Genomic DNA, 70,889 nt, shown 5'->3' with positions numbered 1-70,889 from the left:
GAAAAACATACCTTGCTCATGGATAGGAAGACTTAACATAGTAACAATGTCTATTCTACCAAAAGCCATCTATACATATAATGCACTTCCGATCCAAATTCCAATGTCATTTTTTAAGGTGATAGAGAAACAAATCACCAACTTCATGTGGAAGGGAAAGAAGCCTAGGATAAGCAAAGCATTACTGAAAAAGAAGAAGAAAGTGGGAGGCCTCACTCTACCTGATTTCAGAACCTATTATACAGCCACAGTAGTCAAAACAGCCTGGTACTGGTACAACAACAGGCACATAGACCAATGGAACAGAATTGAGAACCCAGATATAAATCCATCCACATATGAGCAGCCGATATTTGACAAAGGCCCAGTGTCAGTTAATTGGGGAAAAGATAGTCTTTTTAACAAATGATGCTGGCATAACTGGATATCCATTTGCAAAAAAATGAAACAGGACCCATACCTCACACCAAGCACAAAAACTAACTCCAAGTGGATCAAAGACCTAAACATAAAGTCTAAAACGATAAAGATCATGGAAGAAAAAATAGGGACAGCCTTAGGAGCCTTAATACAAGGCATAAACAGAATACAAAACATTACCAAAAATGACGAAGAGAAACCAGATAACTGGGAGCTCCTAAAAATCAAACACCTACGCTCATCTAAAGACTTCACCAAAAGAGTAAAAAGACCACCTACAGACTGGGAAAGAATATTCCGCTATGACATCTCTGACCAGCGCCTGATCTCTATAATCTATATGATTCTGTCAAAACTCAACCACAAAAAGACAAACAACCCAATCAAGAAGTGGGCAAAGGATATGAACACACACTTCACTAAAGAAGGTATTCAGGCAGCTAACAGATACATGAGAAAATGCTCTCGATCATTAGCCATTAGAGAAATGCAAATTAAAACTACAATGAGATTCCCACTCCAACAAGGCTGGCCTTAATCCAAAAAACACAAAATATAAATGTTGGAGAGGCTGCGGAGAGATTGGAACTCTTATACACTGCTGGTGGGAATGTAAAATGGTACAACCACTTTGGAAATCTATCTGGCGTTATCTTAAACAGTTAGAAATAGAACTACCATACAACCCAGAAATCCCACTCCTCGGAATATACCCTAGAGATACAAGAGCCTTCACACAAACAGATATATGCACACCCATGTTTATTGCAGCTCTGTTTACAATAGCAAAAAGCTGGAAGCAACCAAGGTGTCCATCAACGGATGAATGGTTAAGTAAATTGTGGTATATTCACACAATGGAATACTACGCATCGATAAAGAACAGTGACGAATCTGTGAAACATTTCATAACATGGAGGAACCTGGAAGGCATTATGCTGAGAGAAATCAGTTAGAGGCAAAAGGACAAATATTGTATAAGACCACTATTATAAGATCTTGAGAAACAGTATAAACTGAGAACACATACTTTTGTGGTTACGAGGGGCGAGGGAGGGAGGGTGGGAGAGGGTTTTTTACTGATGAATTAGTAGATAAGGACTGCTTTAGGTGAAGGGAAGGACAATACTCAATACATGGAAGGTCAGCTCGACTGGACTGGACCAAAAGCAAAGAAGTTTCCGGGATAAACTGAATGCTTCAAAGGTCAGCGGAGCAATGGCGGGGGTTTGGGGACCATGGTTTAAGGGGACTTCTAAGTCAATTGGCAAAATAATTCTATTATGAAAACATTCTGCATCCCACTTTGAAATGTGGCGTCTGGGGTCTTAAATGCTAACAAGTTGCCAACTAAGATGCATCAATTGGTCTCAACCCATCTGGAGCAAAGGAGAATGAAGAACACCAAGGTCACACGATAACTAAGAGCCCAAGAGACAGAAAGGGCCACATGAACCAGAGACCTACATCATCCTGAGACCAGAAGAACTAGTTGGTGCCCGGCCACAATCGACGACTGCCCTGACAGGGAGCACAACAGAGAACCCCTGAGGGAGCAGGAGATCAGTGGGATGCAGACCCCAAATTCTCATAAAAAGACCATACTTAATGGTCTGACTGAGACTAGAGGAATCCCAGCGGTCATGGTCCCCAAACCTTCTGTTGGCACAGGACAGGAACCATTCCCGAAGACAACTCATCAGACATGAAAGGGACTGGACAGTGGGTAGGAGAGAGATGCTGATGAAGAGTGAGCTAATGATATCAGGTGGACACTTGAGACTGTGTTGGCATCTCCTGTCTGGAGGGGGGATGGGAGGATAGAGAGAGTTGGAAGCTGGCAAAATTGTCACGAAAGGAGAGACTGGAATGGCTGACTCATTGGGGGAGAGCAAGTGGGAGTACGGAGTAAGGTGTATATAAACTTACATGTGACAGTCTGACTTGATTTGTAAACGTTCACTTGAAGCTCAATAAAAGTTAAAAAAAAAAAAAACACCATACTTTTCAGTAGAAAAAAAGGCAGTAGAGCTACCTGACAGGGAATTCAAATCTCTCATACTCAGAGCAATCCAAGAGTTGAAACAATAAGCAGACAAAAATGACAAATTTATGGAAAAGGCAAAAAAATTCATGGAAAATACAAGACAAAAAATGGAACAATTCAGGAAAGTGATACAGGAACAAAATGCCAAAATAAACTCACAACTAGAAATCATATAAAAACAACAATTAGAAATCCAAAAGATAAACAACAAGATTTCATAAATGGACAGTGTTATAGAAGGGCTGAAGAGCAGGTTTGAAACGATGGAACACAGAATCAGCAAAATTGAAGACAAACACTTGGATACAACTTTGTTTGAGGAAAAATCAGACAAAAGAATGAAGAACAGTGAAGAAACCCTGAGAATTATGCGAGATACAATCAAAAGCAAATATTTGCAAGTGATCGGAGTTCCAGAACAGGGAGAGAAAATGGAAAACACAGAGAATACCATTGAAGAATTGCTGACAGAAAACTTCCCTAATATCATGAAGGATGAAAAGCTGACCATTCAAGAAGCTCAACGAACCCCGTATAGGATAGGCCCCAAAAGAAAAACACCAAGGCATATCGTAATCACACTCGCTAAAACCAAAGACAAAGTCCTGCGAGCAGCTTGAGAAAAACAAAAAGTCACAGACAGAGGAGAAACGGTAAGACTAAGCTCTGATTGTTCGGCAGAAAGCATACAGGCAAGAAGGCAATGGGATGACATATATAAAACCTTGAAAGAGAAAAACTGCCAACCAAGAATAATATATCCTGCAAAACTTTGGTTCAAATATGATGGTGAAATTAGGACATTTCCAGATAAGCAGAAATTAAGGCAGTATGTAAAAACCAAGCCAAACTTACAAGAATTATTAAAGGGAGTCCTTCGGTCTAAGAACACATATCAGACCATAGCCTGAATCTAGGAGGTAAGATTGTACCAGCCAGATACCAACCTAGGAAATGAACTCTCAAGGACTATCCAAAACCAAAACAATTGCAACAGGGAACCAGAGTGGTTAATCTGTAAACGACAACAATGTCAGAACAATAAAAGAGGGAATAAACAATGTAGGTATAGAACTTTCTAATGCAGAGGGAGGCAAGGCAATACCAAGTAATAATAGACTGGTTCAAACCTAGGAAGATAAGGGTAAATTTCAAGGTCATCACAAAGAAAGTGAACGAACCTACTCATCGAAATAAAGAAGAAAAACGTAAAGTCGCAATAAAAACAAAATCAACAAAAACGAAAGAAATCCACAAACAAAAGGAACTCAGCACAGGAGAGTAAGAGGAACAAAGAAAACATTGCCACCACAAAAAAAAAAAAAAAAGGCACTTCAAAATGACAGCAATAAACGCAGAGCTATCAATAATTACACTGAATGTAAATGGCCTAAATATACCCATAAAGAGACACAGAGTGACAGAATGGGTTAAAAAAAAAAAAAAAAGGATCCATCAATATGCTGTCTACAACACCTTAGAAACAAAGATGTAAATTTATTAAAAATAACTACCCAAAAAGAACAGGAGTGCTATACTAATCTCAGGTAAGACAGGCTTTAAAACAAAATCCACCATAAAAGACAGGGAAAGGCACTATGTGATTAAAGGGATGGTCCATCATGACGATTTAACCATGATAAACGTCTACACACCCAATGAGTAAAAAAAAAGGCTCCAAAATACGTAAAACTAACTCTAACAGCACTGAAAACAAAAATTGACAGTTCCACAATAATACTAGGAGACTTCAACACACCACTCTCACTAAAGGACAGAACATTCTAGAAAGAAACTGAACAAAGAAACTCAACAGAAGAGCTAAAGAGCACAAACAGCCAAAATGACCTCATAGACATATAAAGAACACTCCACCCAACAGCAGCAAAGTACATATTCTTTTCCAGCACACATGGAATGTTCTCCAGAATAGACCACATCTCAGGCCACAGAGCAACCGTCAACGAAATCTGAAACATCGAGAATATACAAAATATATTCTCTGAGCACAATGCCATCAAAGTAGAAATTAACAACAGGAATAGTAAGGGAAAAAAAATCAATTACATGGAAACTGAATAACACCCTGCTTAAAAACCACTGGGTAACAGAAGAAATCAAAGATGGAATCAAAAAGTTCCTAGAATCAAATAAGAATGAAAACACATCATACCAAAACCTTTGGGACACAGCAAAGGCAGTCCTCAGAGGTCAATTTATAGCAATAGATGCACACATCAAAAAAGAAGAAAGGGACAAAATCAAAACAGTAGTTACACTACATGAACAAATAGAAAAAGAACAGCAAAAGTAGCCCACAGCCATCAGAAGAAAGGAAATAATAAAGATCAGAGCAGAAATCAATGAAATAAAAAAAAAAAAGAATAGAAAATCAATAGAAATGATCAGTAAAACCAAAAGCTGGATCTTTGAAAGGATCAACTAAATTGACAGACCACTAGCCAAAACGACAAAAGAAAAACAGGACAGAACCCAAATAAGAAATGAAATGGGGGACATTACAACAGACCCAACTGAAATAAAAAGGATCAGAACAGAGTATTATGAAACAGTATACTGCAACAAATTTGAAAACATAGAGGAAATTGGCAAATTTCTAGACATACTACCTACTCAAACTAACACAAAATGACTTTGAAAATCTGAACAGACCCATAACAAGAGAAGAGATTGAAAAGGGTATAAAAAAAACTCCCAACCTAAAAAAGCCCTGGCTCAGATGGCTTCCCTGGAGAATTCTACCGAACATTCAGAGAAGAGCTTACGCCAGTACTACTCAAACTATTTCAGAATGTAGAAAAGGAAGCAATACTTCCTAACTCGTTCTATGCAGCCAGCATAACCCTGATACCAAAACCAGGCAAAGACACCACAGAAAAAGAAAATTACAGACCAATACCTGTCATGAACACAGATGCAAAAATTCTCAACAAAATTCTAGCCAATAGAATTCAGCATCATATCAAAATAATAATAATAATAATACATTGTAACCAAATAGGATTCATACCAGGTATGCAAGGATGGTTTAGCATTAGAAAATCAATCAATGTAATCCACCACATAAATAAAAGGAGAGAAAAGAATCACATGATCATCTCAATCGACACAGAAAAGGCATTCAACAAAGTCCAACGCTCATTCCTGATTAAAACTCTGGATAAAATAGGTATAGAAGGGAAATTTCACAACATGATAGAGGGCAGCTATGCAAAACCAATGGCCAACATCATTCTCAATGGAGAGAGGCTGAAAATTTCCCCTTGAGAACAAGAAGAAGAAAAGGATGCCCTTTATCACCACTCCTATTTAACATTGTGTTGGAAGTCTTAGCTAGAGCAATAACGCAAGAAACAGAAATAAAGGGCATCCAAATTGGTAATGAAGAAATTAAACTCTCCCTATTTGCGGATGATATCCAGAAGACTCCACCAGAAAACTATTGGAACTAACAGATTCAGCAGGGTTGCAGGATACAAGATCAACATACAAAAATCAGTTGGATTCCTATACACCAATAAAGAGAATGATGAAAACGAACTCAGGAAAGCAATATTATTTATAAAAGCCCCTAAAAAAATAAAATACTTGGAAATAAATATAACCAGGGATGTAAAAGACCTATACAAAGAAAACTACGAAACTACAAAAAGGGTCCCAGATGAAAAAAAATTCAATATGACATTTTTTTCTGATGGGCAATTTGAAGCCTCAAAATGGCCTCAACAAAGTGAAATAACTTCTTTGCAGAATTTTTATTTAAATTGACCGAACAGAATAAAGAATTGCAAGATTCAGTTTCTGAGTTAGCTAAGAAAGGTAAAGAATTAGAAATCCAGAGCTGTGCTGTACTTCGATCCCCCACTGTAGCTCTCTCTGCCCCTCTTCTGGCAGCTGTTTCTGTGTACCTTCCTCTGACACCTTCTGGAGCATCTCTCTCTGCCTTCTCCCGGCAGCCTCTTCTTTTTATCCTCCTTTGCCTGTTTGTCTGTCTGGAAACTCTCTGTCTGAATATCCTTTCTTCTCAGGGGAAGAAGCTACTAAAGATTCAATCCAGAAAGAGGGTCTGCTAAAGATCAAAGGTAAAAAGCCCCGAATTACAAAGGTCAAAACTAGAGAGCCCAAAAGAGTGTGTGGAAGGGCTTTTAGAAGAACCTATAGAGAGCTATTCTCATGAAACTACTACTACATTCACACCCACCAAAGAGAACCTCTTAGAACACCAGCAATTAGTTCAGTCTAATTTTTTTTTTTAATGAAATCAAAGCATGGAAATAGTCAAGCTGTTATCAAGACCCTGACAATAAGCTAGGCTTAGGACCTAATGTCAAAATTGTTCTTCCTAAACTTTTACACTTCCCTGTGATGAGGACTCTATGTGAGCCTACTAACCTAAGGAGACATAAAAAGATGAAATTTTTAAAGAAATACTGGTGAGGAAAATTTTCTGAAGCTGCTGAGCATGTAGCCACTCACTGCTCCATCTGCCCTCATTATAAACCTGGGAAACATCTTAAGACGTCCCCTGAACAATATCCTTTGCCTTCTGGGCGTATGTTCAAATGACAGTTGGACTTTACCCAGCTTTCACCTTCAAATGGTTACAAGTATGTCTTAGTAATGAGTTGTGGATTTTCACACGGATTAGAAGCTTTTATCTGTTGATGGGCCACTGTTTCTTTGTGGCAAAGAAGCTCCTTGAAAACATAATACCTACCTGAAAAAAAAAAAATTTTTTTTTTTTTTTTGTAGAGCACCCAAAATTCTTTGCAGTGATCAGGGAACTCATTTTACTGGGCAAGTTATTCAGGAATTATGCTGTTTTGCCCATATACCGAAGATTCCATTGGCCTTACCACTCACAGTCCTCTGTGCTTGTAGAAAGAACTAATGGTATAATAAAAACTCAACTTGCTCAAGTTTCTGAATCTTTAGGTTTGCCCTGGCCTAAAGTTCTCTCTTTAGTCTTTCTAAATTTAAGAAACACTCCTTTCGGATCTCATAAACTCACTTCTTATGAAATAATTACTGGAAGGCCCATGATCTCTCCCTACATTGCCTCCACTGATCCGAACACAGTGCAACCTCAATTATTCAAATATTGTCAATATTTAATGCAGTACTCTAAAAAAATATTTTTGCAAGTTAAAGAGGCATTTGAGGAGCAGAAATTCAATTCTTCTCTCTCACTTAATATTGCCACAGGAGATTATGTTTATTGTAAAAGGCATCGACTAAAAGATCCCTTGAAACCCGGCTGGAAAGGGATTTACCATGTCCTTTGGACTAACGTTTATGTAAACTAAACTAGACGGAATTATTTATTTACTTATTTTAATTGTGCTTTAAGTGAAAGTTTATAGCTCAAGTTAGTCCCTTGTACAAAAATTTATATGCACGTTGTTCAGTGACCCTAGTTCCTCTCCCTATAATGTAACAGCACTCTCCCCCTTTCCACCCCGGATTTTCTGTGTCCAGTCAACCAGCTCCTATCCCTTTCTGCCTTCTCATCTCGCCTTTGGACAGGAGCTGCTCGTTTAGTCTCATGTATCTACTTGAACTAAGAAGCACACTCTTCACGGGTTTCATTTTATGTCTTATAGTCCAGTCTAATCTTTGTCTGAAGAGTTGGCTTAAACTAGAAGGAATTAAACCTTGGATTCATTTATTACAGTTGAAGAAAGTTAAAATGCCCATTTGGACTTTCCAGGCAGCCAGAGATTTGAAACTCAGACTGAAGCAGCACCCTAGCCACCAGAGGCAAGCTGCTTCAAAGCCAAGCCACTGACTCCAAAGTCACAGAGTGAGATCATAGGCAAGCTGCTGAGATCTATGAACTCTGGTTCTTAACTGTTGATATTTTAATAACCTGGCAGCTGCTAACCAAAAGGCTGACAGTTCAAATCCACCAGGCGCTCCTTAGAAACCCTATGAGGCTGTTCTACTGTCCTTTAGGGTCGGTATGGGTCAGAATTGACTCGATGACAATGGGGTTTGTTTTTTTTTTTTGACTATTTTTGCTCACTTATGGAATTATTTCTTAGTTGTTCTAGTAATCATCGAATATCTTTAAACCCAGAAGTTTAAACTTTTATTCCTTACACCAGTAATTAAAGTAGTTTAATGCTTATACTCTTTTTGAAATAGTTTTATTTTACCTACTTGTATCCATCACTTAGTGAATTACTAGAAAAAGAATTGTCTTTTATGCTCATTAATTTCCTTTTGCTTTGCTATATTGTTTTAATTAAACATTTTTATTATGACATTTATAATAAATTTTCTCTTTCTGTTCGTTATAACCACCACTAATTCCTGGAAAGAAAATGCTTCTATCAAATCAGCTTAATCAGTTGCCAGTGCCAGAAATTTAACAGAATGTTGGATGTGTCGCTGTGCTCCAGGACCACACTGATCCTCTTCACTGTGGCAGGTTTAGATTAAGTTCACACCTAATTTCAGTGTTGGTTTTAAGAAACCATTTCAATGCGTCATCCATTCAAACTATGGCTTCCCCCTGAATTGTCCACTAATCCAACAGCTTCCTGTTTTAATCTCATCCGTGCATAGATAAAATGTTATGCTCGGTCCACACTATGCGAAGTTTTTATTAACGATGTTTAACATTATCACTTAGTAAAACACCACTGTGTTAGAATTAATCCAGATCTCCCTGTTCGCACCCAACTTCAAGGTCCCCTACATTTTAGAGAGAGCCAATCAGTCCATCCCATTTCCTAATATTCAAACTGGAAAAATCATGTATATGTCCCATCTGGATATGCCTTTTTATGTGGAAAATCAACTTATGCAATAAAAAAGCCCAATGATTCACCCTACACTTAAACTTTGCCATGTTTAGATACTTGGGGTACAATAGGGAAATGTACTTTAGGAATAATTAGAGTTGCCGTGAGTATCCATTCATACAATGACACCTTTCTGTGGAACAGTGATTTGAAACTAATATCTGTACAGATGCATGTGAAAGCTGGACAATGAATAAGGAAGACCGAAGAAGAGTTGACGCCTTTGAGTTGTGGTGTTGGTGAAGAATATTAAATATACCATGGACTGCCAAAAGAATGAACAAATCTGTCTTGGAAGAAGTGCGGCCAGAATGCTCCTTAGAGGCAAGGTTGGCGAGACTGCATCTTACATACTTTGGACATGTTGTCAGGAGGGATCAGTCTCTGGAGAAGGACATCATGCTTGGCAGAGTACAGGGTCAGCGGAAAAGAGGAAACCCTCAACAAGGTGGATCGACACAGTGGCTGCAACAACGAGCTCAAGCATAACGATGATTGTAAGGATGGCGCAGGACCGGGCAGTGTTTCGTTCTGTTGTACGTAGGGTTGCTGTGGGTCAGAACCGACTCGACGGCATGTGACAACAACATCCATATAGAAGAGAGGCCTTGTCATTTCAGGCAATTGCATAGACACATCCAAACTCCCTGAGGGACAGAATTACTCAGGGTGGGGATGGTCTTTCTTGTGTGCTACTATACTGTACTGTGGTTTGAGATTGGGCAATTAGAAATGTCCATTCACAATCCATCTGGTACCATGGCTCAAATTGCTGATAGTGTTGCTAATGAAGTAGCCACACAACAAAAATCTTTAGAATCCTTATCGAGAGTTACATTGGACTAAAGAATTGCCTTAGACTTTCTTTTAGCTCGGCAAAGAAGGGTTTGTGCTGTCACCAATACCTCTTACTGTTCATAGATAAATACCCCTGGAGAAGTAGAACAAGACATCTTTAAAATATGCCAGAAAGAAAAAAAAACCTCTTGGCTGCATACAATTCCTTCCAAGACAGTTCCTTCCTTCCTTGATATTTTTAACTAGTTGCTCCAAAGTATTGCATCTAGGATATGCTCCTTTCTACTAGCCTGTCTCCTTTTTCTAGTCATTGTAATTATTATTATAAGACTTGTTAAAGGTATAATGCATTGTGTTTTTCATTGCCACAGCCAACCCTCAAGGCATATAATCATGTGATGAATTATGTATCTAGAAGAAATTTATTTTTCTAAGGAAGATGAAGTTTAGTTCTGAAGTCAACCCCTTTTTGGAATGTCAGTTATTCCTCTAATGCAGCCTTGTTCACAACACACACCCTGATCAGAATTTATCCGCCCTGAAGGTGAAAACGAGAACTGTGTCAAAGTGAAAGCAGATGATACCCCTCCAGCTGCTAAAAAGCCGAATGTTGTCTGACTACCAAAAGAGCAGTATCCAAGATCTTAAAAACTACCAGAAGAGTTGCCCATCTACAGCAAAATCCCCCACATCTGGAGATCATAAACATGATGAGATCCAGTTCCCTGCAGAAAGCATCCACCTGAAAACAGGGGCTTAAAAGACTCCCACAGAGCAGCCATCCCAGACTCCAAGTCCTTGCAGAAGATAGGTAATTCCTTTGTGGGTGATCTGCCGCCCCCTAGTGGTGGCTTGCTCCAAAAAAGGAGGTGTGGATAGAAATTGAGGCGCTGGCACATCCATAGGGTCGCTATGAGTCAGAATTGATTCATAGGCAACTGCTTTTGGTTTCTTTTGTTTTGGCACACCTGAATTAGGTGACTTCAGGCCTAAACTAAAAACTCCGTTCGAATTAAACTAAGATTTTCATTTCTACTCTTCTAAAGCCTTTTCGTCAAAGTTTTATTACTTGAAAAACAAAGAAGGGAGAAGACAGAATTTCTAAACTAGATAAAGAATTTCTCAGTGCCTGTTCCGAATGTTTATACAGCTGGCCCCAGAAAAAGGACCTTGTTCAACCAGAGGTTAAAAGGTAAAATTGATACATTAAGTGAAGTTAGAGCCTGTAAATAACTTCATAGCCAAGATACCAAAAAAAAAAAAAAAAAAAACACAAACCCAGTGCTGTTGAGTTGATTCCGACTCATAGTGACCCTATAGGACAGGATAGAACTGCCCCAAAGAGTTTCCAAGGAGTGCCTGGTGGATTCAAACTGCCAACCCTTTGGTTAGCAGCTGAGGCACTTAACCCCTACGCAACCAGGGTTTCCATAGCCAAGATAAGTATGTATCAAATCTTAGTTCCACATCTTAACTCCCAAATTAAATCTTTGCTCATTGATATTTTTACACTATATTTTTGCTAGTTGTTTGTAAAAATTTTTTTATTAAACATTTTTTATTCTACTTTAAATGAAGGTTTACAGAGTAAATCAGTTTCTAATTAAACAATTAATGCACATATTGTTTTGTGACATTGGTTGCCAATCCCACGACATGTCAACACTCTCCACTTCTCAGCCTTGGGTTCCCCATTACCAGCTTTCCTGTCCCCTCCTGCCTTTTCATCCCTGGCCCTGGGATGGTGCGCCCCTTTAGTTTCGTTCTGTTTTATAGGCCTGTCTAATCTTTGGCTGAAGGGTGAAGCTCAGGAGTGACTTCAGTACTGAGTTAAAAGGGCATCCAGGGGCCATACTCTCGGGGTTTCTTCTATCTCTGCCAGACCATTAAGTCTGGTTTTTTTTTTTTTCTTTTTTTGTGAGTTAACATTTTGTTCTACATTTTTCTCCAGCTCTCTCCAGGATCCTCTATTGTGATCCCTTTCAGAGCAGCTGACGGTGGTAGCCAGGCACCATCTCGTTCTGCTGGATTCAGTCTGGTGGAGGCTGTGGTCATGGTGGTCCGTAGTCCTTTGGACTAATCTTTCCCTTGTGACTATTCTCCCTTACTCCAGATGGGGTGAGACCAGTGGAGTATCTTAGATGGCCACCCAGAAGCTTTTAAGACCCTAGAAACCACTTACCAAAGTAGGACGTAGAACATTTTTTTTATAAAATATGTTATGCCAATTGAGCTAGATGTCCCCCGAGACCATGACCCCCAGTTCTCAGCCGAGTAATTCTGTCCCTCAGGGAGTTTGGATGTGTCTATGAAGCTTCCATGACCTTGCCTTGGTCAAGTTAAGCTGGCTTCCCCAATATTGTGTACTGTTTTACCCTTCACCAAAGTTACTATTTATCTATTGTCTACTGTTTTTCCCTCCCCACCCCTCCCTTCTGTCGTAACCATCAAAAATTGTTTCTTTTTGTGTGTAAAGCTTTTCATGAGTATTGACAGTAGTCCTCTCATATAATATTTGTCCTTTTGTAATTGAGTTATTTCGCTCAGCATAATGCCCTCCAGATTTATCCATGATGTGAGATGTTTCACAGATTCATCATTGTTCTTCATTGTTGCATAGTATTCCATCGTGTGTATGTACCATAGTTTGTTTATCCAGTCATCTATTGATAGGCATTTAGGTTGCTTCTGTCTTTTGGTATTGAGAATAATGCTGCAATGAACATGGGTGTGCATATGTCTATTCCTGTGACGGCTCCTATTTCTGTAGAATATATTTGTAAGAGTTGGATTGCTGGATCATATGGTATTTCTAGCTTTTTAAGGAAGCACCATATCGTTTTCCAAACTGGTTGTACCATTTTACATTCCCACCAGAAGTGCATAAGAGTTTCAGCCTCCCCTCAGCCACTTCAAAATTTGTTATTTTCTGTTTTTTGATTCGTGCTAGTAATGTCAGGGTGAGATGGTATCTCATTGTAGTTTCGATTTGCATTTCTCTAATGGCTAGTGAGCACAAGCATTTCCTTGTGTGTCTGTAAGCTTCCTGAATGTCTTCTTTGGTAAGTGTCTGTTCATACTCTTTGCCATTTTTTAATTGCATTATTTGCCTTTTTGTTGTAGAGGTTTTGGATTTTCCTGTAGATTTTAGAGATTAGACCATTGTTGGATTTGTCACAGCTGAAAAATTTTTCCCAGTCTGTAGGTTCTCTTTTTAATCTTTTGGTGAAGGCCTTTGATGAGCATAAGTGTTTAATTTTTAGAAGGTCCCAGTTATCAAGCTTATCTTCTGGTGTTTGTGCATTGTTTGTTATGGTTTGTATCCTGTGAATGCCGTGTATTGGGCCTCTAGTGTTGACCCTATTTTTTCTTCTATAATCTTTGTAGTTTTTGCTTTTACGTTGAGGTCTTTGATCCATTTCGAATTAGTTTTTGTGTATAGTGTGAGGTATGGGTCCTGTTTCTTTTTTTCACAGATGGACATCCAGTTTTGCCAGCACCGTTTGTTAAAAAGTCTGTCTTTTCCCTATTTGATGGACTTTGGACCTTTGATAAAGATCAGGTGACCATATGTGGATAGATTTACATCCGTTCCACTGGTCAATGTGTCTGTCGTTGTACCAGTACCAGGTTGTTTTGACTACCGTAGCTGTATCATAGGTTCTGAGGTCAGGTAGTGTGAGTCCTCCTACCTTATTCTTCTTCAGTAGTCCTTACTTATCTGAAGTCTCTTCCTTTTCCATATAAAATTAATGATTAGTTTTTCCATCTCATTAGAGAATGCTTGTTGGTATTTGGCTCGAGATCGCATTGTATTCGTAGATTGCTTTGGGTAGAATTGACATTTTCACAGTGTTGAGTCTACCTATCCATGAGCATGTTATGTTTTCCCATATATGAAGGTCTTTTTTGGTTTCTTGCACTAGTGTTTTGTAGTTTTCTTTATACAGATCTTTTAAATCCATGGTTAGATTTATTCCTAAGTATTTTATTTTTTTAGGGACTATTTTAAATGGTATTGTTTTCCTGATTTTCTTTTCGCTATTCTTTACTGGTGTATAGGAATCCAACTGATTTTTGTATGTTTATCTTACATCCTGCCACTGTGCTGAATCTTTCTGTTAGTTCCAATAGTTTTCTCATGGACTTTTTGTGTTTTCTATGTATAGTAGCATATTCGCAAATAGGGATAGTTTTACTTCTTCCTTACCAATTTGGAAGTGCTTTATTTCTTTTTCTTGCCTTATTGACTAGCTAGGACTTCCAACACAATGTTAAACAGGAGTGGTGATAAAGAGCATCCTTGTCTTGTTCCTATTCTCAGCCTCCCTGCTTTAAGAATGACGTTGGCTGTTGGTTTGGTATAGATGCCCTTTATTTTGTTGAGGAATTTCCCTTCTCTTGCTATTTTATTGAGAGTTTTTATCAGGAATGAGTGTTGCACTTTATTGAATGCCTTTTCTGTGTTGACTGAGATGATCATGTGATTTTTTTCTTTTTTCTTTTCTTTTTTATTGTACTTCAGATGAAGGTTTACAGAACAAGCTAGTTTCTCATCAAACAGTCAGTACACACATTGTTCTATGACATTGGTTAACAACCCCACGACATGTCAACGCTCTCCCCTCTCAACCCTGGGTTCCCCATTACCAGCTTTTCTGCTCCCTCCTGCCTTCCAGTCCTTGCCCCAGGGCTGGTGTGCCCTTTCATTCTTGCTTTGTTCCACGGGCCTGTTCAATCTTTGGCTGAAGAGTGAACCTCAGGAGGGACTTCATTAGTGAGCTGAAAGGGTGTCTGGGGGGTCATACTCTCAGGGTTTCTCCAGTCTCTGTCAGGCCAGCAAGTCTGGTCTTTCTTTTTGAGTGAGAATTTTATTCTACTTTTTTCTCCAGTTCTCTCCAGAACCCTCTATTGTGATCCCTATCAGAGTAGTCAGTGGTGGTAGCCTGGCACTATCTCATTGTTCTGGACTCAGTCTGGTGGAAGCCATGGTAGATGTGGACCACTAGTCCTTTGTCCTAATCTTTCCCTTGTATCTTAAGTTTTCTTCATTCTTCCTTGCTCCCAAGGGGGTGAGACCAGTGGAGTATCCTAGATGGCTGCTCACGGGCTTCTAAGACCCCAGACACTACTCACCAAAGTAGAATGCAGAACATATTCTTTATAAGAAATGTTAAGCCAATTGAGCTAGATGTTCCCTGAGATCATGGTTCTCACAGCCCTCATCCCAGCAATTCAGTCCCTCAGGGGATTTGGATGTGTCTATGGAACTACCATGACCTTGCCTTGTACAGGTTGTGCTGGCTTCCCCGGTATTGTGTACTGTCTTACCCTTCACCAAAGATTCCACTTATCTATTGTCTATTAAGTGTTTTTCCATCCCCACCCCTCCCCTCCCTTGTAATCATCAAAGATTTTTCTTTTTGTATGTAAACCTTTTTATAAATATTGACAGTAGTGGTCTCACACAACATTTGTCCTTTTGTGATTGACTTATTTCACTCAGCATAGTGTCTTCCAGATTCATCCATGTTATGAAATGCTTCACAGATTCATTGTTGTTCTTTATAGTTGCATAAAACTCCTTTTTTGTTTTATTTATATGGTGGATTACATTGATTGATTTTTAACATTGAACCAAACTTGCATGCCTGGTATGAATCACACTTGGTCGTGGCATATTATTTTCTTGACATGATTCTTAATTCTATTGACTAGAATTTTGTCAAGAATTTTTGCATCTATATTCATGAGAGATATTGGTCTGTAATTTTCTTTTTGGGGGGTGTCTTTGGCTGATATTGGTATAAGGGTTATACAGGCTTCATAGAATGAATTAGGAAATATACCTTTCTTTTCCAATTTCTGAAATAGTTTGAGTAATACTGGTTTAACCTCATCTCTGAATGTTTGGTAGAATTCTCCACTGAAGCCATCTGGGTCAGGGCTTTTTATTGTTTGGAGTTTTTTTGTTTTTGTTTTTGTTTTTTACCTTCTCAATCTCTTCTCTTGTTATGGGCCTGTTCGGATTTTCAACTTCAATTTACATTAGTTTGGGTAGGTAGTGAGTTTCTAGAAATTTGTCCGTTTCCTCTAGGTTTTCAAATTTGTTGGAGTATAGTTATTCACAGTTCTCATGGTTTTTACATATTCCCATGATTTCTGTTTATGTGGAAATGTCCTAATTTCACCATCATATTTGAGTAAGAGTTTTGCAGGATACGTTATTCTTGGTTGGCAATTTTTTTCTTTCAAGGCTTTATACATGTCATCCCATTGCCTTCTTGCCTGCATCATTTCTGCCAAGTAATCAGAGTTTAGTCTTATTGTTTCCCCTCTGTATGTGACTTTTTGTTTTTCTCAGGATTCTTTCTTTGTCTTTGGTCTTAGTGAGTGTGATTATGATATGTCTTGGTTACTTTCTTTTGAGGTCTATCCTATATGGGGTTCAATGATCTTCTTGGACAGTCAGCATTTCATCTTTCATGATATTAGGAATGTTTTCTGTCAGCAAATCTTCAATGATCTTCTCTATGTTTTCCATTTTCTCCACCTGTTCTGGAACTCTGAGTACATGCAAATATTTGTTTTTGATTGTATCCCACATTGTTCTCAGGGTTTCTTCATTTTTTTGCTCTGATTTTTCTTCTAAGTGGTATGCAAGGCTTCATCTTCAATTTCACTGATCCTGTCTTCCATTTTTTCAAATTTGCTCATAAAATCTTATGTTGCACTATCCATTTCTGAAATCTTATTGTTTACCTTTTGGATTTCTAATTGCTGTTTTTGTATGGTTTCTAGTTGTTTGCTTATTTTGACATTTTTTCCTATATTATTTTCTTGAATTCTTCCATTGTTTTTTCTCTCTTTTCCATGATTTTGTCTATTTTTTCCTTATTTTTGTGTGTGTTTTCCTTAATCTGTTGGAGAATCCTGAATATTACAGTTTCAAATTCCATATCAGGTAATTCCAGTGTATTTTCTTCTGCCAGGAGATCATCTAGTGTTTTATTTTGGACACTTGATGGAGCCATCCTGTTCTGTTTTTTTTTTTTTTACATTTTTTGATATTGTCTGCTGTCTTCAGGACATTCAGGAATTATTTTCTTAATTTATTGATTGTAGATTTGTTTGTTTTGCCCTGCTTTTTTGTTTTATTTCGTTATGTCTTGGCAGGCAGGCTGGGTGTTCTCTGTTGTTTGCTCATCTGTGCTTATCGTTACAATAAGACTAAACTCTGATTACTTGGCAGAAATGATGCAGGCAAGAAGGCAATGGGATGACATGTATAAAGCCAACCAAGAATAACGTATCCTGTGAGTTCTCTGTTGTGTGCTCATCTGTGGGTATAATACTTCTCACCACCTTGTCTAGGTGCACAGAGCCAGTTGCTCAGCTATGGTGCAGAAGGGCAGTCTAGTGGAGGAGGACGGGTGGGGATGGGTAAATGTCAGCACATGCTGGGGCTGACATGGTGGGGCTGGGGGCAGTGTAGGGCGAGACCGGGCCGTCTACACCTGTGCTGCTTGTGGGTGTGGCATTTGGCAAGTGGTGCAGATAGCTAGGAGGGAAGTTGAAAGATGTGATATGTGGAGCTAAGTGAGTGTAAAGGAAACAATGGAAAGAAGAGAGAGAAACAGAAGCAAAAAAAAAAAAAAAAAAAAAGGTGCTGAGGGAGCCTACCAGTCAGGTGGTGCAGACCCAGGGAAGCCATATTTCAGTGTCTTTCTAGCCAAGCAGTGTGGCACAGCCCATCAAGAAGGCATGAACATGGCACATGTGGCAAGACATGTGGGAGGAAGGAAAGAAAGAGATAAGAAATTTTTAAAAAGCACTGATGGAGCCTGCCAGTGGAGTGGTATGGGCTGGGGAAACCATGTGCCAGTGGCTCTCTAGTCAAGTGGTGTGCTGCGGTTCATCAAGGAGGGGTGGAGATGACACATGTGGCTAGATGGGTGGGAGAAAAGATAGGAAGGAAGGGAGAGAGAGATAAGAAACCAAAAAGAAAAAGAAAAGAAAAATGGCACTGAGGCAGCCAGCTAACAGGTGGTGCAGATGGGGGAAGCCACATGCTGGTGACTTCCCAGCCAGGTGGTGTGGCACAGCCCATCAAGAAGGAGCAGAGGTGACCCAGGCAGACAGGTGAGTGGGAGAAAGGAAAGGAAGGAAGGGATAGAGAGACAAGAAACCAAGAGAGAAAAAAGAAAAAAAAATGGTGCTGAGGTGGCTTACTAGCAGGGCGGTGTGGACTGGGAAAGCTCTGAGCTGGTGGATTCCCAGCTAGGCTGTGTGGCTCAGCCCATCAAGAAGGAGCAGAGACAGCACACGCAGCTAGGTGGACAGAGGAAAAGAAAGGAAGGAAAGGACAGAGAGACAAGAAATAGAGAAAAAAAAAATGCTGCAGAGGGAGCCCACTGGCATGGTGGTGTGCACTGGGGAATCTGGGTTCTGGTGGCTCCCCAGCCAAATGGTGCAGCATAGCCCATCGAGAAGGGGTGGAGATGGCACATGGCACCAGCTGGGCAGGAGAAAGAAAAGGATGGAGGTGAGGTAGAGAGAGAAGAAACAAAAAGAAGCCAAACCAATAACAAAAATGGCACTGAAGGAACTGGCTGGTGAACAGGGCAATCCAAGTGGCAAGGAGCCATGGTCCACCGGAAAGTGGTGGAAGCTGCACAGAGGGAAGAAGGGTGGGGTGTGGGAAAGCGTGTATCCCTGGTTACCCAGTGCTCTTTCACCTATTGGGAGCTCTGTGAAGTTGCCTTCCTGTACTCCCTATCTGCCATTCTTGATGGCTGAGGGGTCCAAGATGGCGAGCCTGTGCCACCTTAGCTGGTAGGGGACCTCCCATCCATAGCTCTCCTCATTCTCTGTTCTCTGTCAGTTTCTTTTCCATCAGGTGCTTGGTCGAGTTTTTTATTTCTTTGTTTGACACTTAGGGTTCCAGGAGTGATGTCTGTATCTGTTTTACTTATTTTTTGGGGTCTTTGCTGTAGAGGGACAGCATGGTACTTCTGTCTGTAGTGCCATGTTGGCTCCGCCCCTGAGTTCTTTGTAAATGTGAAACTAAGAAGAGAAAAAGTTTGTTAAAATAAGGAGGCAGATCGCAGCTGTAAAAGTCTTGACTGTCTGTAACACGAACAGTACACAGGTTCAGGCCTTAACTTATGTAGATAAATTGGCTATCTTAAATGCATTTAGGGAATTCACCCAGTGAATGTCTTCTCCCTAACTCACTCCCTCTAAGCCTGATGAGTGAGGGTTACATTTCAAAAGGCTCCAGATTTACAGCTGATTTAATCTTCACTGTTTCTGAACTAAATGATCAACTTTACATTTCAAGAACTCCAGCTAGATTTGACTCAGCCTATAACCCATCACTAAATCCCCACATCAAGAATGTTTATCTGAGCCCAGAAGAACTGGATAGTGCCTGGCTACAACCACCGACCAGTCTGACAGGGATCACAATAGGGAGTCCTGGACAGAGTGGGAGGAAAATGTAGAACAAAATTTAAATTCACAAAAAAAGACAGAGACTGGAAGAACCCCCGAGACTATGGCCCTGAGATGTCCTTTTAACTCAGAACTGAAACCACTCCCGAAGTTTACCCTTCAGCCAAAGATTAGACAGTCCTTTAAAACGAACAATAACACACGTGAGGAATGTGCTTCTTAGTTCAGTCATGTATAGGGGACCAAAAGGGCAAGACATGCCCGAAAGCAGTGAGGGGAAGGCACGAAAAATGGACAGATGGAAACGGGAGTTGGGGTGTGCAATGAGAGAGTGTTAACACATCTCGGGGGTTGGACCCAATGTCACAAAACAATCTGGGTATAAATTGTTGATAGAAACTAATCTGCTCTGTAAAATTTCACCTAAGCGACAGATGACTTATAAAATAAACACTACCACCTGTGAATACTGTGCTCCCTTAAATTAATCAACCATATGAAACCAATCAACATTTACCATAAAACAAAGACGAGAAGCTAAGGAGGGGCAACGTGTTGCCCTCGAGTTGATTCCACCTCATAGCGACCCTAAAGGACAGAGTAGAACTGCCCCATAGGGTTTCCAAGGAGCACCTGGTGGATTTGAACTGCCGACCTTTTGGTTAGCAGCCATATCTCTTAACGACTGCTCCACGAGGGTTTCCAAGAAGGGGCAAGGAAGCTAGATTAATGGAAAGAGAACAAAAAACGGAAAAAATTGAGAATGTTGACAGTTTCAAAAAATGTAATCAATGTTACAGTACAAGTTGTATAAAATTTGTTAAATGGAAACATAATTTGTTATGTAAACTTTCACCGAAAACATGAAAAAACTTTTTATACACCTGACTTTAGAAATATTGCCTTAGTCAATTTGTATCAAGAAGAAAAGATTTTGTGTTAGGTTAGAAATCGATGTTAACAAAGTTTGTAGTCTAACAACTCCTAGTAAATTTCTCTTTCCTTCCCCTGGAACCTCTTTGTTGTGAAAACCATTTGCCTTGGTTTATTCTGCCTGTTATATACCCACACTGCTCTCCTTGCAAAGCAGAACACGTGTTGTAGTCCGTTTGAATGCCACGTGTTTCTCCATTTTGCAAAATTAAATTATTGCTTCAATAAAATTTTTGTTTTAATTTCTATAGGAGCGTCAATCTAGTACCTTCACTAGGACATTCTAAAATTGATTGTGATGATGGTTGCAAACTCTGTCAATAAACTAAAAGCCATTCAATTGCACGCTTTCAGTGGATAACTCTATAGTATGGGATTTGTATCTCAAAAAAGCTGTTAAAGAAAAAAACAAAAAGAAGGTACTAGTGACTTGGAGAAGTACCCCTGTTCTTGGTCGTGGCCCCTTAAAGAAACATCTCCTGTAGGATTTCAAAGGAGACAGTGCATTATAGTGAATCACATCCACCTGGGGAAACGAAATGAACGTGTCCCAGCACTAATTCTTGAACTTCTTTCTAGGGAGATGTTTTATGATGCACCTAAATTAGAAATGTCTCCCCCTTCCTGGGCCAAGCCATACTTGAATTCTCTTAATGACAGTGTAAGGGACATTACAGGACTCCAAGCAACACACGCAGCCACAGGGCTTCCTGTCTCCCTTGATTCCTAGGCTCTGCCTACGCTGACCCTGCCCTCTGCCTGCACCTGCAGCTCTCCATCACCTGGTGATCCAGGCCCTAGAGTTGGCTCAGCTCACAGGGGTGTGAGGAGCCTAGTACCTGTACCCAGGCCTCTGTGGGAAAGCCTGGGCTAATGCTGACATGGAAGAGAGGTGTCCTGGCCATCTATGGCTTTTCTCAGGACAGGGAAAAAGGGCTACAGGCGACAGCCAGTCCCGGTTCCATTCCTTCTACCTAGTCTCTGAGCCACAGCTTTCTGCCTCTTCTCTGATGAAAACAGAAAAACAGCAAGAGGCACTTAAAACCATTTCAGGCTCTTTGTCACTGACCTGTAATATACAACCTGGGAAGGGACACACAGGTTCTGAGTCCCTTTCATAAAAAAAAATAGACAATACCCACAGCTGCTAATTCCACCTACCTCCCATGAGCAGGAATCATTGTTTCAAGGCGATACCAGAGCCTCTCAAGTGTCCTAAAGGGGACTTCCCCAAGGTTCTCTGGCACTGCAGCCAGGGATCAAAATGCTAAAGCTCTCTTCTGTTAAAGCCATTTTGTGAGGGACCCAAAAGTCTGGACTCCTCTTTCTACACCTCTGTTTTAACCCAAGGCTACAACATTAAGAATCTAGAGGAATGGACAGACTGCGGAGCCCTCTGCTAGGATATGACATCTTGCAGCTGGGCTTTGAGATTATTAGGAGGCAGGGTGCTCACACTTACATGTTCTGAGGAAACCCCAAGTGCAGATATTCCGGCGACTGGTCAGGGAGGCAGCATGCGCTGTAATGCAGCTCTCCCCACCCTGGCCCACAAGAGAATCCCCTAAAACCATCTGGGAGCTTTGAAAACATGCTGATGCCACCACGCTCCGGATGCTGACATAATCAGTCTGTGATGCGGCCCCGCATCAGTATTTTTATGAAAAGTTCCCCAGGTGATTCTGACATGCAGACAAGGTTGAGAATTATTGCTTTTAAGTCAACAGACTTGGGACAACAGCAGTTTTGTTTTGTTTTAAATAAAATGTAAACAACCAGGTCATGTCCCTGAATTAGCTGACCTGGGATTATCTGTGTTTGTCTTCTCAACATAGACTCCATCTTCTTACTCTTAATGTAATCATTTAAACAATAGCTTTCTTTGTTTCTACTGTCATTGGGTGTAACCCTTCTCAACATCTCATTGTCACTTGACCCACATGGTCACCTTGTGAGAGAGCAGGACAGGTGTTATAGTCCTTTTCCCGGTGAAGGAAATCCCCTTTACTCAGTTTGAACAGCACTGATAGGCCAGCTAAGTCACCTGGAGTGGGGGAGAGGTGGATTGGAGACACCTCACAGAAGGCCCATGTTATCAAAACCACCCCATCAAGCACTTTCACTTTCTTGGACCACCATCCTGACACCACTGTGCTATTGGACACTTGGTCCAGTGGCTGCTCCGGATTCTCATTCTATGCTAAATCTACATATCAGCATCCCAGTACGGTCCCTTTGGAGTTCTGGTACAGCCATGATGGTTGGGAAAATATTAAACACTTCTAGATATTTTTTTTTAGATTAGTTAATAAATAACTGGCCCCACCTAGGGGGCCCTCAACCATGACTCCTCCCTCAGGGCCTCTGAATGCCCCATGCCCGGATATAGCAAGGACCTATTTAACCCTCCTTTGAATACCATGCCTGAATCTATGTTTACCGTTAATGAGCAACAGGTAAAAGAAACGTTTATTGGGGACACTAATAAAAATTAACAGAATATGCGAGCTTGCTCCATAGAAACAGACTATAAGTAAAAAGCTATCGTCCAGACAGAGGGGAAAAAAAGCACAGACTTTATTCTTTCAAATCTGAGATGTCATTGATTGTAGGATGCGCTGTTATTTGATGGACAAAAAATAAGAGGAATTCCACCATGTAAACTACAATGTGCCATGGATTGTAAGGCATTTTGATTGCAGAGATGTTAGAATATAGAAAGCAATGTGCATTTTAGCATAGATAAAATAAGTACTTTTAGTCACCCTCTTTTTATACTCCATAAAGAATATGACACATTTTCCCAAACTCACTTCTTGTTAGTTACCAATGGAGTTTGTGCAGAGTCGAACTGTGGCCTTTCAGAAGCAAATCACCAGGGCTGTCTTGGGTATGTTCCAACCACAAACCTTTTCATTAGTAGTCCGAGTGCTTAACCATTTGCACCACCTGTAGAAACCCCCCTAATACCTTGTCGTTGTTGTTGTTGTTAGGTGCCATTGAGTGGGTTCCAACTCATAAAGACCCTGTGTACAACAGAACGAAACGCAGCCGGGTCCTGCACCATCCCCACAATCGTTGCTTTGTTTGAACCCATTGTTGTAGCCACTGTGTCAATTCATCTCATCGAAGGTCTTCCTCTGTTTTACTGACCCGCTACTTTACCAAGCATGATGTCCTTCTCCAGGGACTGGTCCCTGGTGATAACATGCCAAAGTACGTGAGATGAAGTCTTGCCATCCTTGCTTCTAAGGGGCATTCTAGCTGTACTTCTTCTAAGACAGGTTTATTCATTCTTCTGGCACCAAAAACCCCATTGTCGTCAAGTCAATTCCAACTCAGAGTGACCTTGTAGGACAGAGTAGAACTGCCCCATAGAGTTTCCAAGGAGCACCTGCTAGATTCGAACTGCCGACCTTTTGGTTAATAGCCGTAGCACTTAACCACTATGCCACCAGGGTGTATTCAACATTCTTCACCAACACCATACCTCAAATGCATCAATTCTTCTTTGGTCTCCCTTATGCATTGTCCAGTTTTTGCATGCATGTGAAGCAATTGAAAAAACCATGGCTTGGGTCAGGTGCACCTTAGTCCTCAAAGTGACATCTTTGCTTTTCAACACTTCAAAGAGGTCTTTTGTGGCAGATTTGCCCAATGCAATGCGTCTTTTAATTTCTTGACTGCTGCTTCCATGAATGTTGACTGTGGATCCAAGTAAAATGAAATACTTGACAACTTCAAACTTTTCTCCATTTCTCAAGATGTTGCTTATTGGTCCAGTTGTAAGGATTTTTGTTTTCTTTATGTTAAGGTGGAAACCATGGTGGCGCAGTGGTTAAGTGCTATGTCTCCTAACCAAAGGGCTGGCGGTTCAAATCTGCCAGGCACTCCTTGGAAGCTCTATGGGGCAGTTCTACTCTGTCCTATAGGATCGCTATGAGTCAGAATCGACTCGACAGCACTGGGTTTGGGTTTTTTTTGGTTTTATGTTAAGGTGTAATCTATACTGAAAGCTGTAGTCTTTGATCTTCATCAGTATGTGCTTCACGTCCTCTTCATTTTCACAGATCTATTTCACCCATTTGCATGATCCTCTTGGCCCCTTTAGATTCTGGGTTTGAGAATCTGACTGCTTACACTTTCTCCTTCTGCAGAATTGGGCTTCTTCTTCTGAAGGGTCCACTGTGCTCTGGCCCCCATTTTCCTGTGTCCTCAGAGACCTTGTCTGAGCAAGCATTTCCTCTTTCTCCTACATTCCACCTCTCTCCCTCTCTACTACTTCTGGGTATTTAATCACACTAAAAATTGTCCCATGTTTAAAAATAAATCTACCCCTTGTAGTTCCTACCCTGCTTCAACCTTTAATAGCCAACTTCCTTGGAAATTTGGGGATGATTGGAATTTGGGGGATGGTTACACATGATTAATCTGTTTTGTATCACTCAACTGTATACCTGAAAAGTTGAACTGACAAACGTTATGTTATATATATTTTCAATCTCCTTGTCTTAATCATGTTGCCTAGTATATGCCAGTGTTATGGACTGAATAGTGTCCCCCCAAAATATATGCTTTCAATCCTAAAATCTATGACTGTGGTTATAATCCCATTTTGGAATGGGTTGTCCTTGTTGTGTTAGAGGCAGGATTAGTGTAGGGATTGAGTTTTTCTGATTGGCCAGGAGTCCTTGTTCCTTGTTGCTGATGTTAGGTGCCATCCAGTGGGTTCTAACTCATAACAACGCTATGAACAACAGAACAAAACACTGCCCAGGCTTGAACCATCCTTACAACGTTTGTATGTTTGAGACCATTGTTGCTGTCACTATGTCAATCCATCTCATTGAGGGTCTTCCTCTTTTTTGATGACTCTCTAATTTGCTAAGCACCATGTCATTCTCCAGGGATTGGTCCCTCCTGATAACATGTCCAAAGTACATGGGACAAAGTCTCTCCACCCTCGCTTCTAAGAAGCATTTTGGCTGTACTTCTTCCAAGACAGAGCCCTGGTGGTGCAGTGGTTAAGAGTTCAGTTGCTAACGAAAAGGTTGGCAATTTTAATATACCAGCCACTCCTTGGAAACCATATGGGCGCTGTTCTACTCTGTCCTATAGGATTGCTGGGAGTTGGAACCGACTTGATGGCAATGGGTTTGGTTTGGTTTTTTGTTTTCTTCCAAGACAGATTTGTTGGTTCTTTTGTCAGTCTATGGAGTATTTAGTATGTCTTGATAGGTGCTGATTTCAACTCTCTGATTGTAGAGCAGTCACATTTTGGCCTAACTCCAGCAGGCTGAGCTTCAGAGTCCTTGGGAACTCGGTACCTAGGAGTGAAGGCTAAGCAAGGCGCTGAAGAAAGGGATGCGGAGAGTTGCACCTCTAGTGTTTCTGGCTCCTCTCCCCAGGTGCACCGCGGTCTCCCCCTGGGCTTAGCAGAGGTCTGAATGCGGGCAGAGGAAGCCACTCAGGGGTCCAGGGGTCCAGGCGCCTTCAGCTTCTGTGCGTCCAAATCTCGGCTACCCAAATCTTCAGGACTGGTGGCCAAAACGGAATTTACTCCTTCCCACCATCAGGGCCCGGCGCCCAGAGTTCAAGGGGGTGTGTGGGGGCGGGAGGGGGGGCTCGGCTGTCTGCAAACCGGGCGGGGAGAGAGACAGGTTCAGGAGGTGGGGGTGGGGAAATGCAAGGAATCAGCGGGATAAGGGGCGGGGCCAAGCGTCAAGGGTCGCCCAGCACCCCCCTGGCTTGATAAGGTGAGACCTCAGCTCACTTGAAGCAGGTCCCGGAGACCGCGAAAACGTGCACCATGCCCATGACTTTGGGCTACTGGGACCTCTGTGGGGTGAGCAAGGGGTCCGCCTGTCAGGTGGGACGGGGGTGCTGTGGCAAGGAAGTGCTGCGCAGCTTGGGAAGGTTATTCTTCAGGGCTTTGCTGGAGCTAAGCCCCATCCTGCAGTCTGGGCCCACCCAGCCTGGGTACTTTAGGCCCAGATGGGGTGGAGAAGGAGCATACTAAAGACGTCAGGAGCGAGCTCGGTGGGGTTTTCTGGCCTGTAGCTCTCAGGAGTGAGTGGTGCCCCCTTACCTGCAGGGGAAATAGTCAGGCAATCAATATCCCTCCATCTCTGACCCCTTCCCGGTGCTGTCTCTCCCAGCTGGCGCATGCCATCCGCCTGCTCCTGGAATACACAGACTCAAACTATGAGGAGAAATACACGATGGGGGACAGTAATGGCACCCTTGTGTTGGCCTCTCTGCCAGCTAATGCTAATTTGGTAACAAGCAGCCTGTGCCCTGGCCACCTGTTGCCCACCTCTGCAGGGCCTCCACCAGTTGGATCTGGGGTCTGCCCTTCCCTGGGTCCCTTTGGTTGTGCAGCTGGCCTGCCAGCTCAGGATGCTGGGAGGAAAGTGCTGCCCCACTGCTTATCGTTAACTGAAATCAACTCCCTCCCTTACCTCTTGCCTAAGCCTTTTGTAAGCCTTCATCCTGGGAGAGTGAGACTCAGTGGTTCTGTCTGACTCCAGATCTGTGAGTCTCTGGGGGTCTTGCAATGACTCTTGGCATGGTTTCTGGGGACAGAATGTTGGACTACAAGGAGGTTTGTTTTTATTTCATTGTTCCCACCACAGCTCCGGACTATGACATGAGCCATTGGCTGAACGAGAAATTCAAGCTGGGCCTGGACTTTCCCAGTGTAGGTACAGGGTGTGGAGGAAGGTGAAAGGTGTCTGTCCCTCCATCTCCTTCCCCCAGCCTGGAGGTTTTAAGACCAGGTGCCTTCTGCTCCACCCCTCTCATTCCTGGTTCTCTTCACTGCCTTTCCGTGGTGTTCCCTGTTCCAGATCACGCATGCACTGTACATACATTTATTTAGTGCCTATTTTTTTTTTTTTTTTATGGGCCAGGGCCTCAGTGTGCCAGGCCCCAGTCTGCCCTTTCACAGGGGATGGGGGTGTTGGGGAGCCTGGTGGTACAACAGACCTACCTGGTTGCCGTTGCAGCTGCCCTACTTAATTGATGGGCCTCACAAGATCACCCAGAGCAAAGCCACCCTGCGCTACATTGCCCGCAAACACAACCTGTGTGCGTTGCGCTGGGGGCAGGTGTGGCGGCACAGGAGGCCAGGTGGCCATTTCCAGGGCTTGGCTGCATGGGATGCTGAGGGTGAGTGTCCGATGTGTGGGCTGCAGGTGGGGAGACAGAAGAGGAGAAGATCCGCGTGGACATCCTGGAGAACCAGGTTATGGAGTTTCGCAATGAGCTGACCAGCATGTGCTACAACCCTGAGTTTGTGAGTTTTCGGTGGGCTGGGCCAGGACAGGGTTTAGGTTGGGAGTCGGGACCCTTGCATTCCCAACTCTGATGCTCCTTTTTGCCATTTGAACACCTTAAAACTAGGGATCCTCCAAGGGTCCCCTATATTGCTGCTAGAGTGACCTTCGAAACCCTAAAGCTCATCAAATGAAAACCCTGAATCGATTCCCTGCAATTTTAGGATAATGTCTAGGCTCTCCATTGTGGAAACTGAGTTCCTAAACGATATGCTTCACTTGTTTTCCCAGTGACTTTTCCTTGATACTCACATATAATGGATTCTCATATATAATGATTATTAGCCACACAATTCACAGAGTCTTTGTTTCTGCAGAAATATCCTCCCCTTCCTCCATTCTTTCAGCATCTCAAATTCTTCTCATCTTTCAGGAAACTAATCAAATGTCCTCTCTATTCTTGTGCCACCCCACAAGCTAGAACTCCCACTTCTTTCCCTGAGCTCTTGTAGTTCCTGTTCCTTTACATCTGAGTTGGGTGCTTGGCCAGAGGCTCACAGCGCTCCTGGGTCTGACCAACAGGCCGGTTGATGGTGCTCAGTGGTGATAGATTCCAGTCAGTGTCATTTTCCTCTGGGCTTTCCCATGCCTCTGACAGATGGGGTTGATACATAGTAAAAACCCAAAGCCAAACCTGTTGCTGTCGAGTCGATTTTGACTCACAGTGACACTATAGGACAGCATAGAACTGCCCAATAGGGCTTCTGAGGAGCAGCTGGTGGATTTGAACAGCCAACCTGTTGGTTAACAGCTGAGCTCTTAACCACTGCGCCACCAGGTTTCCTGATACATAGCAGAAGTCTAATAAATGCTGGTTGATTAAATGGAAGCCTGGGCACGGCCCAGGGGCAGTCCAGGGAGGGTGGTGGCTCTCCCGTGGCCAACTGGGTCATGGCAGCAGTGGGAAGCTGGCTCTCTGCTCAGGGAGCAGGGTCTGAGGGTGGTGACAGCTGTTTTCTGCCCCAGGAGAAGCTGAAGCCTCAGTACTTGGAGGGGCTCCCTGACAAGATGAGGCTCTTCTCACAGTTCCTTGGGCAGCGGCCATGGTTTGCAGGGGACAAGGTAAAGGGGGGAAGAGATGGAGACACAGGGTTGTCATTCCTCCCAGATGATGGAGTTCTCACCCACTCATCCTTGGCTTTCTGCAGATCACCTTTGTGGACTTCCTTGCTTATGATGTCCTCGACCAGAACTGTATCTTTGAGCCTAAGTGCCTGGATGCATTCCCAAACCTGAAGGACTTCATGACCCGCTTTGAGGTGATGCTCATGATACCCCTTCCTCTTTGATGTTTTTTTTCCTTCTCCCTTTTCCATGATACCTTCCTAGTTTTGGAGCTAAAATTAAAAATAACTAGCATTTATGGGGCATTGGCTTTATGCCAGGACCTGTGCTAAGCATTTTACATATACTGTGCCAGATTTCATCTTCACAACATTACTACAAGGTAGATAGACTTATTACCCCCATTTTACAGATGAGGAAACTGAGGTTGAAGCGCGTAAGGAGTTGGCTGAAGGTCACAGAACCAGTAGAGGCTGTGTTGGGCTGCCTGTCAGCTTCTATGGGCAGTAGCCCGTGGCTCTCCTTCTTCTGTGCTGAAAAGGAAAGCTCAGGCCCTTTTCCTTTCTGAGTTTCACAGCCCAACAAAGTATGGATGAAGCAGAACTTGAGGAGTGTGTATGTAGCTGGCAGCAGTAGGACTGGGACAAGGTAGGATTGTTAGTAAGTTCCATAGATACAGACAGTATTTATACTTCACCTCCAGAAGGCTTTGCACCAATCCAGTCCACATTGTGGGCAAATTCTGAAGTTCCCAGGTCTGCAGAGGTGCTGTGGTTGAGTATTTATGTGGGTGCCCCTGTGAAAGATTTTATCTTGAAATGTTCTATGGTGTGACAGTGTCCTTCCCTTCACTCTTCTGCCCTTTCTGCTTCCCCGTTGTCTAAGGTTTCCATCTCTGAGATGGGTCAGTACATTCAACTCATGTTCACTGATGATCTCCTGTGGATGAGGCAGTGGGTCAGGCACAGTGGGGCCTGCAAAGATGGCCCTGCCCTGGAGCCCACCCTCTGAGCTCAGTGTGGTTGGATAACTATGGCTGCAGCAGGTATGTGGGGCATGTGGTGCATACTGGGCCCTAGGGGAACACAGCCTAGACCACACCTCACCACCAATCATCCTCCATGTGTTGCTTTGAAAGCAACCCAATCTATTTGATTACAGAGTTGAGAATTTGAGGCAGTCACCCAACTGTGGTTTTAGTCTAGAGATCTTGTTCCTTTACCCCTTCCCATCATAAGATCTGCTTTCTTGGCTAGTTCTCAACAACTTATGGTTTGGGGCCAAGCTGAGCACCTTGGGGACGATACAAGAGTTAAGATGACTATGAATGTCGGCTAGGGACTGGAGCCTGCAGTGTGCTAGGGCTCTGTCTCACTGGGTTTAGGAAGGTCCAGATGTCTTAGAATTCTTTAAAAAGTTAGTGTCATACATCATGGTCCCCTTAGCTTGAGGTGAAGTAAGTTGGGGCAGAATGAGATGGTGCTCAGTTATTAGGCTGAGAAGCTTGGACTTCCTCCTGCAAGTGGAATAATTAGGGCCTGGCCCTGCAGGGCATTGCTAGTCCAGCTTCCCCAGTCAAACTTAATGCAGATTGCTGAGTCATTCCGTGAGATCCTGACCTTTCTTGTAGGCTGCACAGGCATGTTCTGAGTTCCTTTGTCCTGCTCAGGCCTGATTCTGTGAGCAAACACTGGGAAGGTGGACATGAGCCAGGAACCTTCCTCTGCAAAAGGAGAAAGTTTGTTCTGCTGGAAGTGAGATGTCCTCCTGTGGGGGAAGGGGTGGGGTGCAGCCGAAGGAGCCCAGGACTGGGGGTAGAGAGAGCCAGATTGAATTCTAGCCCTGTCCACTGACTAGCTTGGTGAGCAGTTGGAAGGTATTTAATCTCTGTGTACCTCAGTTTCCCTTCTGATAAATGGCAATAGTAGAATGTATCTTTCAGTGCACCCTAGAGAATTTTGTAATCCTGTATTATAATCTCTGGTGGATATAAAGCATCTACTAGTGTAGGATCTCCATATGTGGGAGCTCTTAGGACACCAAAAAAACCAAACCCGTTGCCATTGAGTCGATTCTGACTCATAGCCACCCTGTAGGAGAAAGTAGAACTGCCGCATAGGGTTTCCAAGAAGCTGCTGGTGGATTCAAACTGCTGACCCTTTGGTTAGCAGCTGAGCTCTTAACCACTGCACCACCAGGGCTCCCTAATTAGGATTAGATTATTATTATTTTTAAATGAGAGAGTTGTCTAACTAGATTCTTCAACAGGACAGCAAACCTTCTCTCTCCCACCGTCAGGGCCTGAAGAGGATTTCTGCCGCTTCCTCTCACGCCCTATCTGTGGGAAGCAAGCCCTGTGGGGCAACAAGTAAAAAAATGTAGGAGGTGGAAGGAGGTGGAAGGAGGAGCCAGTCCTGTGCCTGCTGCCTGGAGAACCCCTCTACCCTCCACCCTCCCCCCAGCACCAGCCCTCACCTCTCTTTCTCTCCTTTTTACTCCACTCCACTCCCCTCCCCAAGGCCTTATTTGCCCTCTTTTCTCCACCCCAACCCCACCCTGTTCAGGCCCTTTAAAGCCTCAATTTCTACTTCCCTTCAGCCAAGTCCCCCTCCTGAACTCTCTTGTCCCTGCACTGAAGCCAACCAGACCGCCTTTCCCCTCAGTAGTGCCATTGCTTGGAGGAGCTGCCTGGACTCCTGGCCTGTAGGGCTCAGTCCTGAGCTCTCTGTTCAGCCCTGAGAGAACAGTGTGGCTGGTATGTGGGCCCTGCTCCAGCATGGTCCCTACCCCAGCCCTGTCTGATCCCCAGGAAGGGCTGAGCTACACCTGGTATGTCATGTCCTCCTGGCTACCTGGATACAAGACTAACTCTGGAAGTGGTGGTAGTGATTGGGGGCAGTGCCTGGATGGACTGGGGGGTGTGTGGAGGGAGTGGGAGGACAGGGTTATAAAGGTCATTGCTCATTCTCCTCTCCTCTCTATGTCCTTCTGTTCCTCACCATGGGGATCTCTACAGAAAGAAGGGCTCCTCTATGCCTGGGACCTTCATTCACTCAGCTTTCATTGAGTCCACGAGGACCTGTGTGTGGTTCTGTCGGCACCAGGACAGTGGGAAGGGGCTGAGCAGTCCACAGGGATGTGTGTTTCTGAGGGACTACCCCCTTCACCCTCTCCAGGAGGCTTTTGCTGATTCAGATGCACGTCCTCTCTGTTCTCTCAATAAATCTCAACAGCACATAGCCCACTGTATCGTAACTGTTGTCTTACTGCCCAAATTGATCATAATTCATTGAGGATTGAATCCATGTCTTATTGGACTTTTTATTTCTGATATCTATCACAGTTCCTGGCACACAGTACATATTCAATGAAAGTTGGAAACTTGAAAGAATTACCTGTAGGCAAAGCCCTGGAGAATTCTGCAGTCATGATTGAGATTTAGAGCTCTGGAGGTAGCTGTCTCTGTCATTGGTGATATACAATAAAGTTCACAAGATTGTAAATTAACACACCTGGGGGAAGGAGCCACTAGCTCTTTCTAGCTTAAGTGGTAATAGGGCCTAGCTGCCAGTTGGAAAGCTTGACCTGAGATGGGCAGGCCCTGTTTGCTGGGCCAAAGTATAGCAGATCTGGGTGGTCAGGAGGTGGTATGGGCATTCCTATCAGGTTCTTCACAAAGGAGCAGGACTTATTGAGAATCATCTGGCTGAGTACAGTCCTCATGTCATGGCTGAATTGTGGATCTGGGAATTATTAGGCACACCCTTGAGACCTGGCCCATAGCAGAGAGACAATTTGGGGAATAGTCTTATTGGGGTTTGTCCAGATGGTCACTGCCTGCAATGTACTTCCTGCTGTTATTAAATAGAAAGGGAGCAAGAAGAGTAATGTTAAAAGTGGTTAAGAAATAAAAGGTTTAATTAAAAAAAAAAAAGATAAAACCGGTAAGATAAAAGTAAGCAAGCCAGAAGTTTATGAACCTGGTAACATATAAGTTAGTTAAGCTAAAAGTTTATTAAACTTTAAAATTTAAGAACTTAAAGACAGAAATGATAAAAGGGAAAAAAGTAATAGAAGTCAGGGTGACACTATAATAAAACATAATTAGAATAAAAATATTAAATAAAATGAAAACAGGTATATACCTAGAGCAGGGTTCAGCAAATATTTTCTCTAAAGGGCCAAGTAGTAAGGATTCTAGGCTTTGCAGACCACATGGTCTCTGACAGCCACTCAAGCCTAGCCACAGACAATCCAAAAGCGAATGGCAGGGCTACGTGCCAATAGAACTTTATTTTCAAAAACAAGTGGCTGTAGTTGGCTGACTTCTGACCTAGAAGCTCGAATTTAAAGGACATTACTATAATAAACTAAAATATTAGATTTGAAATTTAAAAGGTGATTAACTATATATAGAAAAAAGAACAAAAAATAACTCAATGCTTAAAAAAGATTGAAGATCTAATAAACGGAGACAGTTTCTAAAACATTGTGGTCAAATTATAACGTAAAAGATGAAAACATATATTTCAAAGTCATGGGTAGAGTAGCATTATCTATGTGCTTCAAATCGAGGCAACCAAAAAAGATGAGTGTATTGTGGCCAGGATCTAGCAGAGGTCCCTAGACCTGGGGCTCCTCCAGTGCTCATACCCCAACAGCGAGTCTCTCCTTCTGGAATGGGAGAGGGGGACTCATTCTTTGTGAGCATGGCTGCCTGGTGGTGTCTCCTGCACTGGTCTGTTGTCACCGTTGTTAATTACCAGTTCCCCATGCTGAATATTCCCCCTCCTTTATTGTATTAGAGAAATGATTCAGCTGAAAGAGACCTCAAGACAGCAGCTTATAGAAAAGTTGTTGCTTCTTTCATGTCACAGATCTGTGGGGAATAGTCCAGGCTGGTGGGGCAGCCCTGCTCCACAAAGGTGTTCAGGGACTCTGCCTCCTTCCATCTGTGGCCCTGCCATGTCTTTTGGTGCTTCCTTATGAAGTTCGTTCAAGTGATTATGAATATCAAGATTTAAAGAGAGAAAAATGGCTTAGAAAGGACTTCCCCATTCCACAAGTGAGGCAGAAGTTGCTTATGTTACAATCATTCACGTTGGTGAGACTCAGTTGTGTGGCTATACCTAGTCACAGGGTAGACCCCTATTTCTACAGAAAAATGGAAGAATGGATTTTGGTGAACAACTGCCATCTGTGCTAAATCCAAAGAAGTGGGCATAAAGGTCAACTAAGCCCAAGTCCAGGAGAAATCTTGGGTTTCATGCAGTGGTTTAAAGTAGGTGGAATCACTTAAGATTCCTTGTGCCAAAACAAGGAATTTATTAGAGGTACATTCAATCCCTGGTCACGTTGTTAGCTGTGCAACCTGAGAATCCAGTTAGTGTGCCTGAGCACACATGGGATTATTCTAGACAAGGCTCCACAGCCAATTCTGGGCACAGACACCAGAGCCCCTACCCTTGACCCATGGCACTGGTTGCAGTCTTTCAGCACAGCAGCCTCCAAAAACCTAATCCCTCCACCACTACCCTTCCCAGAACACAGAACACAAATTCTGCTCTCCAGGCCTGCTTCTTTGGAACTGCCTTTCTATACCACTGTGTGAAGTTAGCAGAGCCTAAGACAAGACCTGTGTGTGCTTCAGCCACAAGGGAGGCTGGAAGAGCAAGTGAATTAAATTCTGTTGGATACAACCAAATAGTAAATGTGGCTTAAATAGGCTAGGTCTGGAGTAGATAGTCAAGGCCTGGCAGTGCTAACTTCACAGTGTCTTTAATGAGTCAGCTTGCTAAATCCACCATCCTCAGCATATGATTTCTATTCTCTAGGTCACCGCATGGTTCAAAGTGGCTGCTAGAGCCCTTGCTATCACATATTTGTTCCAAACATTGGGAAAGAGAAGGAAGAAGGGTTTTTTTTCCCTTCCTTTTAAGGAGAATTCCTGGGGGTAACATATAACACCTCTGATTACATCTTGTTGGTTAGAACTTGATCGTATTGGAAATGATGTCTTTTTACTGGGAAACAATGTACCCAGCAGAAACGGAAATTTCATCAGTAAAAAAGACGGGGGAGAAGATGGGGATATGGGAGTCAAGCAGCCGTTTTCCACCTTGGGGAGATGAGACTTAAAATGTGAGAAATCCTCCTCCCATAAGAACAATGTTTAAAAGATGCAGAAGATGCTTAACATAAACTTATTTTTTTCCATATATACACTTCCAAACAGTAGCTAGCACCAATGATCCTGCCAAATATAATGCAACCATCCCTCATACAAATGAAAACAAACTCAACCCCTTTCCCCACAAAACAGGAACAACCCAATGTGTCATCCGCTATTGCACCCAGTTCCAAGTACAGAATCCATGGGTAAAGAACCTCTTTTTTTTTTTTATTATGGTAAAATAAACATAAAATTTCCCATTGTAACCATTTCAAAGCTTACAATTCAATGGCATAATAAACCTTTTATAATAAACACTGATGTCAGCACCCTGAAGTCACTCCCTGGATTGGCGCCTGTCTCCATCCCTGAGGTATGCTGTTGTCCCACTCCAATAGCCTACATTTTCCTCACTCATGTGGCCGTGTGGCAGCCTGAGTGAAACCTTCATGGATGGCAGACACGTAGAGACCAGTCCACCACCATGTGACCACTGTAGATTTGGAAGCAGAGAGCTGAGGATCTGATCCTAATAGATCCTGGAACAGCTCTTCCCATAAGCACTAATTCATCAGATCTGTCTTTAATGGACTCCATTGGATGGTGTGGCCCCATCAGCCCCCCATTAAAGTATGGTCCTGTCTAAAACGCCCAATGGCCACCTACACTTCCTCCATACCTCCAATTCTCTTCCCATTTGAAACAATTTTGGAAGGAAGCAGATAGAGTTTAGGTCACAGTTCAGAAAGAACATCCATGAATACAATTAGAAACATTTCATCATAGAAGATAAAATATAGATCTATCTAATTTAATTTTCCTTCAAACTTCTAACACAACATGAACCTTATCTTGCTTGTTTTAGTGCCACCCTCTGTACCCTTGAAAACACCCCCTTCTATTAACCTCAGGTAGGCCCTTTATCTCCACATCTGGTCACACAGCAGCATCTATTCATTTAGAATTCAAATATATCCATGTCATGGATTGAATTGTGTCCCTCCAAAAATGTGTGTATCAGTTTGGCTGAGCCATGATTCCTGGTATTGTGTGATTGTCTACCAGTTTGTCATCTGATGTGATTTTCCTAGGTGTTGTAAATCCTGCCTCTGTGATGTTAATAAGGGGGGATGGGCAGCAGTTGTGTTGATGCACCAGGACTCAATCTAAGGGATTGGACTGTGTCTTGAGCAGGTTTCCTTTGGGATATAAAAGAGAGAAGTGAGCAGAGAGATAGGGGGACTTCATATCACCAAGAAAGCAGTGCTGGGAGCAGAAAGCGTCCTTTCAACCGGGGTTTCTGCATGAAGAGGCGCCTAGTCCAGGGGAAGATTGATGACAAGGACCTTACTCCAGAGCTGACAGAGAAAGCCTTTCCCTGGAGCTGACACCCTGAATTTGGACTTTTAACTGACTTTACTGTGAGGAAATAAATTTCTCTTTTTTAAAGCCATCCACTTGTGATATTTCTGTTATAGTAGTACTAGGTAACTAAGACAATCCACATCCATTTAACTCTTTCTTCTGAACTGAAGTCCCACATGTGAGTCACTTGTAATTATTTCCGTGAAGCCTCATAAGAACAGTTAGAGCACATCCCTGTTAGTTTCAGATATGTTTTGTTTCAATTTGCCCTAAGCAAGGAGCACGCTTAATTGTGCTCATAAGGAACTTGTACTTAGACCAAAAAAGCAATGGTTTGAACAGAATGAGAGGATACTGCATGGTTGAAAGTCAAGAAAGGTGTGCGTCAGGGTTGTATCCTTTCTCCATATTTATTCAATCTGTATGCTGAGCAAATAATCCAAGAAGTTGGACTATATGAAGGAGAATGCAGCATCAGGATTGGAGGAAGACTCATCAACAACCTCGATATGCAGATGACACCACCTTGCTTGATGAAGTTGAAGAAGACTTGAAGCATGTACTGATGAAGATCAAAGACCACAGCCTTCAGTATGGATTACATCTTAACATAAAGAAAACAAAAATCCTTACAATTGGACCAATAAGCAACATCATGATAAATGGAGAAAATACTGAAGTTAGAAAGGATTTCATTGTACTTGGATCTACAACCAACACCCATGGAAGCGGCAGTCAAGGAATCAAACAATGCATTGCATTGGGCAAATCTGCTGCAAAAGGTCTCTGTAAAGTGTTAAAAAGCAAAGATGTCACCTTGAGGACTAAGGTGCACCTGACCCAAGCTATGGTTGTTTTCAGTCGCCTCACATGCATGCCAAAGCTGGGCAATGAATAAGAAACACCAAAGAAGAATTGATGGCTTTGAATTGTGGTGTTGGCGAAGAATATTAAATATACCATGGACTGCCAGAAGAACGAGAAACCCTGGTGGCGTAGCGGTTAAGTGCTATAGCTGCTAACCAAAAGGTCGGCAGTTCAAATCTACCAGGCGCTCCTTGGAAACTCAATGGGGCAGTTCCACTCTGTCCTATAGGGTCGCTATGAGTTGGAATCGACTTGAAATCTGTCTTGGAAGAAGTATAGCCAGAATGCTCCTTAGAAGCAAGGATGGCAAGACTTTGTCTCACATACTTTGGACATGTTATCAGGAGGGATAAGTCCCCGGAGAAGGACATCATGCTTGGTAGAGGGTCAGTGAAAAAGAGGAAGACCCTCAATGAGATGGACTGGAACAGTGGGCTTAAGCGTAACAAAGATTGTGAGGATGGCATGGGAGTGGGCAGTGTTTCGTTCTGTCTTATGGAGGGTTGCTATGGTTCAAAACCGATTTGACGGCACCTAACAACAACAACAAGGTGCAAGCAAGACCACTGAATCCTAAAACCGACTCTAGCCTCAGAGTTCTTAGCTGGTCCTCCAGAACCTCTCTATACCTGAACTTGGTCCTGACTCCAAACGTTTCTACCTGAACCATCTGTATCACTAAGAAAAGCGCATTTCGTTTTTTAGGTTTTTTTTTAAATGTGTCTCCTACCCAGAATAAGCAATAATTAAAAAAAAAAAAAAAAAGTTTCTTGAGGACATTCAGCACGGGTATGAAGCAAACTCTTCTTTTCTCCCTCCAATTCTCATTAGAAGGGGATCAATGCATTCTTTTGTTAAGTGCCCACTTTGTGTCAGGCTCTATGCAAGCACTAAATATAAAAATTTGAATAAGACATAGTCTCTGCTCTCAGAAAACTTATAGTTTAGTGGCAGAGGCAGATATTTAAGGAAGCAAGTATAGTTCAGTATGCTACGTGCTGATCCTGGAAAATATTGAGATTTAAAATAAGTGCATTTAAATTAGCCTGTGGGAAGAGGAAGGATGTCAGTCAGGGGAAGCCAAATCTCAGTGTGTGAACACACTTTCTGGCTTACACTTCATGTCCAGTGTGGTCAGCTGGGCCCTGTTCTGGTCTGTCAGAGACCGAGACTGATGGAGGCTTTGATGTGATGTCTGCTTTCATAGTCACCCCAGCGGTGGAAATGTCGTGGCGGCTCAGGTACTGGCTTTCACAGCTTCTGCTGGAAAATGGGTGTACATTCTACTTACATAGAATTGACCAAAGCAAGTCACCAGGCTACGCTTTAACTTCATGAGGACAGTGAAGCTTCCCCAAAGGGAAAACAATTAGAAATCTCTGGTGACTAGCCCTAATGATCTCTACCAGGGTTACCAGATGTAGCCTCCAGATGAAGTGCCTTTGAAGCCTAGAAGACGTGTAGCCATTAGCCATACTGAGGGGGCCAGGGGAAAAGCACGCCAGGCAGAGGGAAGAGCAAGTACAAGAGGGTGAAAAGAAAACGTGGTGCTTTTGGGTAATTTATGTAACACTGGTGGCATAGTGGCTAAGAACTCGGCTGCTAACCAAAAGGTCAGCAGTTTGAACCCCCCAGATGCTCCTTGGAAGCCCTATGAGGCAGTTCTACTCTGTCCTGTAGTGTTGCTATGAGTCAGAATCGACTCAACAGCAATAGGTTTGACTTTTTGGCTTCGGGTGTATTCTAAGCACTCTAGAAACGTTGACTTAATTCTCCTAACAACCCCATGAAAATGGGTTCATTTTATCAGAGAAGACACTGCTGCACAGGAGGCCACAGTTCACTAGCGGCAGAGCCAGGATTTGAACTCAGGCAGCCTGACTCCAGAGACCACGGTCCTGAACACTCCACTATGCTGCAACCGCTATGGAGTCAGAAAGGCTGGGACCCAGTGCTCCAGGGCAGGGATAGGGGCACATGGCAAAAGACGTAGCTGGAAAGGAAACAGAGGTCAGATTCCAAAGGATATTGTAAGGCAGAGGGAGAAAATCTTTTTTCTGAGACTTCAGAAGCCTTTCAACACACTTAAGTGGAGGAATGACGTGATGAAATTTGCACGTTATAAAAATCTTTGCTAGGCGGAGCCAAGATGGCGGACTAGGCAGACGCTACCTCGGATCCCTCTTACAACAAAGACTCGGGAAAACAAGTGAATCGATCACATACATAACAATCTACGAACCCTGAACAACAAACACAGATTTAGAGACGGAGAACGAACTAATACGGGGAAGCAGTGATTGTTTCCAGAGCCTGGAGCCAGCGTACCAGTCAGGTACGGCACAAGCACAGAGAGCTGCTCCACCCCCCTGAACTAACCCCGGGAGGGGGACCAGCCGGTTCCACGGGCGGCATGGGACGCAGCCGGTAGGAGAAGTCCCCGGGAGGCAGTGACTGGTCTTTCAGCAGAAAGAGCAGCATCTGAGCTGGGGAACCGTCCCGCAGGGATTTAGACTGGACGCAGGTACGGCATAAACACGGAGAGTTGCTCCACCCCCCTGAACTAACCCCGGGAAGGGGCCCAGCCGGGTCGCGCCGGCGGCGTGGGACGCAGCCGGTAGAAGAAGTCCCCGGGAGGCAGCGACTGGTATTGGAGCGGGGAGAACATCGTCCCAGCCGGGACACTCGGTCACGGCACAAGCACGGGGAGCTGCTCCACCCATCTGAACCAACCCCGGGAGGAGGCCCAACTGGTTCTCAGAGGCGGCACGGCCACATGGCTGGAGGGATGAGAAGTCCCAGGGAGGCAGCGACTGATTTTGGAGTCGAGAGTGCACCGTCCCAGTAGGGGAGCCTTGACGCTGGGCGTGGGGCTAGAAGCGGAGGATCTGACCGTGACTCCAGCGGGCCAGACCCCCTGGGGGCAATCTCCACACAGCTAGCACACATAGGTGACGCGCCCGCGGGAATCTCAGATATAATAGTCATTACAAGCAAGACAAGCAACTCTGGCTATATTCTGAGGTGCTACTCTCCTATCTCTCTGTTCCCTCCCCCACCCTCCCCAGGCGGCTTCATTAACATCTGAATAGCCTGAGCCAGAGGGAGAACTCTGATAGGGATCTGACTGCATTTTTTTTTTTTATCGGATTTTCTGGAAAAACTAGTTTCCCAGTGATGGCTCGGAGACAACAATCCATATCAAACCACTTAAAGAAGCAGACCATGACAGCTTCTCCAACCCCCCAAACAAAAGAATCAAAATCTTTCCCAAATGAAGATACAATCTTGGAATTATCAGATACAGAATATAAAAAACTAATTTACAGAATGCTTAATGATATCACAAATGAAATTAGGATAACTGCAGAAAAAGCCAAGGAACACACGGATAAAACTGTTGAAGAACTCAAAAAGATTATTCAAGAACATACTGGAAAAATTAATAAGTTGCAAGAATCCATAGAGAGACAACATGTAGAAATCCAAAAGATTAACAATAAAATAACAGAATTAGACAATGCAATAGGAAGTCAGAGGAGCAGACTCGAGCAATTAGAATGCAGACTGGGACATCTGGAGGACCAGGGAATCAACACCAACATAGCTGAAAAAAAATCAGATAAAAGAATTTAAAAAAATGAAGAAACCCTAAGAATTATGTGGGACTCTATCAAGAAGGATAACCTGCGGGTGATTGGAGTCCCAGAACGGGGAGGGGGGACAGAAAACACAGAGAAAATAGTTGAAGAACTCCTGACACAAAACTTCCCTGACATCATGAAAGACGAAAGGATATCTATCCAAGATGCTCATCGAACCCCATTTAAGATTGATCCAAAAAGAAAAACACCAAGACATATTATCATCAAACTTGCCAAAACCAAAGATAAACAGAAAATTTTAAAAGCAGCCAGGGAGAAAAGAAAGATTTCCTTCAAGGGAGAATCAATAAGAATAAGTTCTGACTACTCAGCAGAAACCATGCAGGCAAGAAGGGAATGGGACGACATATACAGAACACTGAAGGAGAAAAACTGCCAGCCAAGGATCATATATCCAGCAAAACTCTCTCTGAAATATGAAGGCGAAATTAAGATATTTACAGACAAACACAAGTTTAGAGAATTTGCAAAAACCAAACCAAAGCTACAAGAAATACTAAAGGATACTGTTTGGTCAGAGAACCAATAATATCAGATATCAGCACAACACAAGGTCACAAAACAGAACGTCCTGATATCAATTCAAATAGGGAAATCACAAAAACAAACAAATTAAGATTAATTAAAAAAAAAAATACACATAATGGGGAATCATGGAAGTCAATAGGTAAAAGATCACAATAATCAAAAAGAGGGACTAAATACAGGAGGCATTGAACTCCCATATGGAGAGTGATACAAGGCGATATAGAACAATACAAGTTAGGTTTTTACTTAGAAAAATAGGGGTAAATAATAAGGTAACCACAAAAAGGTATAACAACTCTATAACTCAAGATAAAAACCAAGAAAAACGTAACGACTCAACTAACATAAAGTCAAGCACTATGAAAATGAGGATCTCACAATTTACTAAGAAAAACGCCTCAGCACAAAAAAGTATGTGGAAAAATGAAATTGTCAACAACACACATAAAAAGGCATCAAAATGACAGCACTAAAAACTTATTTATCTGTAATTACCCTGAATGTAAATGGACTAAATGTACCAATAAAGAGACAGAGAGTCACAGACTGGATAAAGAAACACGATCCATCTATATGCTGCCTACAAGAGACACACCTTAGACTTAGAGACACAAACAAACTAAAACTCAAAGGATGGAAAAAAGTATATCAAGCAAACAATAAGCAAGAAAGAAGAGGAGTAGCAATATTAATTTCTGACAAAATAGACTTCAGACTTAAATCCACCACAAAGGATAAAGAAGGACACTATATAATGATAAAAGGGACCATTGATCAGGAAGACATAACCATATTAAATATTTATGCAGCCAATGACAGGGCTGCAAGATACATAAATCAAATTTTAACAGAATTGAAAAGCGAGATAGATACCTCCACAATTATAGTAGGAGACTTCAACACACCACTTTCGGAGAAGGACAGGACACCCAGTAAGAAGCTCAACAGAGACACGGAAGATCTAATTACAACAATCAACCAACTTGACCTCATTGACTTATACAGAACTCTCCACCCAACTGCTGCAAAATATACTTTTTTTTCTAGCGCACATGGAACATTCTCTAGAATAGACCACATATTAGGTCATAAAACAAACCTTTGCAGAGTCCAAAACATCGAAATATTACAAAGCATCTTCTCAGACCACAAGGCAATAAAACTAGAGATCAATAACAGAAAAACTAGGGAAAAGAAATCAAATACTTGGAAAATGAACAATACCCTCCTGAAAAAAGACTGGGTTATAGAAGACATCAAGGAGGGAATAAGGAAATTCATAGAAAGCAACGAGAATGAAAATACTTCCTATCAAAACCTCTGGGACACAGCAAAAGCAGTGCTCAGAGGCCAATTTATATCAATAAATGCACACATACAAAAAGAAGAAAGAGCCAAAATCAGAGAACTGTCCCTACAACTTGAACAAATAGAAAGTGAGCAACAAAAGAATCCATCAGGCACCAGAAGAAAACAAATAATAAAAATTAGAGCTGAACTAAATGAATTAGAGAACAGAAAAACAATTGAAAGAATTAACAAAGCCAAAAGCTGGTTCTTTGAAAAAATTAACAAAATTGATAAACCATTGGCTAGACTGACTAAAGAAATACAGGAAAGGAAACAAATAACCCGAATAAGAAACGAGAAGGACCACATCACAACAGAACCAACTGAAATTAAAAGAATCATTTCAGATTATTATGAAAAATTGTACTCTAAAAAATTTGAAAACCTAGAAGAAATGGATGAATTCCTGGAAAAACACTACCTACCTAAACTAACACATTCAGAAGTAGAACAACTAAATAGACCCATAACAAAAAAAGAGATTGAAACGGTAATCAAAAAACTCGCAACAAAAAAAAGCCCTGGCCCGGACGGCTTCACTGCAGAGTTCTACCAAACTTTCAGAGAAGAGTTAACACCACTACTATTAAAGGTATTCCAAAGCATAGAAAATGACGGAATACTACCCAACTCATTCTATGAAGCCACCATCTCCCTGATACCAAAACCAGGTAAAGACATTACAAAAAAAGAAAATTATAGACCTATATCCCTCATGAACATTGATGCAAAAATCCTCAACAAAATTCTAGCCAATAGAATCCAACAACACATCAAAAAAATAATTCACCCTGATCAAGTGGGATTTATACCAGGTATGCAAGGCTGGTTTAATATCAGAAAAACCATTAATGTAATCCATCACATAAATAAAACAAAAGACAAAAACCGCATGATATTATCAATTGATGCAGAAAAGGCATTTGACAAAGTCCAACACCCATTCATGATAAAAACTCTTACCAAAATAGGAATTGAAGGTAAATTCCTCAACATAATAAAGGGCATCTATGCAAAGCCAACAGCCAATATCACTCTAAATGGAGAGAACCTGAAAGCATTTCCCTTGAGAACGGGAACCAGACAAGGATGCCCTTTATCACTGCTCTTATTCAACATTGTGCCAGAAGTCCTAGCCAGGGCAATTAGGCTAGACAAAGAAATAAAAGGTATCCGGATTGGCAAGGAAGAAGTAAAGTTATCACTATTTGCAGAGGACATGATTATATACACAGAAAACCCTAAGGAATCCTCCAGAAAACTACTGAAACTAATAGAAGAGTTTGGCAGAGTCTCAGGTTATAAAATAAACATACAAAAATCACTTGGATTCCTCTACATCAACAAAAAGAACACCGAAGAGGAAATAACCAAATCAATACCATTCACAGTAGCCCCCAAGAAGATAAGATACTTAGGAATAAATCTTACCAAGGATGTAAAAGACCTATACAAAGAAAACTACAAAGCTCTACTACAAGAAATTCAAAAGGACATACTTAAGTGGAAAAACATACCCTGCTCATGGATAGGAAGACTTAACATAGTAAAAATGTCTATTCTACCAAAAGCCATCTATACATTTAACGCACTTCCGATCCAAATTCCAATGTCATATTTTAAGGGGATAGAGAAACAAATCACCAATTTCATATGGAAGGGAAAGAAGCCCCGGATAAGCAAAGCACTACTGAAAAAGAAGAAGAAAGTGGGAGGCCTCACCTTACCTGACTTCAGAACCTACTATACAGCCACAGTAGTCAAAACAGCCTGGTATTGGTACAACAGACACATAGACCAATGGAACAGAATTGAGAACCCAGACATAGATCCATCCACGTATGAGCAGCTGATATTTGACAAAGGACCAGTGTCAATTAACTGGGGAAAAGATAGCCTTTTTAACAAATGGTGCTGGCATAACTGGATATCCATTTGCAAAAAAATGAAACAGGACCCATACCTCCCACCATGCACAAAAACTAACTCCAAGTGGATCAAAGACCTAAACATAAAGACTAAAACGATAAAGATCATGGAAGAAAAAATTGGGACAACCCTAGGAGCCCTAATACAAGGTATAAACAGAATACAAAACATTACCAAAAATGATGAAGAGAAACCCGATAACTGGGAGCTCCTAAAAATCAAACACCTATGCTCATCTAAAGAGTTCTCCAAAAGAGTAAAAAGACCACCTACAGACTGGGAAAGAATTTTCAGCTATGACATCTCAGACCAGCGCCTGATCTCTAAAATCTACATGATTCTGTCAAAACTCAACCACAAAAAGACAAACAACCCAATCAAGAAATGGGCAAAGGATATGAACACACATTTCACTAAAGAAGATATTCAGGCAGCCAAAAGATACATGAGAAAATGCTGTCGATCATTAGCCATTAGAGAAATGCAAATTAAAACTACGATGAGATTCCATCTCACACCAGCAAGGCTGGCATTAATCCAAAAAACACAAAATAATAAATGTTGGAGAGGCTGCGGAGAGATTGGAACTCTCATACACTGCTGGTGGGAATGTAAAATGGTACAACCACTTTGGAAATCTATCTGGCGTTATCTTAAACAGTTAGAAATAGAACTACCATACAACCCAGAAATCCCACTCCTCGGAATATACCCTAGAGATACAAGAGCCTTCACACAAACAGATATATGCACACCCATGTTTATTGCAGCTCTGTTTACAATAGCAAAAAGTTGGAAGCAACCAAGGTGTCCATCAACGGATGAATGGGTAAATAAATTGTGGTATATTCACACAATGGAATACTACGCATCGATAAAGAACAGTGACGAATCTGTGAAACATTTCATAACATGGAGGAACCTGGAAGGCATTATGCTGAGCGAAATGAGTCAGAGGCAAAGGACAAATATTGTATAAGACCACTATTGTAAGATCTTGAGAAATAGTAAACCTGAGAAGAACACATACTTTTGTGGTTACGAGGGGGGGAGGGAGGGAGGGTGGGAGAGGGTTTTTTATTGATTAATCAGTAGATAAGAACTGCTTTAGGTGAAGGGAAAGACAACACTCAATACATGGAAGGTCAGCTCAATTGGACTGGACCAAAAGCAAAGAAGTTTCCGGGATAAAATTAATGCTTCAAAGGTCAGCGGAGCAAGTGCGGGGGTCTGGGGAACATGGTTTGCGGGAACTTCTAAGTCAATTGGCAAAATAATTCTATTATGAAATCATTCTGCATCCCACTTTGAAATGTGGCGTCTGGGGTCTTAAATGCTGACAAGCGGCCATCTAAGATGCAGCAGTTGGTCTCAACCCACCTGGAGCAAGGGAAAATGAAGAACACCAAGGCCACACGACAACTAAGAGCCCAAGAGACAGAAGGGGCCACATGAACCAGAGACCTGCATCATCCTGAGACCAGAAGAACTAGTTGGTGCCCGGCCACAACCGATGACTGCCCTGACAGGGAGCACAGCAGAGGACCCCTGAGGGAGCAGGAGATCAGTGGGATGCAGACCCCAAATTCTCATGGAGAGACCAAACTTGATGGTCTGACTGAGACGGGAGGAATCCCGGCGGCCATGCTCCCCAGACCTTCAGTTGACACAGGACAGGAACCATCCCCGAAGACAACTCATCAGAAATGAAAGGGACTGGTCAGCGGGTGGGAGAGAGACGCTGATGAAGAGTGAGCTAATTATATCGGGTGGACACTTGAAATTGTGTTGGCAACTCTTGTCTGGAGGGGGGATGGGAGGATAGAGAGAGAGGGAAGCCGGCAAAATTGTCAAGAAAGGAGAGACTGAAAGGGCTGACTCAAGAGGGGGAGAGCAAGTGGGAGTAGGGAGTGAGATGTATGTAAACTTATATGTGACAGACTGATTGGATTTGTAAACGTTCACTTGAAGCTTAATAAAAGTTATTAAAAAAAAAAATCTTTGCTAAATTTCAATTCCTCTCCTCTGGCCACCTTGCACCTAGGCTCCTTAAGTCCCTCTTTATCTACGTGGTTCACTTGCTCCACCTGGTCCTGCATAAAAAAAAAAAAGAAGGGTAAGGCAGGTGCAAATTTATACAGAGTCAGGTGTTCTCATAAGCCCTCAACTGGCTTTAAGGGCAGACTCAGGTCCACACGTATCAGCCTCCCCTACTCTACTCAACCCATCCAGGGAACCGCAAATACAACTAACTTTTCTTTAATCCCATAAACTATATACTTCTAAACTGGAAATGCCTTAGCCCAATTGCCCTACCTTCAGCAATGAATAAAACTGAGTCTTCCTAATACTTTTTGGGGGGCTGCTCCACCAGATTTAAATTAATCCATGCCTGTGCATCCATCACAAAGTTTTTAAAAAAGCTTATTGATGCTACCTACATAAACCCACCACTGATTTTACTTCTCTGTCAATATTTGTGTGTCCACCATCCCCCTTGCCTGCAGGCAGCCATTGTGATAGTATGCCCTTTTTGTCCCATGTTAAAATTAGAGTTAGGGGCTGGTTGGGGCCTGGGGGGCCCATATCACCTCTGAAAAGAATCTGTCCCATCCCAGAGGCCTCCCCTGCTTCCTGGGCCTGACCCGAGTGGTTGCATTGCTTCCAGTCACGTCATTCATCTTGGGTAACTCAAAGTGGAATTTCACTAACAAAAGTAATAAATGGAAAAAATTGGAACATGTGATTTGACTATAGTCTAGCTGAATTTCATGTGACATACATCCCACCCACAGCCTGTGCTTCTTTGCTCATCCTCTACCACGTTGTTCTCTTCTGTCATCTCTCTCTCCCAGGTTTCTGTTCTCATTTCACTTCTCAGAAGACTAGAGCCAGTTTCTCTTTCCTCTCATGCTTCCCTGCGGTGACCAGACTCTAAGGTTGTCCCCCATGGTCCTGCCTCCTGGTACTCACACCCTGTGGACTCCCTTCCCCTTGAGCGCAGGCAGGACCTATGATTTTCTAACTGGTAGAATACAGCTAAGATTTCAGAGTATCAACTCTGTGATTACATTACACAGGACAGTGTTGTTGTTTTTGCATGCGACTGAGTCGATTCCAACTCATAGCAACCCCATGTGACAGAGTAAAACTGAAAGGGTTTTCTTGGCCGTAACTTTTATGGAAGCAGATCACCAAGTCTTTCCCTCATGGAGCTGCTGGGTGGGTTTGACCCACTGACCTTTTGGTTAGCAGCCTAGCGCTTAACTGTTGTACCACCAGGGCTCCTACGCAGAACTGTAGTGTTCCCCTTTCAGGGTGACCCTCTCCCTTACTGACTTTGATGAAGCAAATGGCCCTGTTGGGGAGACTCACATTGCAAGGAACTAGGAGTGGCCTCCAGCTGATAACCAACAAAAAACTTAGGCCCTCTGTCCAACAGGCCACAAGGAACTGAATTATGCCCACAATCACATGAACACAGAAGTGGAACCTTCTCTAGTAAAGCCTCGATATGAGACTGCAGCCCTGGCTAGCACATTGATTGCAGCTTTCAGATGACACCCTGAAGTAGGGGACCCAGCAAAGCTGTACCCAGACACCTGACCCACACACTGTGAGATAATAAATGTGAATTGCTTTAAGCTGTAAGCTGTTAAGTTTGTGATAATACTAGCAGCAATAACTAATACATTCTGATTTCTGGTCATATCCTCTATCTAGTCCCCAGAGGCATCTGTAGTGTCTCTGGCCTCTCTTAAATCCACAATGCCTTCCCTTAGGGCATATATGTGCATAGAAATTCTAGGGTGTGAGGCCCCACAAATCCAAATTTACTAGCGATCAGGTTGAAAAGAATCTTCTCAGCTCTCTACCTCTCCAGGCCCTAGGCTTCCCATACCTAAGATATTGGCCTGGACACCTAAGTACTACTTGCAGGGGTGGCTAAAGGTGGCAGTTGAACTACATACTTAGTATCTCGTGTCTGTACTAATCCCCCTGACTTTACCAGGCCTTCGGGCAGTTCCTGCCCGCTGTCTCTTCTGATGGTGTAGTGGTTAAGTGCTGCGGCTGCTAACTAAAAGCAGTTTGAATCCACCAGGCACTCCTTGGAAACTCTGTGGGGCAGTTCTACTCTGTCGTATAGGATTGCTGTGAGCTGGAATTGACTTGATGGCAATGGGTTTGGCTTTGGTCTCTCACTAGGTAGATCCTTGGCTCCTGGTTCACAGGGGACAGCAATCACATCCCCAAGGCACTAAGGCAAAAGACTCAAAGGTTTGCTCTATGAATGAAGAGTGGTGTCAACTCAATCTCTACAGGGTCAATTTATGTTGCTTTCATTTCTTAAAATTAGTGTCTATTGCGCAAGTAGCGCATAAATACATCTCCTTGTTGAAAAGGGGGAAAAAAAACACACAAGCCTTATCTGCAATGTCCCCTTTAAATTCCACTCTCTCACACTTGTTTTTAGTTTGGTATCTTTCAGAACTTTCTCTATTCATTCATGTACACACATCAAACTGTAGAAAATACCAGTGTGGCTGCCATTTTCAAAACATAAAAGGTATCACATTGTATATACCAATCTAATTCTAAAATTTTAACCCTGTCTTGGAGATCTTCCCATGTTAGTGCCTACACTCCAATCTCTAACTGCCATGTGGTATTCCACAGCACAACTGAGCATTTACTTACTTGCTATGAAAAGCAACACCCCAATAAACACCTTAGTATACCCCTTTGGGTACATGGGTATTTACAGGATGCAGTTGGTAGGTCACAGGATGTGATTTAAATTTTATAAGATATTGACAAGCTGTCATCCAAAGGCTGTAACAATTTAAAAGCTCCCCTGCAGGAAATGCATCGCTTTCCCAAACCTTGTCCAATACTTTATAAGTAATACTGATTTCTCTTCATCTGAGTCAAAATTGACTCGACGGCAACAGGTTTGGCTTTTGGTTCATCTGACAGAATGGGTTCTCACTGTTGGAATCTGCAGTTCCTTGGATTATATTTAAACATCTTTTTTTTCCACATTTTTTGTAGGGGGGGAGTGTGGGCCCGTATTTCTAGTTCTATAATTTGTTTGTAGATTTTTTCCCATTATTCTACTTAATTGCCTTAATGATAACAATTTTTGTTAATTTTTATACTGCTCCTTTGTCTCTGTCACCTGTCTTTTAACTTTGCTTATTTGTGCTTTCCCATAGGGACGTTTTAGATTTTGATACTGTTCAATTTATACCTTCTTTTGATGTCCTATTTAGAGAAAGTTCCCCTACCTTGTGATCACAAACATTCTTATGGTTTTGTTAATGCTCCTACAGCTTTGTGTTTAATTCCACCTGAATTAATTTCAGTGAATGGTGTAAGGTAGAGCTCCATTATTTTTAACTGGAAAGCAATTGTCCAGGCTCTTCTTACTAGCTAGTCTACCAGTTGGAAACACCACCTTTGTCATACTATGTTTTCAGATATACAGGGGTCTGTTTCTGAACTCCAATTCATCACCACCACCAGTACCACAGAGTTTTAGTTGACACACCTTCACCAGACCTTCCCTAGGGCCTCCAGTCCCATTTAACATACTTCCTTCTCTACAACTGTTCAACCCCACCTTTATTTCTAGTCCCCACTCTCCAGACTGGGCATGAGCCTCTCTAATCCTGAACACAGCTGGGGAGCAGGGGGATGGCAGTGGTGGCCAAGATCGCATTCACATCCTGGTAACCCTCCACATGTCCTTAATCTCCTTGTGCCTCTACTCCCAAAAATAATCCAGCTGGACCACCAACAGCCAAAGTGCTATTTATTGAAAAGCATAGAGAAGACAGAACAAGGCCCCCTAGGGACAAGATGGAACAAGACAAGCAGTGTGACTCTGCCTCCCGCTCAGCATATCCTCTTGTTGCCCCACTGCGCCATCTTGTTGTTGATGGGCATCTTGAAGAAGCGGTCAGACTGCATGTATGCAGCTATTTTCTCCAAAGCCTGAAAGGAATGCACACCAAACTTGATAAAGACCCGAACCCCGTCCAACAGAACCAGACCAAAACTACAACATTCACATGCTGCCTGCCTCCACTTACTCCCATTTCTGGTAGACAGAGCCTTTGTGGTGGAAGGAATCAGGCCTTTACCAAGACTGAAAGGCTCAGAGGCGACCCACCCTTGGTCCCTTCAGGCAAAAGCTCGTGTTGGGCAACAATTTACCACGCTGAGGTCCCTCAGGGCCCAGGAGAGCTTGGGAATTTTTTTGTAAGAGAAAGGGGCAGGGAGCCTCACCTCAAAACGGCACATGAAAGCCTTCAGATTTGGGAACTCATCCAGGCACTTGGGCTCAAACATGCGGTTCTGATCTAAGACATCATAGGTGAGAAAGTCCACAAAGGTGAGCTAGAAGGAGAACAACAGGATGATGAGGTCTGGAAAGTTCATGAACAGCTGCAGAGATAGAGATGTCCTTTCCTTTCCCTTCTTCCTACCTTCTCCCCTGCAAACCAGGAGAATTTCCCCAAGAACAAGGAGAATTGTTTCAGTTGTCCAGGTAGCTGTTCTAAGTACTGAGGCTTCAACTTTTCCTGGGAGAGAATGAAGACAGAGAAGGAGAACAACAGCTGTCATCTCTTCATAGCTGACAAGGAAAGGGTCCAGTGGTGGACACTTAGCAGCCCCTTCTCCAGGTGCCTTCCTCTCACTGCCTTCAGGTGGGGGTGGCAGGATGGGAAGCCAGAGTTTGAAAAGGATAAGGGGCTAACACTAGAGATACAACACAGAACAAATCAAAAACAAGGGTTTTGTTTCCTGTTCTCACTGCCAACCTGGGTTGTTGAGAAGGTGGCAGGGGCAGAAATGAATGCTCTTTTTTTTTCCTGATACAGCATTCAGTTGATACCTGTTAAGGAAACTCACATGGTCAGGGCTGTAGCAGATCCGTGCAAGCTGCATGCGGAAATCCATTACTTGGTTCTCTATAATGTCCACTCGAATCTTCTCTTCTTCTGTCTCACCACCTGTGGGCCAAACGACAAGAACTCACCTTGGCTGTACCCACCCCTAGTGAACAAACGACGTGGTCTCCCTCACCAGCCTTCGATACTCACACATGTTGTGCTTGCGAGCGATGTAGCGCAAGATGGCATTGCTCTGGGTGATCTTGTTCTTCCCATCCAGGAGGTAGGGCAGCTGGGAAGAAAGAAAATTAAGTGAGTGACATGGCTCTCTTTTGCTCCCCTCACCTCTTTCCACTGGAAAAGATTAGGCTTCAGGGAAGTGAACAGTAGAAATAACACGCTGTGTTAGGAGAAAGAAGCTCAGGAGAAGTTAGCAATTGGGTCTCCACCTGATTCTACACAGGAGTTCTTAATCTGTGTGCGCGCGTGTGTACACATGTACCAGCAACGCTTTCTCAGAATAATGTTTTCAAATACTTAAAGCAAGTTACACACATTTACAGAATTATCAAAATATTACAAAACCTCAAATTTTAATAAATTAATATGTGCTTATTAATGAATTAAACAACGAGATCTAATAACTACAATAATTCCAAAATAATGATCAGTGTAAATAACATTTAAGATATCTGTGATAAATGTAGTATGATACAAAAATACCTGATCTCTACTGAAGTCAAAGTCGCATACATAGCTAATAACCAACGGGGCTTATCACCCATAGTCACGTTAAAAGAAAATGCTAAATTTTAGTTAGCGGTTAGTAAAAATGGAAATGTAATTTTTATTCTTCGTTCAAGTTCATGGACCCCTAAATTCTATTTATTCTATCAAGGTTGTTGTTGTTAGCTGCCATCTAGCTGGCCCGACTCATGGTGATCCTATGCACAACAGAACAAAACACTGTCCAGTTGCGGATTGGACCGTGGTGACTCATAGGATTTTCATGGGCTGATCTTTGCAAGTAGATCACCAAACCTTTCTTCTTAGTCTGTCTTAGACTGGACGCTCTGCTGAAATCTGTTCTGTATCAGAGCAGCAAGCAAGCCTCCAATGACAGACAGGTGGTGCCTGCACATAAGGTGCACTGGCCGGAATTGAACCCGGGTGTCCTGCACACACACACGCATAACTAAACCAAACCCGTAAACGCCTCGCTGTTGAGTTGATTCTAACTCATAGCGACCCTAGAAGAATAAAAATACCCTATAGAGCTTCCGAGATTGTTAATTTTTACTTAAGCACACTGTCTATCTTTCTCCTTCGGAGCAGCTGGTGGGTTGGAACCACTGACCTTTTGGTTAGCAGGTGAGCACTTAACCACTGCACCACCAGGGCTCCTTAGTGTCCTGCATGGAGAGCAAGAATTCTACCACTGAACAACCACTACCCCATTCTATCCAGATTAAGAATTTTATTCTAGATCCTTCCAGACCAGAGAGGGAGGAAGCAAGGATATACTTGAACGCCTTTCCTTTTGCCCCCTTTCCTCGAAGGTCACTTACATTAGGAAAGTCCAGGTCGAGCCTGAATTTCACATCCAGCCACTGGCTTCGATCATAGTCAGGAGCTATAAAAGAGAGAACGAAGCATTCAGCCTCCTTAATATCTCACCTAAGGAGTACGTGGAAAGACCCAAAGAAATGAACCAGCCCCCACACCTCACGATTCCCAGGCCCAGGAAGTTTAACCATTTAGTCTCTGGGGTTAAGCGTTAACACAGGGTTGGACCGTCACAGAGGAAGAATCCCTAATTCCAGGTAAAGGTTGTGCCCCTCCTCACACAGGACCTTTCTGCTCCCAGGTGGCACCAGAATAAAGGAACAGTTGGGCGGCCTACGTGGCTTTACGCGGGGCAACGAGAAATCGGCGCCGCCGCGGCGCTCCGCACCGGCACGCGGAGCGGCATTACCTTCCCCACACGTGTACCGCTTCTCCTCATACGACGTATCCGTGAACTCCAGCAGCATGCGGATGGCGTGCGCCAGCTGCGGGAGACAGCCCGGGGTCGCACCTCGCCGCTCCCACCGGCCCCCGCCCGCTCCCGCCGACGTCCCCGACCCCGGGCCGCCCAGACCCCGCATCTGCCGGGGCCGCGGGTCGTTAAGCGGCCGCCAAAGCCCGGCCCGCGGCTTGCGGCCCTCGGCTCCTTCCCACGGGCTCCCGCGATCCCCTAGCTGGGGCAGAAATCTGTCTCCATGGCCTGGGAGTTCGGCTGGGGCTGGCCGAGCCTGGCGGCGAGGAGGATGCCCTGGCGTCCAGAAGCCGTTTCTCTCGGAGACCGCTGACGCGGAGAGCCGGCCACCTCCAAGTCCGTCTCCCTGACCGAGCGGGTCAGCAGTTGCGCGGGCACTCACCCCGCGAATATCCCAGTAACCCAAGACCACAGCCGAGCTAGACAAAGAGCTCATCTTGATGCTGCGCCTTGGAGAACTGAAGGTAAACAGCTAGCAAGCGAGGCTTATACCCGACGCAACAGGCAGGACCCACGCGGGCGTCCTGACTCCGCCCCGACTCCGCTCTCCGTTGACGTCCCCGAGGCCCACGCGCCTGCGCGGTTTGTGCCGCGGTGGGGGTCGGGGTTGGGCGACCCACCCGCAACGTCCTGAGGGGAGCGAGCCGGGCGCCCGAGGAGGCCGGAGGTTGCGGCCTGTCGCTTTTGCCCCTGGTGGGAGCCGCACATCATTCACATCAGTGGTGTCAGTCAGGCGGGAAAAGAGCGCCGGTGGCGCAGGCAGTGCGAACCCGGTTATCCCGAGGAGTGTGAGCTTCGTGGCACACATATTTACCGAGTCCTCAGTGGGGACGGGGTGACTGCCAAGGAGTCGCTGTTTGTGGCGCGCGCTTAGGGATGTGTGGGGGGGGGGGGCGGGGAGAGTGATAGGACACCCATAAATTACAAAACCCATAAAACTGTCAGGTACACTTGATTCACCGAAGTCCTGTGGAGGGAAAGCTCTCTTGTGGCTGGAAAAGAGGCTGGTTCTGAGACGACGTCAGGGAGGAGGCGGGCGTTTCAACCTTAGGCGTTGGGAATACACGAACAGGCGCTCCAGGCCAGAGGAACCTCAGAGCAAAAGCTGGAAGGCGGGAAATACAAGTGCATGTAGAAAGAACAGCAAGTGTTGTGGATTTGGACTGCTTTCTGAGTTTGTGATGGGGTGGAGGGCGAGAGAAAGTTGGAGAAGCATATTGGGGTCAGATTGCGGCGAAGGGCCTTGCATGCCAGTGAGTGGAGTTTGGATGTTTTTGGTCACTGGGAAATCTCTAGATCACTGCTGCCCAATAGAAATACAATACAGATCCCATATGTCATTCAAAAAAAAATTTTTTTTTAAACCAATTAGGTGAATTAATTTTAATACATATCCAAGTTAGTGGAAACCCTGGTGGTGTAGTGGTGAAGTACTACAGCTGCGAACCAAAAGGCCAGCAGTTCGAATCCACCAGGTGCTCCTTGGAAATTCTGTGGAGCAGTTCTACTCTGTCCTATAGGGTCGCTAGAGTTGGAATCAACTTGACGGCAATGGGTTTACAGTTATTCAAAATATTATAATTTCAACATGTAATGAATATGAAATTATTACATTCTTTGTTTTGTGGTAAGTCTTCAAAATGCAGCGTATTTTACACTTACAACACAGTGCGGAGGACCTATGTTTCATGTTCTCAGTAGCCATAGGTGGCTAGTGGCCACTGTATTGGACAGTGCATATTGGATGCTTTGCTGAGGAGAATGTACTGTCAGACTCTGCTTCAGGGAAATTAATCTAGCCTCTTTGTGTAGAGCGGAATGGAAGAGGGAAGACACTGCCATTTTTATTTCATTCATTCAGCAAATGTTTATTAACATACCTATTGTGGGCAGGCACTGTTTTAGGTGCTAGGGATATGAACTGAACCTCAACAGAAGACATAATCCCTGTCCTCAGGATACTTAAATTCTAATGGGGAGAGGCAGAAATAAACAAGTAAATAAGTAAACATATAGTCGGTTAGGTGCTGATAGGCATTCATATGCAATGGAGAAAAGTAAAATAGGAGAAAGGGATAGAGTGTTGGGCTGGGAGTTGGGGGTTCCCACCAGGAAGAGGATTTGTGTTTTTATGTAGTGTGTTCATGAAAAGCTTCCCTGAGAAGTTAGCCTTTAAGCTAAGACCTGAAGGAAGTAAGGGATCAAGCCATTGCCCTGGGGGCTGCTTGGGTGCAAGACTGGGGCTGGGGAGGTAGAAAACTCTAGGCAGAGGGAAACAGTAAGTCATTGCTGAATACACAGCATTTAAAACCATGAGACTAGATGAGGTCTCTGTGGGAGTGAGAATACATAGTCAGAAAAGATGAGATCTGAGGGTTTTGGGTCTTGTGGCACCTCAACATTTGGAGATTGGGGATATGAGAAAGAATAAGCAAAGGAGTCTGAAAAGGAATGGCCAGTGAGGTAGGAGGAGAAACAGGAGAGTGTGGTGTTCTAGAAACTAGATGAAGTTGTTTGAATGAGAGAATGAATGTGTTAAATGTAGCTGATCCTTCAAGTAAGATGAAGACAGAGAATTAACAGCTGAATTTAGCAATTCAGGGTAGTGGTGACCTTGATAAGAGCAAGACATCTGTTAGGAGACCTCTGCAGTCCTGGGAAGAATTTAGCTTCGGAATTTAAGCAGGCCCCCCCCCCCCCCAGGGCGGAAAAGGAGCACAAATTTGCAACAGTTTCATTGTGAGACAGGATTTGTCAGTTGGCTGTGGAGGTGTGGGAGAGGAAGGAATCCAGAAGCTACTCAAGAGTTTCTGGCCTTCACAGCATGGCTATTTAGGGTACCCAGAGGCTGAGTCTTTAGTTCCCTGGTTTGGGTGTGGGGCACCCAGAGGCTGAGTCTTCAGTTCCCTGGTTTGGGTGTGGGGAATTGTATTTCCCCATTAGCCCAGCTTAAAAAAAAAATTGGGACTTTTTAAAAGGAATTTCACTAGAAAGCATAAAGGCATAATGTCCGGGTTTCTCCTCCTAAGGTAACAAAAGGCCAGTCACAAATTAACTTGAGGTATAAGGCCAACATTTATTGAGCACCTGTCATATGCCAGGCACTAGTCTAGGTACTAGACTAGCAAAGATGTCACTTTGAGGACTAAGGCACGCCTGACCCAAGCCATGGTATTTTCAGTCACCTCACATGCATGGGAAAAGCTGGACTTTATTTATTTTGATTGTGTTTTAGATGAAGGTTTGCAGAGCAAATTAGTTTCTCATTAAACAATTGATACACATAATGTTTTCTGACATCGGTTGCCAACCCCGCAACATAACACTCTCCTTTTCTCGACCTTGGGCTCCCCATTACTAGCTTTCCTGTCCCCTCCTGCTTTGTCCTTGCCCCTGGGCTGGTATGCCCATTTAGTCTTGTTTTAGGGGCCTTTCTAATCTTTGGCTGAAGGGTGAAGCTCAGGAGTGACTTGAGTACTGAGTTAAAAGGGTGTCAGGGGAAGTGGGTAGGGACAGAAAGCTGGACTTCAAATAAGGAAGACCGAAGAAGAATTTATGCCTTTGAATTATGGTGTTGGTGAAGAGTATTGCATATGCCATGGACTGCCAGAAGAATGAACAAATCTGTCTTGGAAGAAGTACAACCAGAATGCTCATTAGAAGCGAGGATGGCAAGACTTTGTCCTATGTACTTTGGACATGTTATTGGGAGGGACCAATCCCTGAAGAAGGACATCACACTTCGTCAAGTAGAGGGTCAGCAAAAAAAGGGAAGACCCTCAATGAGATGGATTGGCACAGTGGCTGCAAAGATGGGCTTAAATATAGCAATGATTGTGAGGATAGTGCAGGTCCAGGCAGTGTTTTGTTCTGTTGTACGTAGAGTCACTATGAGTTGGAACCGACTCAATGGCACCTAACAACAACAACAACAGGAAGTCTAGGTGCTTCATATATGCCAGCAGATTTATTTTAATTTAAGCTTCACAACAACTCTTTGAAGTAAGTACTATGCCCATTTTATAGAAGAAGAAACTGAGGCCTGGAGAGGTTGGATGAGTTATCTTTCTTAGCTCAAGTTCCTTTAGATGGTCTGGGGTTCAAATCTCTCTCTGTCTAATAACTTGTGCTAGTTCTACTGCACTTAGATATCCAGACAGCCCCTCACCTCACCTCTGTGTTTTCTGGGTAATACAGGGACCCCTGAACTAAAGCCTCCCCACCCCCACCCCGCCCTAGTTCTGGAGGATTTCCCCCTCTTCCTAGGGCTCCTTCAGCTCTGTGAAGCCCCAGAAAGCCATGAATTAATATCTCCTTCCTCTATCCCAAGAAATTAACTTTGCTGGTTAACTTTTGCCCCTGGCAAGCCAGACCCTAAGGGCCTCACCTTTTTTTTCTTTTGTGAGGGAAAATTTTTGCTTTCTTAGTTCGTGTTACCAGCTAAGAAAAGCGATTTTTTGGGGGGCCAGGAACTTGAAGGAATGACATAGGCAGTCTAAAAATAGGGCGATCTGTGGCTCAGACAAGGTTAGGGTCACAAACAAATTCAGCTAAGAAAGACTTAAGGGGGCATCTTGTCCAGTCAAGTTACTCCACTTGGTAAGTACATCAAGCCACATCTGTAGACCAAATAAAAATACAACTACTATTATGTGTGTGAGGGGGTCCATGACAGTTTTGAGATTTAAAACTTAAAGGCCACTTAGACTAAAAAATATTAGAAGCCACAGAGATTCCAAACTCTAACAGATGAGCAAACAGAGACCCAGAGAGGCAAACTGATTTGTGTCAGAATTTATATAGCCAGCTGGTGGTCTTTTGACTTCCAATCCCATGTTCTTTATGCTCTGTCACTAAAGAGACAAGCTGGGGCCGGTGGGGGGAGGAGGGGAGGGGACAAAAGTTACATTAAAAGAGGAAGTTACGAAGTAGAGCCTGGTGCACTTGAGGTGTGTTATTGCTGCTTCAAATCATAAACCAGTGTGACTGATCAGAACCTGCAGCTGGCATCCCTGGTGCTCTTGGCTCCTGTGAAGTGCTGTGCCTCCAGAAGGATACAGGCGGTGAGCTAGCCTTATTTTGAAACTTGTTTAGAAAGAGAGTGAGGAGAACTTGGACCATAATTTCAAATTCGGACTCTCAGCTCCGGGTGACAGTGGGAATTCCCACTCACATTCATACAATCTGGCCCAGGGGTGGCTATAGGGCTGCTGCCGTTTCATGCCCAGTGTTCCAGCCCTTCTTGCCTCTCTGCCTTTGACACCCCCTGCCCTGTCCCCATCAAGCCCAGAGGAAGCTGCAAGGGAGGCATGTGCTAAACTTCCATGTGCTTTTATTGAGGAGAAAGACTGAGCAGGGTCCTGACAAGCCTAGGGGCAAGTGCTTCAGGCTTAGGAGAGAGATGCAATAAATAGGTAGCAACTGGGGAGGGCTCCCAACACAGCAAGAAAGAGCATCATTTGGCTCGACCTCTTGGCCTGCTCATCCTCTGTGTGAGCAGGGGTGTGGGGTTTGCTGAAAACTGGCGACTTGAAAGAGGAATTCTTGGGGCTGTAAAGGATATCAGATCTGCCGTCTTGCCTGTGAGAGGGCCCTGGTCTTGGAGGTGGCTAAGCTGGTGCCTAGGGAGTCATCTGGGAAAATAAAAGGATTTGGATGAGGCTGGTGCCAGGTGAGCACCCCAGAGCCCATGACAACGGTAAGCTTGGAGACTCAAGCCACTTGAGACTTAGTGCATGAAGTCAAGTCCCTGGGGATCATCCTGTGCCCTGTACCTGCCACGCTCGGGTCCACCCCAGGGTTGGGCCCTGTTGGCTTGTCCACCCAGCACCCTTACTCTCACCCAGGGAGTATAATAAGATATTCCCAATGGGAGTCAGAACTCCAGGGTGTCCTCACCCCTAACTTCCTTCTGACAGCCTCCAGCCGTGCCTGGACCCGGGGGGCGTCCTGTGGACATAGCATCTGTAGCTCCCCAGGTCTCATACGAAGGAGCTGGTTCCCCATTAGGGACCCAAGGGTCCTCACCGTACTGTGAACAAAAACAGTAGAAGTGGTCAGTGGGGTGGAAGGACGCTGGGCCTATTTGGGTAGAGAAGGCATAGTTTGGGTTTGCAGGTTGAAATTATAAGAGAATTCATGAAATATGGTTTCTGGAAGTGAAGGAGTAAGACAAGCACTTTGGCTTAAACCAATTTCAGGATTCCCAGGTTTGAAGGGGAAAATGTCCTGAAAGAGAACCTTCTGGTGAGGGAGGGATGGCTGACCTGGCAGCCTACATCCTTCCTGAGTTCACTGCCTGGATCCTTGCTTCCTTCACCATGCCAGGGGCTCCCCATTTAACACTCTTAACCTAGGCATAGGCAAGCCCCTGCCCCTTTCTGATCTCTTTAACTCAACGGGGACAGCTCTGGGGCTGGGTATCACCTGTGGGTCTGTCACGTACACTGTAGGTCAGGTAGTATGTTCTGAGGTTTCCTTAGTGATTATCTGAGCCCCTTACAGAAATTATCCTCCACACCCCATGGGGCTGGGCACTCACACAGGGGAGAAGTTTTCTGCCTGCAGCCAGGCTGTGACCTCCTCAGGCTTTGAGCTAAGTCGGAGCATTGGAGCCTAGAGTCAGGGGAAAACAGGGATCAGAGGCCAACAAATCTCACAGCCACCCATCTCACCATCACCATGGTCCCTTCTTTGAACTCCCTTCTCTCACTGCATGGTTTGCTTGTCTGACAGGGGCCCTGTCTTGTTCTCTGTGCTGGCCCGAGAGTCCAGCATGATAAAGCTTAGCACACTAAGCATGTAGTAATGTTGATTAAACCAAGCCAGGGGTCTCTCCTCCCCTTGTTATTGAAGCCCACCCGCCCACCTCTGACTCAGGATTTATAGCTTCGCTTTATAATCTGGGCTGGGTAGTACCGGAGGGGGTGACTGGCCCTGGCTCCCATGGGCCCCTGATTGTAGGGGCTCCAGGATGTTGCTGGGAATGTAGCCACTCTGTCCCATCCCGTTCTTCACCAGCCACCACCGCTTGCTCTTGTCCAGAACCTGCAAAGAACCACTTCCTCTGTCATTCCTGGGTCTCTGTCCAGCCAGGTCACTCCCTCCCTCGCAATCCTTTCTCCCTCCAGGCCTTTTCCCCTTTCTTTCTGCTTCTCCAGGCCACCTACCCTGGCAGCCCTGTACCTGGGCCACCCACTCGGGCTGCCTGTGGCTCCCACCAACCACCACTTCCTTTCCCAGCCTCCAACCCATTGCTCACCTCCAGCACATCCCCAGGGACCACAGTCAGTTCCTGTGGGTTTCTAGCTTCAAACTCATATAGGACTTGCATTTGCAGGGCTTGCTTGGCAGGTCTGGAGCTGGAGGGTAGGAGGTTGGGGTCTGTGGGCTGAAGGCCATGGTTCTGTGTCTCCTCCTGTGCAAAGTGTGAAACACTCCCTAACCTAGGACACCCACACCCGCCAGAGAGAGAGAGCCAGCATGGCTGGAGAGTACAGCCTCAGAAATTAGGCCCCTATCCCAGCCCAGAGAGCCTCAGCTATCTCCCGCCTGGAGTCTGGTAATGACTTTTGGGCTTCCACAAAGTTTAATGTGGAAGTGGTAGGTGGGGCTTGGGGTGGGAATTCCAGCAGTTAGGATGGGTCTGAAGTGTTGCTGATTTATGAAGACTCTTCAAGCAGTAGAATTTTCCATATCTGATCTGTGCTGTGATCACTGCTGAGTACTTTATACCTGATCTTTGGGAAGTCAGAGGTGTGTGTGGGTAGTGTTAAAAGGAAGGTTTTGCAGCCTATGAGGGTAAAAAAAACCCTGCCTTTTGCACCCAATGTAGGGGAGGGGTGTGTTTGTACATGTACATGTCTGGCTAAAAGAGAGCCCAGAGGGTCTCTGAGATGTAGAGATCCAGAGATTCAAAAGATTGGCCCTGTGCCTTCCTCCCAGGACCATGTGGTCCCTGTTAAGCCTCGGGCATACCTGAGGGAGTCCTGGTATCCTAGGGGTGCCTGTGAGGGGTAGAACAGAGAGTAAGCAAGAGCAGGAGTCAGTCAGCATGGTGGTAGGAAGCTGGGGTATTGAACCACAGACCTGCTCACACACAGCTGCCTTGTATCCCCTTCCCTGCCACTCCACCATACGGATATGGGTACCCACGGGATTCTACCCACCCACTTGGTAGTCATGCAACCACAGTTTGGACTGGGAAGGCAGAAGGTAGCTGGAGACCAGGGCTTTGGGTAAAGTTCTGTGTTAAGCTCCCCTTACCTCATTGGAGGAGGGCTCTGGAGGCTGCCAGCCATCATAGAAGGTGGGTGTATAGGGCAGGGGCTTTGGGCCTGTCCAGTCTGCCCTGTGGGGAGAGCAAAGCTGAGTCCATATCCAGTCTGTGCCAGGCTATGGGATGTGGAGAGGGAAGAGATGCCAGGGCCTAGCCTTAGGGATCTCCTGTCTAATGGGAAACACGGCCCATGTGCACAGATAAGAGGCCCCAGAACACCCACAAAGGAGACAAACAGTTAAGCATGAACACATCCCATGGCAGGGAGATATTATCAACTCCATAAGAATACACTGGGCACTTATCACTGATGGAGGGTTTGGATTAGAGGGTTACGGCTGGATTACCCTTTGGGGATCATCTTGTCCAGTGTTTTTTCTAACCTTTTTTCAGTCCCCCAGCTGCAGAACCTTTTCTTCTGACTGAATAGTTGATGGAACTCTAACTGGTGAGACTGGTCAAAGCAGAGCTGCTCTGGTTGACTCTAGGATGGGTGCTGCTACTTGTCTACTCAGCCTCCCCCATTGCACAGGACCTGGGAAGCTGTGTTCTTTCTGGCCTCCAGGCTTGCCCTGCTTGGAATATTCTCAGTCTTGCCAGCTGGGGAAGTGCCCATTCTCCTCCTTGAGGAAGTACCCTTCCCTGACTCACTGGGACAGAGGTGAATATTTCCTCTACTGTACTGCTGCTGAACTTGGTACTCACTTGGATTATTGCTCCCTCACTCTGTAACTATACTGCACATGAATCTCACTTGTCTATTTCTCATGATATTGAACTCCTCGAGGGCTGTATTCCTAGTATAATGACTGGCATATCGGAGGCACTGATAAATGTTTGTTCAATGGGAACAAATGAATTATTCCTTCTTCTGCATCTTTTTAATTGGTTCCTTCTCTTTGGCCTACAAACATGCCCAGGTCTTCTTTTGACCCTGTCACTAGTGCCTTTAGCTGTCATTCTATTAATACCTTCTGTTTACCAAGTTCTTTGAGAATGTGTCTATATTCTCTGCTTATATCTCAACTGCTTCTTTCATTATTCCTTGCAACCTGACTTACCCTCTGTCATCACTCTGCTGAAGCTAGTTTGTCTAAAGTACTGATAATCTCCTGATTGCCAAATCCAATGGCCTTATATGTATGGTCTTTATCCTTCTGGATGACCATAGCATTTAATGTTGTTTTAGCTTTGGGTTAGTCTGCCTAAAATCAAGTCACCTAAATGTTATTTACTTAAAATGCAATCCTTTTAAGGGTTTTTAACCTATCTTTAGTTATTCTATCTTCTGTATTTGTGTCTTTCATTTCATTCATTTCTTGTTATTTTAGGAAATTAGAAAACATCTTTCTAAGGGCACATCTGATTTAATTTTATATTTAAAATAAGAATTTATCAAATATATACCATTTTATGAATGATGGAGTTGTTTTGTACCTTTGTGGGCTATCTTCCAAAAATTTTTATCTGCTGAACTATTTTTCTAAATTCTTGAATTCTTGAAGTAAGGCTGGATTTTGAGACACAGAAATATCCAACATGTTACTCAATGTTTAAGTGGCTGAATGACAGTATTTGAAGGTCTACCATAGACCCTTTTGTTTGTGTCCATTGCAGAACCTCTGTTTTTTTTTTTTTCTTGCCAGCACTAGATGGATGCCAGGGCTAGCCACACAGACTTGGTGAGGCCAGCACAGTTGTGACAGTTGGTGTGCCCCAAGGTGGGCTTACACAATTACTGTTCTTCCCCAGTGTTCTGGGCAACTGAATACTTATGAGATAAAAAAAACAAAAAAAGAGATAGGAACTCCAAAATCCATAACTGATTTCCTTTTAATGATTGAACCCAGAGAGTTTATTAAAAATGAATTATATTAAATTATTTCATGTCTTTAGACGGACTGAATGAAAAAATCCTGTAAATGGGGCTGAATTGAAAAGAACTGATCATTAAGCAAAAGGCTCATTAGATAAACTGGCTTATTTCCCTGTTGTCTTCTCTGTTTTTCTTAAAACTTCTTCTCTGTTAGCTTTCATGCCTCTGCTTTTTTGGTTCTCCTTTTAACTCTCTGAAATTTCTCTTTGCCTCCTTAACTCTTTCTCTTTTAACCACCTACATGAAGATGCTTCCGAAGGCCCTGCCCTCTTCTCTCATGGAATACAGCAAAGTGTGCTTGCTGAATTGAATTCTGGAGCTATCGTTGGAAACCCTTACCTCTGGCTGCGGTTCCAACTATCATTTCTATATTAACTGTTCTCAAATCCACTTTGCCACATCAGACCTCTTTTGAGGGCCAGGCCACAGGTCTCTGTGGGGTTCCACTGGCACCTCATCTCAGCGTATCCAGGCTAGTTTTACCCCCCTCCTCATGGCTCTCATCAGTTTGGCCTCCTTGTCCAACTGCCCATCTCATAGTTGCACAGGCTTGGAATATCTCTCTCTCTTTACTCACTAGCCCATTAGTTACCAAGTCTTATTGATGTTACATTTGCAGTTTCTGTTATGTCACTACTTCTTAAATTCTGGGCTAGATTGAGACATTTTCGATTTTTCCTTGACAAAATGAGAAAATATTTTAGAAAGAAGATTGCCAACTATTCTTTCTCGGAAGGGACTGTTTTCTTCCCTGAGATAATGCCTTCTTTTTGGCAGTGAAAGTAAGTGGTTGTCTTTTTTTTTTTTTTTAACTCTTCACACTTAGCAGAATAAAAATTCAGCAACTCCATGTACAGTCCCCCAATTTGTTTTGAAAGATTACTGGTTTGTGACTACGTGGAGCCTGGCCACCTCTGATATGCTGCTCTTTGACCCCATGCCCCTCACCCCCAATTCAGTTCAGACCTTGTCTTCACTCACCAAGTGGTGGTCCAGGCCACACCCAGCCCCTTCCAGAGGTTACTCTCCACTGGGGTCAGACAGGACTGTAGCAGGTCGATGGTTTTGGGGTTGAGGAGTGGCGAGTTCACTTGGGCTGCTAGGTCAGGATCAGGGCAGCTGGCTATGATCTGGCAGGGGGATGGGAGGTGTGAAGAAGCCTAGGCTCTCACATGGCCAAACAGGGGTGGTAAATGGCCCAACAGGGGTGGTAAATGGCCCAGAATGCCTGGCTTCCCATGTGGGAAATGCCAAGCTGCCTCCTGCAAGTGACCCCTTCTGGCTAAGGCCTGGTGCCCCTTCCAGCCTCCTTTGGAGACTTGTATACTTGGCTCTGACCCTAGCCCATCTAGTCTACTAGGGCGTGCTGTACACACCAGGGATGATGTCTTGGGGCAAGGAGAAGGGTGTGTTGGGGTGAGCAAGGGCTCCCTCTGCCCCTTGCCATACCCCCGTGCCCCTGCTCTCACCCCATCCCACTTCCTCCCCCTGTTTCTTCTTGACTTCAGTCTGTCCCTTTCCACTACCCTGTCCTTCCCCAACTCACAAAGTCCAGAGTTTGGAAGACGATGTGCACGAGCTCAGGGGCAGTCTGTTCCTGCAACCTGCTGCTCAGCTTCTCCTGGGGACACAGGGCAATGCCTGTCACTACCCCCCCCCACCTTCATCAGTGCCCCAGTAATTGTTTTGGGGTTTATTTGGGAGCTTGGCACTCCCCAAAATTTCTAAGAGTGGAGAGGGGAGCTTCCAGGGGAGAAAAATCTGGAGAAAGAAATGGCTTGGGATGGCCTATGGGACTAGGGAAGCAGAGGGGGAGAAAAGAGGAGGAAGTGGGGCAGGGAGCCATATACCAGGAGGTTCAGGCTGTGCTTGATCTTCTGGAAGCAGTCGAGGTACTGTTCCTTTGGTATCCCTGTGGGAGAGGACTATAGGTCACAGGCCACCCCAAGATTCCTCCTCTGCTCCCTACTCTTCCCCCCTGGCCCTAGCACTCACCTTCCTGATTCTTGTTCTTTTTCTTCAACAGTCTCTTCTTCTTACTGCTGGTCTTTGCCTGGGCCTCCTTTAGCTTTCCCACGAACAGCTCGATGTCGTTTAGGATGTGGTTCAACACCTCCTGGGCCCCAAACAGCTCATGGCCTTGAGTGCAGCTAGGCACAGTCCTGGAACTCCCAACCCTGCTCTCCACCCCACCCCACCCCAAGCCCCATCCTCAGGCCTAGCCCAGGGCCAAACCAAGCTTCCTTGGTCCTCCTTGGCCCAGAGCTTGCCCTGGCCACCATGACCCCCAGGCTCAGAAAGCCTCAGCAAGCCCCAGTCTGAGTTACCTCATCCCTCTCTGGGTCCCTGAGGGATGGGGACTGCCTTGAAGGAGGTAGAGTGAAGGTACTTGGTTCTTGGGCACTGGGATGGCGAGACAGGGGCTTTGGGGATGGTGGCCTACCTGCAATGTAAGGGGACTGTGGACTCAGAACCTCTTTGATCTTTGATTTAAACCTTCTCCTCCTACCTGCTCCCCCCCCAAAAAAAAAACTTACTGTGCTCTGGTGTCACCCTATGGGGCTGCTCTGGAAGGAGCCCCCGGTCCAGAGAGGGTACCCACTCCGAAGGGGGCCCCTGGTCTAGAGGCAGTGGCCTTTCCAGAGGAGGGCCCCGCCATCTGTCCTGGCCTGGGCGAAGTGCTCCAAATCGGGGTCTACTGAGAACATGGTGGGGGACACATCTTTGACAAGGTTCTTGGGACAGAGATCCCCCCCCACTTCTGCCCAGGACCCAGGAGTGCCCCCACCTTTCTCCAGGAACCCCGCACTGTTTCCTGGTCTCCATCTCCACACCCACCACCCAGCGGACCACCCACCTACTAGTGCTACCCTATTAGGCTGAGATACCCTCTGGGCCCTCCCTGGCCCCATGTCAATCTCCAGGGACAGTCTCTAGTGCCCCTTGCGCCCAGCCTTAGCCCCTTCCCCATGCCCATCTATGCCCTGGCCCCAGCCTGGCTGCTCCCCAGTTCCAGCTCCATGTTGGTTGTCACAGGCTCCTGGGATCCCTCAGATGTGGGGCCAGGGTCTGGCTAGCCAGGTCTGAACTCTGAGGTTCTATAGGTGGGGGTGGGGCAGAGGCTGCCTACCTTTGCTCTAGCTCTTCCTCCAGGGCCTTCTCCAGGCTGGCCTTTAGTCTCTCTGCCTGGGGAAAGCAGCAGTCAGGCAGGCTGTGTGTGGGTGGGGCGGGGGAAGGTGTTCTCTGGATCTTACACCTACTCTGTCTCCCACCCCATCCATGGCTGCTTACCTTCACTTCCTGGCACTGAAAGAGCAGAGTGCTAGAGGCTGGCAGGCCTGACTCCTGCACTGTGATGGACAGGATGGCATCGTAGGAGCAGGTGTTGAGTGCAACATCCATGGCCTGAATGCTTTCTAGGTGGTAAGAGTCCAGCTCCTCCTGGGGCAGGCGGAGAGGTTGGCATTGAGGTCACTGAGAGCCAGGCTTAGCTCCTGGAGCTCCTGACCTGGGGTACCCCAGCCCTCTTGGTGGCCTGGGACTGAGGTATCATCTACCCTGACCCCTGTGCCTCTGCCCTAGTCTCCACCTAAGCCTGGGTACATATGTGTATATGGATGGGGTATGACTGCTATTTGAAGTATGGAGGTTAGAGTTTAAGTGCCTGGAGCTTGCTTTTGCACCGCCCAGGGTGGGTGTGACCCGTTGCTGGTTTGGTGAGAGGGCTGACCTTGGTCTCAATGTCCAGCAGCTGGAGCCAGCCATCTCTGACCTGCAGGAGCAAGTCCTGGCTCCACACGCGGCCCTGCGCGTCCATCTCCTGCAGCTTCTGCAGGGCATCCTTGGGCTCCTGGACTCTTTGAGTGCCCAGCTTACAGGTCATCAGGTGCTGAGGGGAGAGGACAAGGCCCAGGACTGGGAGGGGATTTGGAAGGGGGAGACTAGGGGTGGTGGCGGGGGTGGGGAGGCAGCACAGGAGGAGAACCTTCTGTGGCCTCCTTGTGGGGGCAGATTCCAGGCTATCTAGATAATTAACCTTCAAAGGCTAATGTCAGGGCTACTGTAGAAGTAGACAGGCTGGAGAGAGTACCCCCCAGGCTAGGTCTGAGGGGCTGTGGGGGGGTCTTTTAGGACCCTGGAGGAAGGAAGGACAGTCATGGCCCAGAACAGTCCAGGCCAGTGAGGGGTCTAGGTGGTAGAGGATGTGGACTCTAACCACTCAGCAAATAAAGTCTGAACTCCTCTGGGTGAGATGTAGGGCCCTTAAAATTCTGATTCCCTTTGCTCCCTTTGGGCACGCACCATGTCAGCCTGCTCTTCCTCTTCACTGACCTGAATTTAGCATTCGTATCCCTGTTCCCCATACCTAGAATGCCTTTCCCACTTGTGCTAGTCCCTTCTCTTGGGCTCAGAAAGAAGGTCAAGCCCTGCTTTCTCCACTCAAGTCCCTGTGAAGCTGCCTCTTCCTGTGGGTATTTGCCGTGGTTCACCTCCCCTAAGAGATCCCTCCCTTCTCACAGCCAAATGCTGATGTCACAAGTGGTGGTCCTGCCCCCCACCCTCTACCTGCAGCTTCTTGTTGGGGGATATGCAATCTGCCTCCTGCCCCTGGGTCCCACCACCCCTGTTCTCTGCATACCTCCTAGCTACTCCTGCTGTTCATACTTCCGGCACGTTCAGGGAAACTTGACATCATGAGCAAACTCCCTGTCAACCTGAAGACTTCTCTCTGCCCTTGTCTGCTGAGCCTAAGTTAAGCTGGTCCCCACCCCAGCCTAGCCCCCCACCCCTGCCATGAAGCTGAGTACTCCTGGCCTCTCCCTAGCTGACTGGGGTGCCCTATCCCTGCTGCCTGTGGAAACTCCAGGCCACCTCCCAGCGTCCCTCCCTGATTCTGCTCCATTAGAGCCCTAACATTGGATGCTGCCTGGAGTGGTTTCTATCTGATGTGTCAGCCTGATCAGGTGTGTGCTCTGCCCTAGCCACACCCTTGTAGCCTGTGCTTTTCTCATGGTATTGGTAGCCCTTCAGGCAACCAGATCTCCCAGCGCCAGCATCGTCCTCCTGAAGAGTCAGACTCCAAGTGGCTGACATGCACCTGGGAGCTCAGATCTAGCCACCTCCCTTCTCTGGCAGTGCCTCCTTTTGGGCCCTCTCTCTCCCTCACAGGTACTGCTGATCTCACACATTCCTTCCTCCAGCCATGCCAGATCCTAGGCAAAGAGCAGTTCCCTGGGCTTGGCACTAGAGTGGTAGGGGGTGGGTAGGGAGGTGGGTGGGGTGGGGCAGCTCAGGGGAAGGTACCACAGCTGATGCCTCCTGGCACATATCTCTGCTGCTTCTTCCTGTCTGGAGAAAGGACGTCTGCCCGCCTCAAACTTCAACCCACCCTGCTCTGCTAGTCCCCACCTGTCCCCGTTCCCCTTCCTGGCAAGTAGCAGATGCTCCGTTAGGTTTGTTGTTCTCGGACAGGCTATGGCTTCTATGGCAGGGACCTGTCTTAGATGTCTATTTTTTGGCAGGACAACGGGCATATGGGACAACTTAGCTTGAGTTGGGAAACCATCTGGGACCCCCTGGAGTACTCACCTCCACCCTGTGCTGCAGGAAGCTGGTCTCTGAGGCAAGGTTCTGCGAGTACTCCTTCCGGTGCACTGTGGGGGTTGGTGTGTGTGGGGGTGAGGAGGAGAGGTTGTAGAGGTAAAGCAAGGGTGTGCAGTGGAGGGCAAAAGAGTGAGAAGTGGGCAATTGAGCCAGTGAGAGGGAGTTGTTGTGGGGAGGGAGAGACTGGAGGACAAGGGCTTCAGGGAGATAGGAGGGGAGGGGAGAAGGATGGAGGTAGGGGCTCGAGAAGGAAGCTTACAGTAAATGGCTCTGCTGCTGGGCCGGGACATGTTGGCACTGCTGAGGACGGTTCTGTAGAACTAAACCAAAGAGATAGCCATCAGAGCTGGGAGAGGAGCCCCAGAGCACAGCCATCAGGAGGGCTGCTATTGTAGCTTGTCCCTGACTGGGGTGACGCTTGGACCAGACTCTGACCTGGGGCCCCAGTACCAGATCCAAAGCCCTAGGCTCCAGGAGGCCTTTTGGAGCAGTCTCCAGCCAGTGCCCTCTACTGAGGAGCCGTCCACTTGGCTGGCTTGGAGGCCCCAGGCCAAGGGGAGGGAGGGCCTACAGGTAGCCAGGGCATGGCGGGGCCCCAGGGCAGGCTCCACACCTCCTGTTATTTGGTCAGTAAAGCTTATTTTGATGGCTCCCAGAAACCTGAATGGACAGGGACCAGGGACTGAGGCTGGAACTCCAGATTCTATCCTGTGTGTGGGTATGAGAGATGCCAGGTTGAATTGTGTCCCCTCAAAATTTGTGTCAACTTGGCTAGGCCATGATTCTTGTTGTTATGTAATTAGTCTCCATTTTGTGATCTGTTATAATTATCCCATGTGTTGTAAATCCTAACTTCTATAATGTTAATGAGTCAGGATGCAATCTACAGGATTAGGTTTCGGTCGATTTCTTTTGAGATATAAGAGATTGAACGAGCAAGCAGAGATCGAGGGGCCTCATACCACCAAGAAAGAAGACCTGGGAGCAGAGTGTATCCTTTGGACCTTAAGTCCTTGCACCGAGAGCCTACCAGACCCAGGGGAAGACTGATGCTGAGACACATGGACATCTCCAGGGAATGCCGACAGGTGTTGAAAGAGACAAGGACCTTCCCCCAGAGCCAACACAGAGAGAAAGCCTTCCCCTAGAGCTGGCACCCTAAATTTGGACTTCTAGCCTCCTAAAGGAAACCCTGGTGGTGTAGTGGTTAAGTGCTACGGCTGCTAACCAAAAGGTCGGCCGTTCGAATCCAGCAGGTGCTCCTTGGAAACTCAATGGGGCAGTTCTACTCTGTCCTATAGGGTTGCTATGAGTCGGAATCGACTCGACGGCAGTGGGTGGGTTAGCCTCCTAAACTGTGAGAGAATAAATTTCTGTTTGTTAAAGCCATCTACTTGTGGAATTTCTGTTATAGCAGCACTAGATGACTAAG

At 44.6% G+C, this 70,889-nt stretch overlaps 3 protein-coding genes across 3 annotated transcripts; 1 reads left to right on the top strand and 2 right to left on the bottom strand.

Annotated features, from left to right (window-relative positions):
* The first annotated feature begins 26,293 nt into the window (after positions 1–26,293).
* On the top strand, positions 26,294–31,268 carry LOC126071407 (glutathione S-transferase Mu 1-like). Its single transcript, XM_049875578.1, has 8 exons — positions 26,294–26,329; positions 26,643–26,715; positions 27,120–27,184; positions 27,492–27,573; positions 27,681–27,781; positions 28,788–28,883; positions 28,970–29,080; positions 31,185–31,268. The coding sequence occupies exons 1-8, from the start codon at positions 26,294–26,296 to the stop codon at positions 31,266–31,268; spliced, it is 648 nt and encodes a 215-aa protein (XP_049731535.1).
* A 19,292-nt stretch (positions 31,269–50,560) lies between these two features.
* On the bottom strand, positions 50,561–54,225 carry GSTM3 (glutathione S-transferase mu 3). The gene is made up of 8 exons (XM_049880158.1): positions 54,082–54,225; positions 53,637–53,712; positions 53,230–53,294; positions 51,872–51,953; positions 51,681–51,781; positions 51,254–51,349; positions 51,054–51,164; positions 50,561–50,759 (listed from the first exon to the last, which is right to left on the bottom strand). Exons 1-8 carry the CDS (start codon positions 54,133–54,135, stop codon positions 50,661–50,663), a joined length of 684 nt encoding a protein of 227 aa, XP_049736115.1. The 5' UTR covers positions 54,136–54,225; the 3' UTR covers positions 50,561–50,660.
* A 4,984-nt stretch (positions 54,226–59,209) lies between these two features.
* On the bottom strand, positions 59,210–69,747 carry EPS8L3 (EPS8 like 3). The gene is made up of 18 exons (XM_049880142.1): positions 69,717–69,747; positions 69,443–69,507; positions 67,584–67,742; positions 67,145–67,294; positions 66,984–67,039; positions 66,391–66,548; positions 66,181–66,296; positions 65,849–65,969; positions 65,704–65,765; positions 65,400–65,474; positions 64,835–64,983; positions 61,965–62,049; positions 61,677–61,705; positions 60,961–61,075; positions 60,618–60,746; positions 60,241–60,314; positions 59,598–59,730; positions 59,210–59,332 (listed from the first exon to the last, which is right to left on the bottom strand). Exons 1-18 carry the CDS (start codon positions 69,745–69,747, stop codon positions 59,321–59,323), a joined length of 1,719 nt encoding a protein of 572 aa, XP_049736099.1. The 3' UTR covers positions 59,210–59,320.
* Between the last annotated feature and the right edge of the window lie 1,142 nt (positions 69,748–70,889).

This window comes from Elephas maximus, chromosome 3 (assembly GCF_024166365.1).
Source record: "Elephas maximus indicus isolate mEleMax1 chromosome 3, mEleMax1 primary haplotype, whole genome shotgun sequence".
Classification (NCBI taxonomy): Eukaryota; Metazoa; Chordata; class Mammalia; order Proboscidea; family Elephantidae; genus Elephas; species Elephas maximus.
The sequence above is the reverse complement of the archived record's forward strand: the minus strand, read 5'-3'. Positions and strand labels throughout refer to the sequence as shown.

Bases quoted from the DNA above. Each gene is read 5' to 3' on its own strand.
- EPS8L3 (XM_049880142.1), bottom strand. From the start codon at position 69,747: ATGTCCCGGCCCAGCAGCAGAGCCATTTACT. The intron at 67,040-67,144 runs GTAAGCAGCCAT...TGCTTTCCCCAG, and splicing joins TTCAGTGCCAGGAAGTGAAG to GCAGAGAGACTAAAGGCCAG. The intron at 61,076-61,676 runs GTATGCCCGAGG...CACAGACCCCAA, and splicing joins GGATACCAGGACTCCCTCAG to CCTCCTACCCTCCAGCTCCA.
- GSTM3 (XM_049880158.1), bottom strand. From the start codon at position 54,135: ATGAGCTCTTTGTCTAGCTCGGCTGTGGTCTTGGGTTACTGGGATATT. The intron at 53,295-53,636 runs GTAATGCCGCTC...TCTCTTTTATAG, and splicing joins GCGGTACACGTGTGGGGAAG to CTCCTGACTATGATCGAAGC. The intron at 51,954-53,229 runs GTAAGTGACCTT...CTTTCTTCCCAG, and splicing joins TCGACCTGGACTTTCCTAAT to CTGCCCTACCTCCTGGATGG.
- LOC126071407 (XM_049875578.1), top strand. From the start codon at position 26,294: ATGCCCATGACTTTGGGCTACTGGGACCTCTGTGGG. The intron at 27,782-28,787 runs GTGAGTTTTCGG...TTTCTGCCCCAG, and splicing joins TGTGCTACAACCCTGAGTTT to GAGAAGCTGAAGCCTCAGTA. The intron at 29,081-31,184 runs GTGATGCTCATG...TCCCACCGTCAG, and splicing joins ACTTCATGACCCGCTTTGAG to GGCCTGAAGAGGATTTCTGC.